Source organism: Terrapene carolina, unplaced genomic scaffold (genome assembly GCF_002925995.2).
Source record: "Terrapene carolina triunguis isolate 2854851 unplaced genomic scaffold, T_m_triunguis-2.0 Scaffold93, whole genome shotgun sequence".
In the NCBI taxonomy this organism is placed as follows: domain Eukaryota; kingdom Metazoa; phylum Chordata; order Testudines; family Emydidae; genus Terrapene; species Terrapene triunguis.
The window spans coordinates 13,200,888-13,272,976 of NW_020664444.1; the positions used below are offsets into that span (position 1 = coordinate 13,200,888).

General features: G+C 42.5%; 1 protein-coding gene across 4 annotated transcripts; it reads left to right on the forward strand.

Annotated features, from left to right (window-relative positions):
• Positions 1-5,372: 5,372 nt before the first annotated feature.
• On the forward strand, positions 5,373-37,042 carry PDGFA (platelet derived growth factor subunit A). Of its 4 annotated transcripts, XR_002909193.2 has the most exons (8): positions 5,373-5,898; positions 7,482-7,578; positions 15,780-15,884; positions 18,677-18,864; positions 29,004-29,130; positions 32,510-32,592; positions 33,595-33,708; positions 33,812-37,042. XR_002909193.2 is itself a non-coding variant. In XM_024219472.2 (7 exons), the coding sequence occupies exons 1-6, from the start codon at positions 5,836-5,838 to the stop codon at positions 32,563-32,565; spliced, it is 636 nt and encodes a 211-aa protein (XP_024075240.1). In that variant the 5' UTR covers positions 5,373-5,835; the 3' UTR covers positions 32,566-32,592; positions 33,812-37,042. The 4 variants fall into 4 exon arrangements, 2 of the variants coding, with proteins under 2 accessions (XP_024075240.1, XP_024075249.1); XR_002909194.2 differs by lacking the exon at positions 32,510-32,592; XM_024219472.2 differs by lacking the exon at positions 33,595-33,708.
• The last annotated feature ends 35,047 nt before the right edge of the window (positions 37,043-72,089 follow it).

Here is a 72,089-nt window from a genome sequence, read left to right on the forward strand (position 1 = left end):
TGAAACCTGTCAATAGTGATTCCTACCCACCAGGATCCTTTATCCTTGTCTCTAGAGTGGAAATATTATTTGCATATTATACAAATCCTGCTCATAGATTTCTATGTAACAAGGGTTTGATCCTGTTCCCATGGAGGTCAATGGCAAAATGCCCATTAATTTCAATGGCACAAGATCAGGCTCTGAATGCAGATACCATCCCATTAGAAAAGACACTAGTCCATCTCCATAAATACTTTGACTTAAAATACAGGCACCGGAACAGGTTGTACAGACCAGAGGGTCTCTGTACATTCATTGGATAGATCATGTGAAAATTCAGTGGACTCCACCTTACTGATCACTTTTTCTTACCAAAACATTTCAATTGATTTGCATGTGTGATTTTTCGAAGTACCTGTCTCCCATGAAAGTATCTGGAATGCTGTGCAAAATAATAATAAACACAGAGCTCAGCCCAGAACAAATAGGCCAACAGAAGAGCCCAAAAGTAAGAGCTGAAAAGGGCGGCATGAATATCCATAGGTGTTACAACTGGATGAGGGCAAAAACCGTCCTTGTTTGCTCTCTTCAGTTCTTGTGTGGTCCCTCGTCACAGGCCACATTTTAAAAAGGGGTGACCTTCCACACTGTGCACTTGTAATTTTTTTGCCCATAAACCTGCTGCAGACCTTGAGCCTGTCTCTATGTGACTACAGGCACAAATCAGGCAGTCAACAGTACCGGTAGGTAGGATGATTTGCGCATGTAATTTATTTATGCCGTGTCAAAGCTACAGGAGCAAATTTTGAAGAACCAAACAATGTGCCCCTGGAGAGGGAGGACAGGCCTCAGGCCATCTTAAAACATAGGCCAAAAAAATGAGTGTTCAAAGTCTGACTTCTTTCTCCTTTTAAGAAGTGGGTGAGCTGCCTTTTAAATGCACTGCTTATTTAAAGCCATTTCCCTATGTCGCTTTCCAGATTGTGCTTTTTAGACTGTCCATGGCTTTTATAAATGTTTGGGATTGTTGCTGAAAGACCTGGGATCCTATTCTCTGAGAGGTCTCTGAGACTGCTCTTTATGGTCTATTTCTGGAGCCATTATGCTTTCTGCTCTAAGTAATTTTGCATCTGCTTTGCGACAGAGCCTTTGTTACAGAATGTGCCCCGTAAATTTCAGTGTTGGTGTCCTTCCGCCTTCAGTAAAACAAATAGGCCATCCAAAGAAGAACAAACAAAACAGGTGACTAATGTTTTTATTATTTTTTTAACATGATTAAGAAGCAGACGAATCCGCAAACTGAAATCAATTTGTACATTAATCTGGGAGGTTTGGCAGGATTAACTTTCACATTTGATTACAAAAATGTAAACTTGTTTTAGATACTTAAAATTCATTCATTCATGTTTGTCAGGCACTCGGATACCAGAGCAATGAGGTTCCACAGAAATGCCTATGACTAAATCAAATCATTAGAGTGGCTGCAGCCAGTTGGTTGGTGGCCATTTTAAAATTGTTTTAAGTCCCACCTGCTGCCTCCAGCGCTTCCTTTAGTTCTCTCTGGCTAACTTGTCGGAACCCAGAGGTGCCTTCCCTCCCACTCCTCCCCACTGCAGCGTCTTCCTGCTCTCTCCCAATGCTCTGAGACCACTTCCCTCCCAATCCCCGTCACAGCCCCTTGGCCTCTCTCATCAGGAACTAAGTCAGGGCACACTTTGTAAAAACATGATTTGGTTTCATTATACCAGTTGACCTAGCCCTGTTTATACTAATTTAGCCTGCACTGGTTTAAAATGGTGTTTGAACTGGGTACAGCAAAGATGATTTGGGCCACAGTATGAAAAGAACTTTATGTGCAGCTCAGGACTCCACTGTGCTAGGTGCTGTACAAATACAGAACAAAAAGATCGTGTCTGCCCCCAAAAGCTTACAAATTAAGTAAAAATATAATTCAGAACTCTTGTGTCTTCTGAATTATGGAGAGTCGCTGTTGTCCATAAAAGCCAAAAAAGTGTCCTACTTAATTCAATGGCGTCTTATAATTCGCACTAATCCTCATTCACACCCATTAAAACTCCTACATCAGTCCTCCCTACATATAAATGGATATAGATATGACATAAAAATATAGCAATCCACCTCTGGTACACTTTTGTATAATAGACTTACATGGACAATACCACTGAACACTCTACTGCATTGTATATTATTTTTGTGTGACATTTTCCATATAAAAGTGTCCTGGTCTGTTAGTAAGAATTCTTAAACAGAACATAGGGATTTTCATACAGAAGGCTACTTAGATACAGAATTTCCTTCATAAGCATAGAAATAACTTTTCAGAGAGGAATAAAACTGCATGCAGAAGTTTCTGCAAGCTAGGCTCTGATCGTTGGACTCTTTTGGCTCTTACATATTTTGCCCCATTATCAAATATTTGCTACGAACCATATAAACAGCCAACTGTAAATTGCTTCTAGAGGAAGGATGCCCATCTGATCACAATGATAGATTTAAAAAAGATGCAGATGCAGTAAATTTTTCATGAAACGACGCATACAAGAAATACGAAAGACTTCTTATCACTAGATAACAGCTAAAATTACTTCTGAAGTTTTTTTACTAAAGGTTCAACTTTTTAAGGAGTTACCACTGAATATCCAGACAATTATGTTTCTAGATAAACATTAGCCAATGAACTAATGAGGGGGTGGAATAATTGCTCAATGAGATTTGCATTGTTAGACTCTTCCCAACCTTTTAGGGACATTGTTGTTATTATTACTCTGACAACACTGACCACAGGTTTGATTTTAACCCCCACAAATGATTAGAAGAAATTAAACAGTTTAAAATGAAGTCATCACTTTTCTGCTTGTGTGATGTCGCCCTCCCAACCAGGGATGGTAACCCACAATCCACCCTGCACAACTCCATATCTGCATCACTCTGCTGATTATACATCCATCCATCTGTGTGTGCTGCAAGGTGGCACTTGATTCGTCCCTTAGCACTAGACATTTGGAAAAGGTTGCACGCCTGGCTCATGGTTTTCCATCTCCAGAAAGAGCCCCCGTTTAAGTGCATCCAAATCTTTCAAGGTTTTGTGGGTTTTTTTTTTTTTTTTTTTTTGGTCCTGAAGACCACCCAGTGGGTCTATATGACATCATGCATGAGAGAGCAGTAAACGCACTTGAAAGGCCACTTCTGTTTTGGTGGCAACTCCTATGCAATTGCAAAGTGCCTATTAAAGCACAGGTTGTTTCCTAGAAGCATGCCCAAGCCAGTAGCATGCAAAGCCCTTCAGGGGTTCTAGAAAACATTCCCTTTTGAAATGCTGCAGGAAACGCCGAGATGAAAGGATAAGTCTCCTGGCTGTGCAGTTACAGTCTATTGTCTTCCATGAAGGATAGTTATCACTCCTCAGTTGTGTTATTGCAGTTAATCCACTTAAAGGCTATTGGATTTGCAGATGAGCTGAATTCTTTGCTCCTGCTATGAAGATGCTTTGTGGGGACGAGAAAGGGCTGTTATTTCAATCACAATGAGTTCAGGGAGATGTCAGGGTGCAGCCGACACCTTGTGCCGTTTACAGCGGGGAAAGGGGGGTATTTTCTTTGCCCCCCCTTTCCCCCCAGGAGGAGGCTAGAAACGCCTTTGACTTGAGCACTCAGAGAAAGCGCCCAAATCCCAGGCCAATTATTAATTGTTAACGAGTTCGCTCAATCCGGAGTGTAATGTGAACACTTGCACAAGGCGATCGATTGTGTAAACTGTGGCCAAGGAACCCTCCATGGCATACACCGCGGAAAGGAGGGGCTGAATCAATAGGGTACAGGTTTAATATGTAACCGAGTCAGCCCTTGAATAAGGGGCAGGGCACAAAACTGCTGCTGCGCGTTGACTTTGAACCTTTCCCCTGGAGAGAGCTGCTCAAAGCCAAGCCACCCTGCGCGCTCCGCCAGGGCCTGACCCCCGACCAGACAGACACACACCCACGGCGCAACAAGCCGCTGCTCCAGCCCGTGGCAGTCTCCCGGCTCCTGCACTGTGGCCCCAGCTCCCTATCCACCGCCTTGCCTTTTGCAGGGGGGATTTGGGAGTGAGGCGGGGCAGGGGGTTGGTGTGTGTGTGAGGGGGGGGGAGAACATGTGCCCACCCCCAGTGATCGTCCTCACCCTCCCCACGCCATCACGAGCGCCTGGACTGCAGCAGAGCTGGAAGAGCGCGCGGCTCCTCGGGAGGGAACCTTGCACTCCATACGTGTGCAAAGAAAAAGGGGGTGGGAGGGGAAAGGTGCCGCAGGCGTAGGGTGGAGACCACGGGGAAGTTCTGGCTCTAGTGCGGGGGGGAGGGACCCCAACCACTGCTCCCCTCCCTGAGGCAGAGACACAGTCACCCCCAGAGCTTTTGCAAGCGCTTTCCTCTGAGCTTGGCATCCTCAGAGCAGCAGGGCACGATTCTTTCCACCCCCAAAATATTTGCAAGGTGGGGAAGTGGACCGTGGCAGTCCCCATTCATAATCTCCTCCTTGCCCACTTGTGTGGGAGACACGCAGCTCGCTCTCCTGTCTCCTTGGCGTGGCGATTGCGCCGTCGGAGACCCGACCCTCCCCAGGCAGCCCTGGGGTTTTTTGGAGGTGGGGAGGGAGTGTATCTGGGGGGGGGGGTGTTGCTGAATAATGGCGATTTTCCTTTGCCTTATAAGCGAGACAAGGTGGATGCTTTTAAGGTTGCAGCCTAGCTCTGCGCAGAAGCTTTCTCAGCCCTTCCCTGTGCATTGGAGCTGCTGGCTCATCCCTCCCTCCCAGTGCCGCAGAGGTGACAGGGTTTGGGCTGGCAGCGGGAGGGGGCAGATAGCCCCCTCCCCCGGTTTTGCAGGGTCTCTTTCCCCGGTGCGGGGCTCAGCTGCCAGGTGGCTTTGCAGCCTGCGAGGTTGGAGACTGCAGCAGGAAGCCCCCCAGCCCCTCCCACTACTTGTTGTTTGCTGCCTGGAGTACTCGGGGGGGGGGGGGGGAGGGAGGCGCATGGGGGTGGGAGGGTGCCTGTGGTATATTCTCCTCCTCGGGATTATTTCACACTCCAGACAGCTCAAGAACCCACCCTGGGAGTTCCGATTCCTCGCTCCGATCGGCCGAGCCGGTGCCGGGCCCCCGGGGATTTAAACCTGGCTTTTCTCCCGTGCAAAGTGGGGAAGAAACTGCACCAGGCAGCCTGTGATCTTGCAATATTGCTCCGGTTTATCTTTTTTTAACCTCACCCCAGCCGGGGGGGAGGGGAAAGCGGGGGGAGGCATTTTTCAGCAAGAGAAACATTTCGATCCCTATAAATAAAGATCCATTGACAAGGAGGAAAAGAAAGGTGGGGGGAGTGGAGGGCCGGATATGGGGGGGGGGTGCGATCTTGCAATAAATAAATAATTAAAGGAACCTGCTGCTGCTGCTGGGGTTTGCCTCCTGCCGGGGAAGGGAGGCGGGTTTGAAGCGCTCCCGCACGTCTGGAGGGGGGCGAGCTTGTCTCAGACAGGTGATGGGCGTTTCGGCTGCGCTCCGGATTGACTCCTTGGGTTTCACTTTGGTCTGATCTAAGCAAATATGCAGAAGTACCGGCTGGTCTAGTCCTAAAGCCAAGAGGAGCGCGCGAGAGAGCAGCAGAAGCGGAGCTCCTCTAGCAAAGGGAACATACAAACCCCCCAAGCCCCCCCCACCACACCTCAACGTGGACGAAGAGCCGCACGCCTCACCCGTGTCTTTCCCCGAGGGATGGTACTGAATTCCCCAGCCACAGGAGCCGGGCTGGAGCTCCGACACAGCGCCCTTGCCTTTGATTCGTGCCCCAAGTGTATTAGAACGCGATGAGGACCTGGGCTTGCATTTTGCTGATAGGTTTTTGCTACCTTCCCTTCGCGTTTCCTGAGGTAGGTGAGACTGGCTTCTTGCATTGTTAATTCCTAGTGCTCAGCCGCGGCGGGGGGTTGGAAAGAGTGTTTAGAAGGTCGTTTGGGAGGGGGGGAAAGCTCCTAGTTTTAACCTGGGAGATCGTTTGTTAGTGTCCTCCAGGGCATCTCTCAGTCTTGCTGCCGGTGGAAGCGATTCACCACTGTTGCTAGAATTTTGCAAAGGCAAAAACAAGTTGCCATGTAGCGTGCAAATGGGCGAACAGAATGACCGTGCATTTTGCTCCAGGGCTGTTTGCTGGCTGCATGCTCTTTGGGGAAAAAATAAAGAAATACCCTCCCCCGTTACAGTTTTCTACACCCATCGGAACGCCAACAGCCTTGGGATTATTTGCAAAGAAATCCGTGCTCGGACCTGTTGTTGCATGGCAAGGAGAAGGAATTATAGCGCAGTTTCCTGCTAACAAGAAACTAGAATGAAACCGCTAATAAAATGACCGAGGAGCAGTTACTATATTGGGTTCATATACACACACGATCTGTGTTTAAGACCGAAATCATTTAAAACCTCCTCTCCCCTCTTCAGAGCTGAAGTTGTTCTTATGCGGCCAAAAATGTAAAAATAAATTTTCCTGTACCTATTTATTTGGAGTCCAACCAGGGAAAAGTGGGTTCTAGTCTGACCTAAACCCATTTGTATATTCCTACCGTGTGGTCAGTAGATTCCTATGGAGCGAGATCTAAGAGAAACATGATTTTCTGTCTCTCTGGGGATTATTACAGGTGGCCATTTGTAGGGAAAGATTTGAGGGAATTTGTAGGACAATTGAAACCCCACTTTGCCTCTCGCTAGCGGCACAAGGCACATGCTCACCCCCAAAGCATCGTGCCTGGGGGGTTATTATTATTATTGTAAGTTTCATTTTCGTTTGTACCTACAGCGTGGGTACTTGTAGGCTCGCCTTCGGTCTAGGATACATGATTTCTCTCTGCTTCCCGACAGACGTTAGGGAAAGGTGCTGACGCCCTGGGTTGGGATGAGCTTATAAACAGCTTGAAAACTTTGTTTTATCCCCTTCCTGTAAGTTTCTGGGAGATTTAAGGATCTCTCCACCTGGCAGAAACTTTAAACCAGATCAAAGATGAAAGTGTTAAACAATTGCTCAGGGGTTTGGGTTTCAGAGTCGTGGCGCATTTCAACTTGATCTCTTCTGCTGGTGATGGCTCTATGAAATCATAAACACCTCTAGTCACCCTCTCTCTCCGCCGGCCTATGCACAACAGCGGGGCTATCAAGGGGCGGCGAACGCAAACCAAACACGGTGGAGGGGAGATTTTAAATGTCTAATCGAAACACGTCCAGCAAAACCCTCCAGCGCAAGGCGATGCCTAAAATGAGTTACTTGAAAACGTTAAGCAAGGAGCCTGTTTAATAGAATTTCACGCGCAAAGCCCCATTCCACTTGCGTAGTGGGGAGCAGGGTAGAATCAGCTCGGAGCTTTCAGGGGTGTCTATGGGCACACAGCCTGCAGTGCTGATGTACTCGGAGGTGATCCTGGAGCAGGCGGGGGAAGCAATGATTCGGTGTTTTGTCTGTTTGAAGGAAGCTGAAATCCCCCAGGAGCTAATCGAGAGACTGGCTCACAGCGAAATCCACAGCATCCGCGATTTGCAGCGCCTCCTGGAGATTGATTCCGTAGGTAAATTATTCTCTTTCCTTCCTTCCCTTTTTATTCCACTGTTCAGAGGGGTGGCACCTGGGCCCACAGATCAGCACGTGTCTGTTTGTGGGGTTGGCTTTAAAGAGACGGTTTCTGAATATTCCATTCACTCGTTTCCAGCGCTGGGTGGGCCGACAGACCTAGCCCAAAGATCAGAATCCAAAGCAGGGAAACCAGACTATGATGAGGACTCAGGCGTTTCTCCCCAATCCCAGCAGGGTTCTTAGAAAAGTCCAAGAACAGTTACCCCAGGCAAGGATCTATTTCCAAAACAGGCATATTTTACATTTAAAAATGAAACCATCAAAAAGTGAGCAGACACCAAATAAACTTGGTGCACATATTTCTCGGTATAATATTAATGTTGGTGACCTTTGTACTGTCAGACCTCTTTATCAGCAAAAAAGAATTTCCATAATATTTATTGTTGTTATTCCACTGCACCGTTATCTTTAAACTACTGTGTGAGAGTCATTTAAAATATTTGCAACAATATTTATGAATGAAGTAATGTCTCTCCAAGATCTGGGGCTTATTGAAAGGAAAATAAACTGTCCATACTGATTTTAAACAGGAACCTTCCTATGGAGCTTACAGATACTCATTCAGAAGAGAATAGCAGGAGGTTATTTTCTGCACCATTAGGCTTGTGAGACTGTACAATTCACTAATGTTCTACTCTGGAACAAATCATTGCAGTATTGAATCAAATCTCAGAATCATTGCATTATTGAGTCAGAATCATTACATTTCAGTTGATACACTTAGCAGTTGGTGGTTTCTTCAGTTAGTTTGTGAAAGAATAAAACAAACAGATGCATCCTCCATGAACCAAGGGTAAACCTCTACCTTTCTAAAAGCACAAACAAAAAGTCAATGAACTGTTGCTTGCATTGGTAGATCTCCATTTAAACCATATGGGATGCATTCTGGTAAAATATAGACTAGGCTCAATCCCCTTCATTCAATGTGGCAACATCTTTTTAAATATTAACGTAATCGTCTTATTTTTTTTAAAGCGAAGTAATAGTGAACAGAAATGTACCAGAAACATAGTTTACAGACACGGCTTTCCTTTTTCATGATGCTGAGCAGTAACTGGTGTCCCATTAAACTGAAGTTTCAAATACTCATCTCATTCACACTGCTTTGCCATAATGGCTGATTACTAAAACCGTTAAACACATTCTTTCTTCAAAAACCCTCTTATCCAGCTTGATTTTGGATTGGGCTGAAATTTTTAGAGACAGAAGTTCTGCTCTGCTAGTATTTATGTCATTGGGATTAAAGAAGCTTTCACAATAGGGACAAAATAAGGAATCCATATGTCCCCACCTAAAATTGTGCTTTATGCCATTCAAGTGCATAAGGACCTAATCCTGATCCCATTGGAGTCAGTGAGTATTTTAGCTCCTGTGGGAGATGCCTGAGCACTTGGGAATTTGAACAGATTTTTTTTTTATTTCCTGTGCCTTTGAGTCAATAATTGGTAGATACAAGACTATATTATTTTAAAATATGTCAGTGAATGGAGCAGATCAGAGGAACTTATTCCAGGCTATAATTACTTACCTAATTGCAAATATCAAGCAGAAACAGTACTGAAAAATTAAGAAGTTAACCATAAGTGTGTTATTTCATTTTGCTGTTTTACTGCAAAGCATCCGTCAGAAAGCACCAGAGAAACAGGAAATATAAATATTTTAATATTTGAACATGAAACATTAATATTTTAGGGCATGAATTTATAAAAATCCCTATTAAGGATCCAGTCCTGCACCTTTATTTTTACTTATGTGAGTAGTCCTTATCCAAGCATTAAATTCTATTACTCTATTCTGACTAATGGTTTCAGGACTGGGCCTTGATGGAGGTAGATAGTCATTTACAATCTTAGTTTATGCTTAAACACATCACTGGGCCCAATACTGAAGTCTTTACTTGAATGAGTAATCCTTAGACCCCAAGTATTATTATAGCTATACAAAATCAATTAAAATGGAATTCAGTGGGCATAGTTTGGAGATAAAGGATTGCAGGATTGGGCGTGTTTATTGTATGTGAGGTTAGCATGGGCTAGAAAGTCAGATGTCTGATGGTTAGCACTGCTAAGATAATATTTCACTCAATACTCTTTCTTTCAGTTTAATGTATTTGTTACTTAGAATAATAACTGCATTTTAAAAGGGTTGGTTCAGTTAAGATCGATGCAGCAGTTATGTTAGTGTTTTTGCAGCATTTACTCTTTTAAATTATGGATTGCACAAAAAAACCCAAAACAAAACTCCACATAACCCATCCAATCATTACTTTCTCCCTCATTTTAGTGCATAACCTTGCAAATCCTGCCTCAAGTGACTAGCTCTATTAAACTCAATAGATCTTCTCAAGTGAGTAAGAATTGCTCTCCTGGGCAAAGGTTTGCAGAATCAGGCTTTCATGCAGTAAACGTCTGACTTCCCTAAGAAACCTATAGCTCAGTAAGGGGCAGAGTCAGTGGAAATTTGATGAGAGAGAGATCACTTTCTCTCTCACACTGTAAAACAAACACAGTGTATGTTTTTCACAAGTAAGTCTTGTAAGTCAGAGTGGGCAGCTCTTCCTTGCATTCTGACAGATTTTGACTTGATATTGCACTGCAAGGATGACTGATAACCCCTTCATAAAATTAGAAACCACACCCCCACACCATCTGGCATATTACTTAAAGAAAAACATTATCCAACATGGTGCTTATCAATGTTTTCAATAAAGAAAATCTGGGCCAAATTCTTCCTTGTTTGCCAGAAGCTGGGAATGGGCGACGGGATGGATTACTTGATGGTTACCTGTTCTGTTCATTCCCTTTGGCGCACCTGGCATTGGTCACTGTTGGAAGACAGGATACTGGGCTAGATGGACCTTTGGTCTGACCCAGTATGGCCATTCTTATGTTGTTATACTCTTATGGCCTGATCCTGCACTCCCTAGTCTAAGAAAACTACCATTGGAGGCAATAGGAGTTTTGTCTCAGTAAGGATCCCAGAAACAGGTCCCTATGAAAGTTACACGGATGTAAATCCATTGAGTTCCACTGAGAACAGAATCAAACCCTGTCTACTTAAAATATAAAGCATGCATGATCCCAGCAAGTAAATATCTCTAGCATTCAAGGTCCACAACTTGCTACTAATAGCTAAGAGAATAAATCACCAAAACAGAAGCATTTCATTTACTCTGCCTGCAAAATCTCTTTGGCTAGCAGTTCTTACCATTCACACACTACCCTCTCCCTTCTTTCCTGTGGGTGGTAGAGTTCATTTCATCATCTATTAGATTTGCCTCCTGCCTCATCACTGCTTGGACTGAGATGAGACTCTCCCACAGAGGGAACAATAGTTTCCCTGTACTAGTGGATGATGGAGCATCAACCAGGAAATTCTAGTGCTACTACAATGCTAAATTCTAATGGTGTATTATAAAATAACACACATACAGAAAAATTGCTATTATATTAGTTCATTAAATCACAAAGAGTCTAATTCATTAAAATCTCCTGTTGACTTTAGTGGTCTTTGGACCAAACCCCAGTTTAAAAATGGACAAGAATGCAGATATTATCTTCTATTAGGCCAGCTGGAAACAGTGAAGGAGGCAAGCTTTTGAGATATGTGTCTGTATTTTGCTCTCTTCTCCCCTCTCCCCCCGCCCTCTGCCCCCAGACATGATGTAGGGAATGTGGCTCTGGAAAGCTTAAATACTATAATGTTATTCTTTTTAGATACTAAATTACAACTCTGTACAGAAAAATGCATCCTACGTGTTACTATTTTAATTTCTTTTAGTAGATCAAAGTTTAAAACTTAGACAATCTCTGAGTTTGGATGTCACAAGGGCATATTTTACACCGGATAGAAATATGATCAAACTGTCTGATTTTGCCTTGGGCTTTTGGGAGTAGGACTGATTTGTAAGAGAGATTGTATTTGTTATTGTACATTGTATTGAATTCCTGAAAGAGAGACAATGAGAATTTCATAAGCTGATGATGATACCAGGAATCTTGGGCTTCCATTTTTTGTACAGACATTGAGATGATACTTATTTAGCAGAATACAAGTAAGCACACCATTTGGGACTGTACCTTATGCACAAAAATTACATGTGAAAACGAGGACACTATACAGATATATAAGTATTTATATGACAGTTGCTTTAGTTTTAGGGCACTTTTCACATGCTTATTTAGAGAGTACAGTAATCACATTACTGGCAGAGTGTCATAGGAACGCTGAGATTTATGTATTAGCTACTCCTTGACATAGTGGAAAAATGCCAATCTAACAAAAAGAACAATTTCAACTACATTAAGGGACCGACCAGAGCTAATTGCTAGATTTTTTTCTACCCATCATCAAAATGTTGTCAGTGCATCAGTGCATAAAAGATTAAAGAGAAATTACTTGATCAGCTGCCATGAAAACATTTGTTTTATTAAATGAACTACCCCATCTTAAAAGAGAGTGGCATTCATCTTGCTCAGCACAGCATCCTCAAAGTTGACTTAGCGACCAGTACTTTGCAACATTTATAAATTGGGAATCATACTTTTTCCTATATAGTCACATTTCTCAACTCTGCTCTCAGGACCTGATCCTGCAAGGTGCTTAGCACCCACAGCTCTCAGTGACTTAATAGGGAGTTCAGGAAACTCTGCATTTCTGAGGCACTTGGTCCCCTGCAGCTTCATTCTCTTGATCACTGCTATCTTGTGGGGAAATTGACATAATTTCTGACACCGTTCGTTCAGGAGCCCGGTTGTCAAATCACGAGTTTATTTCCAGGCTTCAACAGTCACCAGGAGAGTTCTATTCTGGATTGCTGAAACAGCATTGTTCTAACTATTAAAATGGCAAAAATTCCTCTTCTTTCATTGATTTTAGTGGAAGTTAGAAGCCTAAATACCTTTGTGGGCCCAGATGCCAAGAGGGATACAATATAGGCCAACTGCTTTCAGCACTTTAGCACAGTTCTTACAATAACCACATGCGCCACAACTCGGCTTATAAAAAGACACCAATGATTGAGTGAAAAAAAAGCATTTTGTATGCATGTTTCATAATGCATTTAGATTTCAGTGGAACTTGTTTTACAGTCAGCTGTGTTAGCAGTAGGGTAGCTCTACTCTTTTTGCTCTCAGGAATTGTACCCAGCTGGGCATATGGTTGTGAACTAATTGCATTTTATAGTGATACATCAAGACACAATATAAGCCAAGGGCCTTCAGCGCCTTACAAGTTATCTTATAATAAGCACATCCAACATGTCATTTTGCTTATAAACTGGTGGTAGAATAAGGCTAAATGGAATTCTGAGTTGTGCAACTGTGGTCCCATAAACACGGGGTTTAACATAGTGGTTAGTTGATGAGATTACTTCCTGGATCTTACCCGATTCATAAAGCAATATAGTATGACTGAGTTATGCTAAATAGGAGCTTTGCCTAATAAGGGACAGAGGATTGGAATCTGGTACTCAGGGCTGCTCTACTGCTGGCATCACAATTCATTTCTTTTTTCAGCAAGATGGCTGCTACCAGCAGGAGGCTAGGCTCAGGAGTATCAGTTTTACAGATAGTCTTTACTTTTTAAACACTGTTTGCAGGTAAGCAGAATAACTTGGCGCCCTGTGCAAGTCAGGCGCTTGTGCTAAGCAGAATGAATGCAGCTTGCTTTTGAATAGAGTGACCATATTTCCCCAAAGAGAAAACGGGACACCCCACGTGCCGGCCTGTGCCCGCCCCGCTACCCACCCACTCGCAGGGCCAGCCTGAGGTCCCCCCTCCCTGGGGCCACCTGAGACCCTCTCCCGCCCACCCGGGACTGGCCTGAGGTCCCCTCCCACCCAGGGCCAGCTCAAGTCCCCCCAAGCCGCTCTCCTTAGCCCTCCCTTCAGCGCAGGACCGGTGTTGCCACTCCCCCCGCCCCCACATGTACTTCCAGACCCCGCTACGGGTCGCACCCCACTTTTTTTTTGCAAAACTGTGCATTTGTCGCGTTTGTTGTTGCCAACTGATGATCAGTTGGCAAGAGCCAATGGGATAAATGCACAGTTTTGCCAAAAAAGTCGGGATGGCTGGGAGAGGGCTTAAAAAAGGGACTGTCCCGGCCAGAACGGGACATATGGTCGCCCTGCTTTTGAACGATAGTTTCTTGCATCAAAGAGAGAGATGTAGCCAGCGCTTATTGAGCGCCCAGCATATGGGAAATCATTAAGGATTTGGTCCTGTGAGGTGGTGAGTACTCGCAGACCCCATTGAGTAAAATTGACAGGCCAGATGCTCAGCTAGTGTAAATCAACATAGCTTTGCTCTGCTAAGAGTGGAAGGATGGCCTAGTGGTATTGGGGTAGGACTTGGGAGACCTGGATTCAGTTCCCAGATCAGCTACCTACTTCCTATTATTTTACAGATAGGAAACTGAGGTACAGGGTGGATTAAGTGACATATCCTAGGTGACCTTGGATATGTCACTTAATCCACCCCAGACCTCAGTTTCCTATCTGTAAAATGGGAGCAATATTTCCTTACCCTACAAGGGTGTTGTGAGGCTACAAGCTGTTAGTGACCGCAAGGTGTTCAGACACTCCTGTGATGAAGGCCACATATGTACCTAGATAGATGGGGTTCAAAGGGGCTATGCTGATTTACACAGGATCAGTCCCACTGTCTTAGGAAATGGGCAGGATTTGCCAACAGAGGAGTGGAAGTGTTTGCTGGAGGCTACAATTGCATAGCCTACTTAGTCTGCTTTTTTCCACTTATAAGAAAAGAGGAATTACACACTTGAGGGCATGTGATTCCTTCTAAGGGTGCTGAAGGCACCTGGCCTCTGTCTTTATGTCTCACTATGCACCCGAGGCATGCAATTATTTCACAGCCGCACGCTCTGTTGGGTGTGATTCCTTGTATGTGGGGGGTGCGGGGTGGGGGAAGGAGTCGGTTTATTTATAGAGCAGCCATGTGTGATCCATACTGTTAACATAGCTGAGTGTAAAACAGGTTCCACTACAGTCTGGATACATTATGAAACATGCATATAAATGTACTGGAAGCAGAAAGGACTGCAGAGTTTAGAAGGCGTGCAAAGCTATAGAAAACAGGAGACCATTACATGCTGTTAGCAAGCAGAGAGTATAATTGATTTTTTGTACGCCACCCACTTGCATTTTTTATGCATATTACAGTTCTCCTTGAAGGCATCGGTGAAACCTATAAAATATCCCATTATGTCACAGAGGGCATTCCAATAGGCAGATTACCACACATACGAGATGTGTTGGAATTTAGTTACATTTCAGTCTGCATTTTGTTTATACCAGCAATGCAGTAAGTATGTGCTCATAGCCTTCAGAAACCCACTGCATGTGACACGACCTGGACTGCTTCATTTCACAAAACCAAATAGTGGAGCGGTCGTTTTGTTGTTGTATATGATAAATGAAATGCCAAGTTTTCCATCTTTGCTCTTTCTCATGGCCCTTTAACCCATGTGGTAGGCTTATTTAGGGAATGAGACAAGCCTGGATGCAATCCCAGAGTCTGCAGTAGCTTCAGATGCCCCTCCAAAGGTTAGGGTACTTCACAAGGGATTTGTTCTGCAACAGAGAGACCAAAAGGAAACCCAAACTAGTTATTGCTTGTCCTTGAGTTAGCCAGACAAGAGAAAGTTTATAGGAACAGTATTATTACTACATCACCATATTTTGTGTTGTGTAGACTCACACCGCCAGAACTCTTGGAACTTCTTATAAGAGAACTTCAATCTGTGTATTAGCAGCATGAAATATTGTTATTCTGATTTCTACACCTAGATTCAATTAGAAAGTTAATTATGCCTTTCACAGGAAAAATGCAACGGAATTAAAACAGAATTGCCCCTGTATCATACAACACAGAGAGTTTCTATATTTTTCCATAAAACAAATATTAAAGAGTTAAAAATGCATATGTTTGTGTGAGAAATTCTGCCCTTATGCCCCTGCTGTTTTATTGGCAGGAGTCTCACAGGATTGTATATTAAGACAGGATTTGATCCTGTTAGTATGGCTGATGCATATTCTTATCCATTAATGGGGCAGAATTAAAGTGACTGTCGTGCTTATGACACAGTAAAGGTCTGATATTGTGTTTTCTACTTTAGGATATGACGATGTTTCAGAAACAGACTTGAGATCTCATAGTGTTCATTCTGCTAAACATGTCCAAGAGAATCACCCTGTACCCATTCGCAGAAAAAGAAGCATTGGTAAGAAACAACAAGCTATTTGTGCTTAAAGAACAAAATCGTGGGGGGCTCCTTTGATTAGTCATGCAAGACACTTCATTGTGCAACATAAAAAGTAGAAAGTAAAATGGTCTTTTCCTTTGAGTATGTCACTTTTCCAAAGTCAGTTGTTGCATCAGTCACCTTCTGCTGGGTAATCGATCCACAAGAGACAAGCATGAATAAATTCTTTACATTCACTTTCTTGTTGCAGCATGTTAAAAGGGAGACCTTGGTTAGAAAATGTGGCGATATTCAATGTATAATTCGGAGTGTGGGGAACAACTACTACAATGTGCTTTTTTTAAAAAACATCAACAGTTGGTAGAGTTTTCAGGACAGAAGCTCTAGAAAAGGAAACAGCTTGACTCTTTAATTCCAAACCAGTTTATCCAAAAATTGAGAGGAAGACTGAAGTGCTATGACATTAATTCCCATATTACACAAGGGACCAGGCATGTTTACAAGGCATTTTTCTAATAAGTATTAAATGATGGTTTCAAACAAAAGCCTGGATATAAAATGAAATAGATGTTAATTGACTTCAAAATGGCATTTTTATGCAACTACCCTTGTTACAAGTGATTAGAACTTACTGATTTACTATTTAACTTATCTTTGGAAAACATGCATATTCTTATATGCTGTGGGTAATTCTTAATCAGTATATTTTAACTTTAGGCTAAGAGCCCATGAAACGTATAGCAGAGCACACTGTCAGCATGGATTTGCTGTGTGAATTGGCAACTGCACACTTATCACACTGAACCCCTCTAGAGGACAATGCTTCTGAAACCACCTGCTACATTTGGCGCCTTATTCTGTAATGTGCTGAATGCTTCCCATTTCAAGTCAACGGGAATGGCGGTCTTAGCATTTGGCAGGAGCTGCCCGGTATCCAGGGCCGGCTCCAGGCACCAGCATTCCAAGCAGGTGCTTGGGGCGGCAGTCTGCAAGGGGCGGCAGTCCGTGTGCTTTTGCCGCCCCAAGCAGCGCGCCGAACTGCCGCCGCGGACAGGGGAGGGGGCAGTCCGTGTGCGTTAGGGCGGCACGCGCGTTTCCGCGGCGGCGGCAATTCGGCGGCAGCTTCTATGTTCAGCTGCCCGCGGCGGCAATTCGGCGGCGGCTTCTGTCTTCCGGCTGAAGACAGAAGCTGCCGCCGAATTGCTGCCGCCGCGGAAATGCGTGTGCCGCCCTACATGACACACTGACTGCCCCCGCCGTCTGTGGCGGCAATTCGGCGCGCTGCTTAGGGCGGCAAAAACAGTAGAGCCGGCTCTGCCGGTATCTCGCACTATCAGGCCCTTAATTGGCCTAGTTTACAGCATTGTAGGGAGTGAGAAGCATCCTTCCTCTGCTGTGATATTTACCCACCCTATAGATTTCAGAGTGGTAGCCCTGTTAGTCTGTATCAGCAAAAAGAACGAGGTGCCACAAGTACTCCTCGTTCTTTCCACCCTATAGAGTTGTTTTTAAGCTTCCTCTGGGGGCTTGCCCATCAAAATGGACCTCTTCCCAAACCAAATCAAAGCAAATGTGATCCTAGGCTTTCTAGTTATGGGTTCAAACCAGATCACATTTTCTTCACTTTATACTTCTATTGAGGATATTGAAGAGCATCCCGACTTCATCACACCCCACCAGCTTAGTCTCTTTAACTGGACAGCAAAAAACAAGCTGCCTTCAAATAAATTCTCACCATTCAAATTTCCCCGTTGGGGCTGCCATAACAGAGATAAAGCATTCTTTGCCAGCCCGTCTGGTCCTGGAGTCAAGAATGTCACTTCTTGAGTAGTCCTAGCTCTTATCATCCCAGGCTGCAAGAGATCTCAGGTTTGTGGATCTTGGGTTGTTCATATGTCAGCGTAATGCACTGTGACTAAGCTGTCACCTAGCAATATCTCACAACATTGCTTTATTGCACAGCAAACATTATACAGCTAACCCTCAAAAGCCTGAAACCTTTGCTTGTAAACTGGTCTTTCAGCACCAGGAAGTTGCTGTAGATTGAGACCTGGTAAAATAATTTGCTCAGCTGAACATAGTATTATAGTCACTTTGGTTATGCTATTCTCATGGTTTCGCCTTGTTAAAAAAATCAAGCCATGCATAATTTCCCCAGCTTCATTCAGAAATAAGGAGTGCTGCCATTTGTATGACAGCTTGGTGTTAAGACCACTTCAGAACTGAAAGTTGGAGAAGGTTTTGTCATAAACAAAGGGATGGTGCATGGTGTAGAAATTACAGAAGCAGATTGTGTGCAGTTTATTACATGTGCTTTGTATGTGTGAAATATACATAGATGCACATTATGGCCCTTATCCTGGAAAATAGCAAAGCTTCCACTGACTTCTGTGGTTCAGGACCAGTCCCTATCCAGCTACTTATCAGGAACTAGTACAACAGTGAGAGTTTCAGACGGTGTCCTTGCCTGCTGTCACCTTTCAGACAGTCTGTGCCTCCCATTTATTTGTCCACGCTCTGAGCTGAATTGGAACTTGAGCGGTGGAAAGCCCTCATCTCGTGATCTGGGTGTTTGGAGCAACTCAGGCTTCACTCTGGGGTAGCATGCGCAAATGAACAGGAGGCAAGCAGTAACAGCTTATCCAAGCCCAGCACAAAGGCTTATCGTTAATGTCAGCAATAGGAGCATAGAGCACCTGTCGCAAAAGCCTGGGTGGGAATCACTCTCTTAAGCACATAGTAGTGTAAGCACGTGTGCTCTAAAGCGAGAACAGCTGTTCACCTGGAAGTTTGGGTTCTTCTGTTTGCAGAGGAAGCCATTCCTGCCGTCTGCAAAACAAGAACTGTTATATATGAGATACCTCGGAGTCAGATCGATCCCACGTCTGCTAATTTCCTGATATGGCCACCGTGCGTGGAGGTGAAACGTTGTACTGGCTGTTGCAACACCAGCAGCGTGAAATGCCAGCCGTCACGGATACATCACAGAAGTGTCAAGGTGAGCAAATTATGATTGGAGGGACATTAATGTAAGAGTTTGGGAGCTTCAGACATTCTTGTGTGCATCCCACTTAGCATCTACCTTTACCACCCTCGTCCTAGCAAAGTCAGTCAGATATCTTGCTCCCTTGTAAGTGAGCAGATGCCTTTCATAAAATATGATTAGTGGAAAATGTTATTTTTGGATTTGATTTTCATGGATTCCTTTCATTTTCCTTTATATCTAAAAAAATAAAAAATGTTTTTGATTGTGTCTTTCCCACGATCTCTTCCAGAACAGCTCTTGAATTTAAAAGATAGAATGACTCCAGGGGCATTGGACTGCAAAATCCACTGCACAGAATTACGTTTCTTTAATTAAATATTGTGCAGCCTAAATTGGTCTTTTATATGTGACAATATAACACTTTTGATCTGAAAAAATGTCTTCCAAATTATTGTATCCCTGGGGATAAGAGACTCAAGGCTTCATGCTATATTTATTCATTAAGCAAAATCCATTTCTCCTTGCCATAGGCTTCCGGTAAATATTACATGAAGTTAATGGTATTTCTTGTATTTTGCTCTCGTTTATATCAGTGCAATTCAGTAGTTACTCTGCTGAAGTCAACGGAGTTGCACCAGCATGAGTGAGATCAGAATCACACTTCATTAACCTCTGGGCCCCATGCTTGACTGCAAATTCTAAGGTCAAAATTCTGTTTTTTAAAAACTCAAATATGGATTTGCCTGATAGGATATAATGAGTGCAGCAGCCACTGTGGTTTACTGAATAATTATAAGAGGTGCTGCTAACACATTTATTTGGTCATCGCACATTCCAAGTACAAAGTGTGACATCCCAACCAATTATGAATTATCTGAACCCACAAAAAAGTGTCTGAGCAGAAGTTTTTTAAATGGGTGAAGAACAGTTTCACACTTCGATAAGCTGGAAAACATCTGAACAGATTTTTTCAGTCTTTCCAAAAATAATTATACTTTACACTTATATGGCATCATTCCTTTGTGGATCTTGATACTCTTTGCAAATATAATTAAAAAAAAAAAAAAAAAAAGAAAAAAAAAATCAGGGACAACACAATTAACTGCTGGGCTGAGAACAAAGTGGAGAAGTCTAAGCCCCAAAGTTTAAGCCATTTAAAATAGAGACTTAGAATGAAAGTGCCTCCCTACCTGTAACCATGATGTCACTGGTGAGTGCAATGCTATCATCTTTGGGTCCAGTCCTGCTTCCATTGAGTTGTCTGGGCCAGATTCTATCGTTAATATGCTGACATGGTGCAAAGAGGTGAAAATCAGGCCGCATATGCTGAGCAGAGAATTTCCCTGGCTGATGAGAATTCCCTGCTGGTGCATCTGTACCACAACCTAGTCTCCACCCCTCCATCTCCCACTGAACTGTAGGGGGCAGGGAGTGAGTGAGCTGGGTAGTCTGCCACAGCAATCCCCCACTGGCATAGGATGTATTAAGGAACGTAAGCCAGTGATAGAGTTTAAAACTTAGGCAGCAGCTTTAAGTTATGTCACTGCTGGGGCTGTCATCTCCCCACTATTACTGCGCCAAGGAATCTGCCTCACTGTCTCACACAGTTCAGTGATGCAGCATTGGTCCCTTCAGGATTACATTCATATTACTGGGGTAAGTTAAAAGTAACCCTATCAGGCAAGATGATTTTTATGGCAGCATTAATAAGTTGACACCAATGGTATCGATATACATGTCGGCCAGTTCTTCAGAAAATTCCAAGGCAAGTCCCCTGCTCCAAACAGTAATTAAGTAGCAAGAAGGACAGGAGGTCAAACAGAAACAGGATGCTCATTGTCGAGGTTGCCCACTGACCCCACAGTCACATTAGAAATCTGTGAACAGAATCTGTATTTGTTTCCTCCAGAGTCGGCTTCTCTTGTAGGCTTTGATATAATTAATTGTTGGATGAGCCTTTTGGAAATCCTGTATTTAGAGCTCAGTGGGTGTGCATGCCATTATCTAGCAAAGCCCAGCATGAGGGTCCCAGGAAAGGTAGGAGTTGTTTTGGGGGGCTTGTCTGGGTTATTCCTGGAATGCAGTTGAGAGCTCTCTTGTTTTTTCCATGATGTCAGGCTGGATAAAAGCGCTCTTTTGATTAGCACTGAAAGGGCTTCCCTCCTTCCCCTTTCATTGACAAGGTGGTGAGATCATAGCATGCTTAGTCACACTGCAAAAATGTCCACCCAGAAAGGTCAGTGAGTGGGTTTGCAGACGTATTATCTCACAGGCCAAAGCAAAGGAGGTTTCTTTATGCCCTTGTGGACAAAGTTATCATTTATCAGTAAGTCAGAGTGTTAGGGCTGGAATGCAAGGACTTCATGCAGGTGCAGTGAAGGTGGGTGCAGGCGTTAGGGACATTCCTCTCCTTGGACTTGATCCTAAGGCCACTGAGGTCAATGGAAAGCCTCCCATAGACTTCAGTAAGCATTGGATCAGACCCCTTGTACACCAGGCAGGGGACTGCTGTAGTCTAGCTGGGGAGCAAAGCAGTGCTCTGGGCCAGCACTGCTGGTGGCACTGGCCTCCCACAAAGGGGCAGGGGGACAGGGGTGCTTTGACCTTTCTCCACTTCCGCATGAGCCAGTGGACCTGGCTGGCATTAATACAGCCGGGCACAGGCTGCACCCTTGCAGAGGGTGATAGAGCTCACACTCCAAGATATGCTCCCTTTGGGGCTCCCTCTGCCTTCAGGCCCCTCTGAAGTCTCCCTACCTCCAAATGCAGCCAATGGTTTTAAGAGTCACAGCGTGATCCTTTATTCTTAGCTTGAAAAAAAGCCACCTGATACTATGGAATCTCTTTCCTCGCTGAGCGATCAACAAAAAGCAGGGTCTGAGAAGTGGCAACACAGAGAGCACCTATGTCGGATGGGTCTCCCTTTCCCCACGGGAATATGTTTTAAACAATCTATTCATACCTAGCATGAAAGAACATCCATTTGATTGAAATGAAATGCCTGTTTTAAAGTCATTCTCCCTTGTTGACCCTCAAGTGCTTATAAGCACAAGTTCTATTGCTTGTATTTTTATGCTAACATACTCGAGGATTCAGGAATTGGAGCAGACTTGAAGTGTTTGCTGCTTCTTTTACTGAACCGCTGAGTATCTTTTCTGACCAGGTTTCAGAGTGGTAGCCATGTTAGCCTGTACCAGCAAAAAGAATGAGGAGTCCTTGTGGCACCTTAGAGATTAACAAATTTATTTGGGCATAAGCTTTCACAAACTGGACACCATTAAATTAGGCTTGAATAAAGACTGGGAGTGGATGGGTCATTACACAAAGTAAAAACTATTTCCCCATGCTAATTTCCCCCCTACTGTTACTCACACCTTCTTGTCAGCTGTTGGAAATGGGCCATCCTGATTATCACTACAAAAGTTTTTTTTCTCCTGCTGATAATAGCCCACCTTAATCGATTAGCCTCGTTATAGTTGGTATGGCAACACCAATTTTTTCATGTTCTCTGTGTGAATATATTTCTTCCTACTGTATTTTCCACTGCATGCATGCGATGAAGTGGGCTGTAGCCCACGAAAGCTTATGCCCAAATAAATGTGTTAGTCTCTAAGGTGCCACAAGTACTCGTTCTTTTTTCTGACCAGGCTACTGCAAACTCTGAACCATGGTGCAAAAGCAAATTGCTCAGTCCTGCAGAATTTTGACTTTGGGAATTCCTCTGTGATTAGCACATGGCAAGGAATCCAATCGCTCCCTAGTGCCAGCTGGTGGAGTGTGATTTTTTTTTTTAATGTCACTTGTGGAAGTATTTTCTCTAACTGTGCATGTTGCCGCAACAAAACTCAATTCATAATGCTTAGAGGTTCCATTGGTTTTATGCAAAAAAAACAGGAGTACTTGTGGCACCTTAGAGACTAACAAATTTATTTGAGCATAAGCTTTCATGGGCTACAGCCCTCTTCATCAGATGCATAGTCTGGGTACTCTTTTGGCTCTGTCAATCTGTTTATTCACTTCAGCAGGTGGGTATTGTAGTTTTAAGAATGCTTGATAGAGATCTTGTAGGTGTTTGTCTCTGTCTGAGGGATTGGAGCAAATGTGGTTATATCTTAGAGCTTGGCTGTAGACAATGGATCGTGTGGTGTGTCCTGGATGGAAGCTGGAGGCATGTAGGTAAGTATAGCGGTCAGTAGGTTTCCGGTATAGGGTGGTGTTTATGTGACCATCGCTTATTAGCACAGTAGTGTCTAGGAAATGGACTGCTTGTGTGGACTGGTCTAGGCTGAGGTTGATGGTGGGATGGAAATTGTTAAAATCATGGTGGATTTCCTCGAGGGCTTCTTTTCCATGGGTCCAGATGATGAAGATGTCATCAATGTAGCGCAAGTAGAGTAGGGGCGTTAGGGGACAAGAGCTAAGGAAGCGTTGTTCTAAGTCAGCCATAAAAATGTTGGCATACTGTGGGGCCATTTTATATTCGTTCCAGAAATATGTCAGGTAGATGAAGTATTTAACCAACCCAAGGACCTGGAATATCTCTTTCTTTGGCATTTCCTGAAGTTTACTTAACTGGGTCAACCCAATAGCAGTCATGAAAAAAAACACATCTTTTCATTCAGCAGCTCTGCCGGTGTGTTCCTAGCCAAGAGAGCAGATGTGGACATTATGGAGCAAATCCTGTTCCCAGTGCCAAGCCGGAGTAGCTGAGCTGGGTGCTAGGGATCTCTGCAGAAACAGCAGGCAGCAATCTTCCTTTCCAGGCTGTGGAGCAATAGCAGAAGGGCTCCATCCACTACCCTTATCCTCTACTTCAGCTGTAATAGCTGTGATGGATTTGGAGCTGCTCTGCATTAATTTATGAATATTCCACATTGACCTGGTTAATGGGATGTTTACTGTATGGATATGCTGGTGTAATTCAATAGGGGGTTGTTGGGAAAGACAAGCAGGAAGGGAAAATGTAGCCCAAGATAAGTCACTTCTCAGCAAACCAACACTTGAGAGTCATTCAGAGACAGTGCCAGGGCAGGAAAGGGCAGATATGCAAGAGATCAAAAGAACTCTCGCTGATTAAAAAGGAGCACTTCCTCAAGAGAAAGGGGTAGTTGCTCAGGAGAAGCAGACTGAGATGCGGGGACCTGATGGGGGTATCTGCCTTGGTTACCGTCAAAGGATGATAAGCCTTTAGGTAAGACAAGCAAGCAGATAGAGTGTTTCTTGTTTTAAAATTCTTTTTCTTGAAATGTCTTGTTCCTTCTGTTAAAAGAAACAATGCTTTGGTTTTAAGAAGGCTGTCTGATCCCTGGATATCACTAGACTCCTGAAGGAAAGAACTGCAGGGACCCAAGTTCAGTTAGACCTGCTGGGTAAGAATGGTTGATCCACAGAGTGTTGTAGGCCAGGGCCTGGTGTAAGAGATGGAGAAATGCAGAATTCCACTCCGCCATGGGTTAAGGTATGAAGACTGGGATACATGACAGATATGTGTTGCTTGGTGCACTACTGGAAGGTGTTCAGATACTATGGTGATGAGTGCAGTATAAGAACTAGTATAGTAGAGAGCAGATGCACTCAGTGAGACCAGAAAGGAAACAGAGGTGCAGCTAGCCCGGTAACTGTGACAATAGCCTCCACAGTCTTTGTATCCCCCATCACATGCAGGGGTCAGTGGCTGGTGAGTCCCTACGGCAGTAAATCCAGCAAGCCTACACCCAGAAAGCCTGCATGGCTCCCCTATCTGGCCTCCTCTACACTGTTCAATGGAACTGTAGTAGTTGCTCTGCCAGCAAGGCCTTCTGGACTAATTATGCGTATCCTGGTAGGCTGTCCATGGGGTCACACATGTATGGTTTAGGGCCATGGACGTCTAGGTAGCAAGAATCCATCTGTAACAAAGCATTTCTTGAGGAGTGTGGTGGGTTCTTATCTCTTCAGTGTCCCTGCCAGTGTCCAGGGCCAGGCCATAGTTTCCCTCTGAGGTAGGTTTAGTGCTTCCAGCCAAAACAAAAGTCCTCCCCTTCCAGGGCAACCACACAAATCCAAAGCAAAATGGTCCTCTGGTCCTCCCAACAATCCTCCATCCTGAGGCAAAGCTAATCAGATCCTCTGTCCTCACTGGACTAAGTATTCTCTTTTCCTGTGATTCAGGGCTAAATGGCTCCTTCCTTGGTCCACCCCATTCATGTAGGGGTGTGAAAAAGGGACTTCCTCCTACTCTTTCTGGAAGCACCAGTCTGAGTCCCTAATTGTGTAGCCAAAATCAGGCCTCAAGCCCTCACCAATACTGTTTTACCCTATATTTTTTCCTTCATGTGCTTTGTCACTACCCTGGGTTTCTTTCACTAGGCCTCCTCCTAGGTCCTTGCCACAGCCTCTTCCAGGCTGTTTCCTCTGCTCTCTTGGTGAAGAGCCACACATCAGGTCTGATCTCACCCCGGTTTCTCCTCTTCTGAGGAAAAGCTGCTCCTTATATTCCCTGATGCTTCTTCCCATCATGCCTTGCAGCATCATACAATTCCCAGTGTCCCTCTGGGGACTACATCTTTCAGGATTCTCTTGTTTTGTTCTGAAATGGGACCAGGCAATAACTTGATCTTTAACTTCCCTTTAAGAGCAATTACAAACCCCATAACAGGTAGTGTTATAATCGTTCTTGTTCTATAAAACACAATTGTACGATGACTTTTTGACCTACTATAGGCAAATGCACCTTGCCTCAGCTGTGGTTTGACTCCAGCTGACTTCTTTGTGTCTCATTAAAACCCAGTAGACCTCTGTCTTCGTTCTTTAACTTGACCCCTCAGTTGCAATTTTTAGAATTGCCCAGGTCCATAGAGCTTCACTCCATCATACCGTTGCTAATCCACTTCTGAGCTAGAGCAAACGGATGCCTTTGTTAGTCATTTCATTTCTGAAAAGTGTCCTAATTCAGGATTTTATTTCATGCCTGGTATGTTAAACAGGGACCATCCAAGTGGGCTTTGTTGTTGTTGAGTGTTATAATAAAAGTCATCTCCCATGCTGAGAGGTTTCTTGTAAGTTCTTGTACAGAATTAATTTTGTTATTATGCTGGGGGGGTTCTCAGGGTTTTCATGCCCAGAGTCCTGCCTTTTTCCTATGCTCGAGTCCCTGATTTCCATGAGATTCTGCATTGCAGCCGGCCTGGGAAAACTGATTGCCATCCTTTATGTATCACTGTTGAACAATCTGAAACCTTGCCTTCCCCTTGGAGCTGAGGATACCATCAAGTGTTCCCACCAGACCAGATATTTTTATCTGAGCAACATAACTTTCCCTTACACGCCTTCCCCTCTTCTCCACACTCCCTCCCCTCTCCCTCCTCACACACAATAGGAATGTGGAATAGAGACCATAGAGGTACAAAACATAGACCCTAACCTACCTATTATGGTACAATTATTTCAATGTAATATTAGGGGGAGATTAACCCCACCCCCATAAATGGAACTTATCTCCCCCATCGTTTTTAGAAGTAATATTTTTTGTTGTTGTTGAAGGTTCTTGGTTTTGTTGCATTAGAGAAAGATGAAAGACGCCCATGTTGAAATGAGTGGCTTGCTGAGGACTAACCATGTCAAAGCAATGGATAGTACACAATAGTGTGTGGTTATCCTTCTCTTGCGAGCAACAGGATAGGGGGGAAAGAATGCTAACCTAGAGTTGGATCCTGTGATGTCAAAATAGCCATGGCATTTTACATCAGCTGAGAATCTGGCTCAGAGCCTAATGTTTTAGCTTAGCATTAATTATAGATCCCATGGTGGCAGCAGGTGTTATGAGACAACACAAATTTAGGAATTTAATTGTATTTGATGTTGCTTTAACTTGAGAAATTGAATGTTTACAGCACTTTATAAATCTTCAACCTTCACTTACGTTGCCTGAAGGAGAAAGAGGAGTCCGGGGGCTGCTTTTTTGTTTGTTTTAATTTACAATGCACTTCACTAAAAACGGTAGCTTTTAATGGGTCAATGTGAAGTAGGTTATCATCACAGAGTCTCTAAGTATCTCCTCCTACATCTTCCAGTGTGTGTAGTACAAAGTAAGGAGTGGAAGGTGTGTATATATAGGTGTCTGAATTTGGAAAAAAAATAGAGATGGCCTAAAATAAAGTTAGATTACAGTTTTAGTGGCAAGTAATTTTTGATGACGCTGGTTAATTCCAACAATTGGAATAAGCATGACAGATATCAAAGCCATTTCATAATTGCTGGGTCTCTTTCTATGTCTCTGGTTATAGAGGTCTTAATCGCTGTTTGTTATTGTGAATTTTAAGGATTAGTCATCCTTTGATGCTGGGTGACTCAGATGTACCAGATATTTTCAAATCTTTGCATTCAAAGCCTTGCTAGAGTTATACTCTGATAGAAGAGCCGGAAACATATTGCTGTGACCCATAGTTGACCCTTCAGCAGGGCATTCTGACATGTTAGAGCCAGCTCTAAATCTTTTTGTATGGAAATCTGACAGCCTCAGAAAATGTCTTTAATGTGGACATTTTAACTACTGCATCTGTCCGTGCAGAACTATTGTTTGCTGGGTAAATGCAAATAGGCTCCAGATCTTGTTGACAAAGGGGGCAGTGACTGAAATGTAGGTTTGAAATCTTGGCTCTGTTGAAGTCAGTGGCAAAACTCCCACTGATTTTAATGGGGCCCAGTATTTCACTCTAGGCTTCTGCTGCTCTCATTCAGATGTCCATTGGTCAGGTGTGTCCAGAAAGCCAAAGGATGGTTTCTGACAGCTGGGAAGTATAATCCCCCCTGCCATGTTATGAGAACGACTTGCCGCTTTTAGAAAGACAGAGGGTCAATGTTTTCTCAATGCTAAGATCAAGGAGCATTAAAACCCCCAACAAACAAATCCATACACAATTAGCAAAAGGGTCTATTAAAAATTTTGGACACTGATAATTTTTTAACAACCCTGCCTATTTCATTGATATACAGATGGACTGGTGCTATGTCCTCAAAGCACCACATGTGTGTCAATCATCTGAGCTGTGCATGGGATCAGAGACCCAGTCTCTCGATTTCTCTCTGTCTCTAATTTATATAAACTAATACAGTATCCGCACTATTTGGTTTCATTGCTCTCCATGACAGCCCATGTTTACAGCCCCCTACAGTCAAATGGGAGGCATATTTTGGATGTCTCCCTAGTGCCGAGCAGTGTTGAAATGCAAAGCAGCTAGAAGATTCCCCTTTGGGTGTGGTTCTTCCCTCAGCACAAGGCCCTATCTATATTGGTTTCACTCAGGTTTAATCTCAGTGATGGTTGCACAGGGCTCTAAGAAGGTTAGGCTGGCCCGTATGGATGGGGCCAGTGCATCTTGGAACAAGATTTAAAATCTGTGTTCTACCTTAGCTCTCTTCCTGAGCTAGAATACGGTCCCTGCTAGTCCACCAAACTGTGTTAGAACCTGTTTGTACTGTACTTGTACTTGAACCTGAAATGTACCTGGAACCTAAATGCTAGTGAAATATGTACTCAGTGCATCTGAAGAGGTAACATTTCCATACAGTAGAGAGAGAACATCAGGCAAGATGGATGTGTCTCAGCAAAGACTTTAAAAAAAGCTTTTAATCTCCTTTTCATTTTCCTCCTAGTTCTCCTTTAAAGGTAAGTGAGCTCTCATTCACCAGAGTTCCTGCAAGAAGCTTATAGGACAGAGAGAGGGCATCCCTTATGAGATATCATTGAGATCTAGGTTCTCAAACAGCACTGGTGCTTTTCCATGTCTTTGCTGTTTGCCTTAGTCTTAAAAACAATGGGTAGTTCAACATAACCCTGGTGAAATGTTGTAGAGAGAACAATATATTAGAATCTGTAAATTCAGTGACAAATGCAGATTTGAGACTGAATATGAAACTTTACCTTGACTTAGAAAAAATCCTGAAATATAGAATTGCTCAAACCCCATGAATGGGAAATCAAGCTCTTGGGGGTGGTGGTGGGGGGGGAAACCTGGTCTGTTTGGAACTGCTGAACTTGTATAAAGGATGTGTCATGAAATAAGTAGCTGATGCTCTACCAGATAGAGGTGGTTTATATAGATATGTACCACCTGTCTTAAGTCCTGTTAGGCATTAATGTGTCTAAGTACAAACACCATTCTTTTTTTTAGGTGGCAAAAGTGGAATATGTTAGAAAAAAGCCAAAATTAAAAGAAGTTCTGGTGAGGTTAGAAGAGCATATGGAATGCACCTGTACATCATCAAATTCTAATTCAGATTATCGAGAAGAAGAAACTGGTACGTCATCCTTTTATTTTTGTACACATACTTTTATCAGATGGGAACTTATATTTATAGTAAAGAATATGGACCCAACCCTGTTCCCATTGAACTAAATGGAAAAGCACTCATTGACCCCACTGAGAACCCCCCCTGTTTCAAAGGTGTGGAATTAAAACAGGATTTGGGTTGTATACAAGAATTTGGATTCAAAGTTGAAATTGCAGCAGTTTTCTTTAGTGCAGCCTTTAAATTAAACGTTAAATGCATAACATAAAAATCTTGCCTAACTAATTTGAAGGTTATACTACACCTCTACCTCGATATAATGCTGTCCTCGGGAGCCAAAAAATCTTACCGCGTTATAGGTGAAACCGCGTTATATTGAACTTGCTTTGATCCACCAGTGCGCAGCCCCGCCCCCCCCAGAGCACTGCTTTACCGCGTTATATCCGAATTCGTGTTATATCGGGTCGCGTTATATCGAGGTAGCGGTGTATTTGTATCTTGCTGGTAAATTCTATCAAGTAATGACTCTTTTGAGATAGAGTTAAGGCTGACAATTTACTTTACTAAAGGGAAAACTAAGTTTGAAATGAATAGAACATTTTATTTAGAAAGAATTTAATTGTTCAAAAGTAAGGAATTTTGAAATTAAGTTTCCTACTGCAGCCTTTATTCGGTTTCCATTTCTCTACCCATCTTTACAGAGATTGTTGCCAGTTGTCACATTAAACGTATGCCTGGCTTGTTGAGAATATGAATGACAGAAAAGGGGCTTTATGACTGTGTGGGGGAAGAAATACTTACTTTCAAAGTGGCTTTCATAAAAACTATGGCCCAGGTTCTCTCCTGTACCCAGATCCACTGGTCTCAGGGGCTAGGAGGCATTCAGGAAGCTGGGTACGTAGCCAGCTGCCCAGGCCTTGGCCCAGCCCTGGTGTAAGTTAGAGCAGCCTAGCAGTTTACTTTGAATTATGCCAGGTCACTGGGCACCCTAAAGGGTCATACACCAGTTTTAGACTTGGTGGAGTTCAGGTGCCCCCGGGGGTGAGGCAGTCAGTGTAGCAGCTGGTGATGATGGATAATGTAGAGGGAGGACAGGTACAGGTAGATCTTTGGCCTATCTGTGGCAGGGTTTTTTTCTGCAGTCTGTAGTAAGAACATACATGGGGTTATTGTATGATGTCCTGCCTATATCAGGAGATAAAGTAGTGTTTTCTGTTGCTGAGAAAATAGTTGGCCTGATAAACCATTAGGTTATTCCAGTTTGATGCCTGTGTAACTCCATTGCAGTCAACCAAAACACAAGATGTTATAATTTCTAGATGTAAGAGGGAGGATGATCTGGTGAAGGATCAAGTCTTAATTCCATATAGATTAGGGGACCTGATCCAAAGCCTACTGAAATCACTGGAAAGATTCCCATTGACTTCAGTGGGTTTGGGATCAGGCCCTAGCTGGTTAGCTAGTTTATAAATTTGTCTGTAGAGTTTCGGCAGGGAGAGTGGATTTCTGTACTCTATGTTAGGAAGGGATTGGACAATGATAAACGGATGGACGGGGTGTCTCTAGGTAGTAGCTAGCAGATGGGCAGGGTTACGAGTGAAAGCTAAGGTTGGTCCAGGAACCTTAATTTCTGATTTCCTTACTCTTGAGCATTTTATTGTTATTATTTAACTGTAACATTCATCCATTTCTCCCCCACCCCCCCACCTCCCATGAAAAAAATTTGCAGGCACAATTCTCTATCTGAAAGTCTTTTGTCTGACAGTTTGCTTGGTGTGGGTTTGGGGTGGCCTCTTGCTGTGGAACATTTTGGTCAATAAGCTCTGCGTGTGCCCATGGATACTATCACTGCCATAGGGACTCTGACTGGGCCGGGGGAGTCTCTCTGCCATGAGGGATTTTTCAGAGGTTGTACTCCTATTGATTACAAAAGGCCTGATTCTCCTCTCGCTTGCACCATATAACTCCATTGTGCCGGAGCCTCAGCTAGTGCAGATCAACTCCATTGATATCAATGGAACTGTGGCAGTTTACACCAGCTGAGGATGTGGCCCACTGACTTCAGTAGCGTTACTGCTGATTTACACTGGTGTTAGGAACAGGAGAATCAGGCCCAAAGTGTCTGAAACTTTTATAAGGAAAGTAAATAGGTGAAACTTCCCTGCTTTGGGATTTCTGACAAATAGGAAACTTGCTAAGGGTTCCCCAGGCCTGAGTTTTAGGCAAGTTTCTTGCTGCTCTCTCCTCCCCGCGATGACACACCTTTGCCTAGAAGGTCCAGGCTTCCCATTTATCCTTTATATTTGTATTCTGGAGTGTAGAAGTGGGCAGCCCATTGGCCTGATGTCATTGAGGCGGGACAGCAACTGGCTGGCTATTTTTGGGGCTGGCTTTAATTTGACTCAGTTTCCCAGCAGAGGTTACAATTTCTGTCAGATGCCTGGCTGAGATTGTAACTTGGGTGAGAGCACCTGCTGGAGGGTACCATGTCCTGCAGACACCTGGGGAAAATTCTAACCTCTTCAGAGGACATCTCACTAGCGCAGGTACTTAGCAAATGCAAGGCTCATGAGCTGCAGTTTTATATTTATTGGACTCAGAAGCTCATGTCAGCAGAATTTACCTAGCTGTTTGTCTTACAAGAGCTTTCAAGTTCTCTTGACATGCTTTGCTTTACATATAACCTCCTATAGGCCTTTCAGGGAAGTTATAATATACATGGAGAGCTGAAAAATTAGGCCTGTGCACTCGCTGTCATTGACCATCAACAGGTAACTTAAGCTGGGTGATTTTAGTCCAAGCTAATTTGAGTTATGAATGGACCAAAACATTTAGGAAAAATTGGTGGCTTTTCATATTTTTGTAAATTGTTCTATGTTCCATACATGAAAAATCTTATCTAATCAGCCTCAACTTTCCAAAATGTTTATTGTGGACAACGACTAAGCAGTTGAATTTTCAAAATGAAAAGCTTGTGTCTATGTGAGAAAAATGGAATGTCAGTTCAGAATCAGGCGTGTGAAGGAAATGATCAGAATGGCAGAAAACAATGATTCATATCCATAGTTATAGGTGAGAACATGTTATGGAGGGCAAGTTTAACTAAACTACAGGGACTGAAGGCAAATATTGAATACAATATGCTAACAGTAGTTTCAAGGCAGATCTCTCACCACCAACACCATCTTGGGTTACTGGAGCTTTGCTTTTATATAATTACTCTACTTATGCAAACATTATTTCAAAATCAGAAGTTATAAAGAAATACCTGTAATGCAAAAGATTGTGAGTATTCTGTGAGAGATAACAACCTGAGTGTTTATTACTTCAGTTTTCAACAAAATGCATTATCTTAGGGCTTTTTACCAGCCTGCCCTTATGTTAACAGGAAGGCGTAGGCAAACAGGTAAAAAACGGAAACGAAAAAGGTTAAAACCAACATAAAAACTACTGGAACTATTTGCTAATCAGGTAGGACCTATATGCTGAACACCCTAATGGCACAAGTAATGGAAAATGTAATCAAATATCATCACTCCAGCTTAATCACTGTTCAAAATCTTGACACTTGCTACCTCAAGGCTGCAAAGAGATTAGATGTGATTGGCTTTGATAATTCTACCTGCTTGGTATTTTCCCTTTAAGCTACACATCACCATAAGCATCTTACATTCTTCAGCTACTTCCTCCTCTTGCATTTTATTTATTTATTTATTGAGGGAGCTAATATTTAAGCTTCTTGGAAATCTCAAGTTCCATTTCCTCTGCTTTTTGTTTCATTATTGATTTCTGAAGTCTAAGCATCCCATAATAATGCATGATCGAATTGCCAGGTTACAAATGGTTTATGTTCCAAGCAGTCGGCTGTGAAAGCATAGAGTATGTATGGTAACTCTTATTACATGCATGACCATCAAACATTTTTTGGCCCGAACTGGGGACTGATTAAATATGCATCTGAAATTATCGGAATCACTGCATAATTTACAAAACAAGAGGACACCTGTTCTTCTGTAACAAGGCCCTGTATCAGAGAGCTAAGAACCTTCATTGGTCTGGGGGCTTTCAGAGGAAGACTAGGATGCAAAAATAGGATGTCATCAAAATTTATAAGGTTTACAATGCAGGAAAAAAACAAAACAAGAAACCCCTCAATACAAAAGAGTGGCTTCATCAGCATATTAGCGAAGTTTGATGTGACAGCTGTACAGTTTCCAAATTAAATATGGATTTTATATTTCTAAAATATCTGAAGTCATATGAGCTGCAACAGTTGCAGATGATTCTAGTGTTCTGAGTGGGGTTTAATTTGAATTTGCAGTAAATGTATCTAACTGCTGGATGATGGGGAATTTAATAATTCAAGCACTTTTTATTTTATTTTATTTTTTTGCACATGAACTCCCAATGTCAGATTTCATTTATATGGATGTATCTTTTTGAAAGAATGCTAAACTTGATATCCTGTTTCAGATTAACAGGTATTTATTGGGAGTAGTATGATAGAAGCAAAGATTTTGTAAAATTCAACTTTAAAAGTCAGCATGTAAACTCAATCAAAACAGCATTTAGAACTTCTTGTCCCAGGTTAGTGAATTTCATGCAGAATAGTTTTTTTTTAAAGACATCTAAGAGGAAAGGTCCTGTGATTCTAATCATGGAGTTATTATATCTTTTTTCTCTCCTGCAGATGTAAGGTGAAATAAGCTAGAAAAAAAAAAAAAGAACTTCTCTCTGGGACATGGATGTACATGGTTTGTTACATTCCTGAACCTACTATGTATGGTGCTTTATCGACTGTATACTTTATTTGTTCTCCTATGTGAAAAAAACTGGCTGAAAAGAACACTTAATGAGAACAAAGAGACAATGTACATTTGTTTAATGTGACATCAAAGCAAGTATTGTAGCACTCTGTGAAACAATAGGAAGCTTCCCTGTCCAAAAAACCACAAAACAACAAAACAAACAAAGAAAATAAAAAGACAGTTGAATGAATGGAGGATACCAAAAGTACAAAACAAAAAACAAAAATAAAAGAGGAAGAAGAAGAAGAAATAAAAAGACAAAAATCTTAAGTGAATAGTGGATTTCTGTCAGAGCAGTCAACGGTGCTTTATGTCAAGAAATGTGCCTGCTTTCTTGATGAAGATGAATGGACACAAATGGACTTCAGGCACAAAAAAGCAGGAATGTATCAAATGATCAAATGCCACGCAAACACTATAGAAACAGTACATCCTTGCTTGGTGGTGTTTTAAAGTCTATACAAAAAAGAATACCTTCTGGGGAGCCTTAAATGGATTTTTTTTTACACCATAAAGTGATTATTAAGCTTTCTTTTTACTCTTTGCCTAGCTTTTTATTATCTCTTGGACTACATTTATCAATAACACATATAGAAGACTGGTGTAACAGTAAGCAGAACACAAACATTATGGTATTTCTCCTAGTGGGATGCAAACTAATGAGATATATTAAAATAAAAATGGTATACCTATGCATAATTTTCTAGACGTTTCTTGGTTTATGTCTCCCAACCTCCCCCGTAATTTAAAGCATTTAAAAAAACCTGATGTGTGTAAACAAATCATAGGATATCCATGCAAATATCCTTTTTTTTCTTTGAAACGTATACCAGTTGCCTAATAGTGATATTGTGTTAGCAATTGCCATTCTTATCAGTATACAAATACTTTTATTTCACATGTTGGCGCTATGTGAAATGTACAAATTCTTGTATCCGCATTGTACAATGTCATTGTGGCATGGGAAAACCCTTGCTGCAAATAGTTGAACAAAACCTAAAATTCTTTATTTTTGGTAAAATGTTATGCTTTATGTGTATTCAACAGAAATATGTGTTTTGTAAAGGTGAAGTTTGTATTTTTATCTAAAATTAACAGTTTTATATACCTAAGAAAGCCTGCTATGTTTTCTTGAAGAAAAAAAAAAAAAGAAAAGAAAAGAAAAAAAAAAAAGCATTTTGTGGTCATATTTTTGTAGTTGAATAGCCCAAATACCTTCAAAATATATTTTAAGTATAGCAGGGCAGATAAAATACTCAGGCACCAACTCCTACATTTTCAAAGTGCAGAGGAATTTAATTGTTCAACTCCTCCAGGGACTGTAATGGGAGCCACATGGCTAATTCTTGTCTGCTGCTTTGGAAATGTAGGCCTGTGCCATATATATCATGCCTACCCTGTTAGCCAAAATCACTGCCCCAGCCTGGTGGTTTAGATGATATGCCCTTTGTGTTACAGTATTTGGATGATCACATTGGACATGTAAAATAAACGACTGGGTTCTATTCTTTATGAAACATCTCCAATAAGATGAAAGATTTCTCTCTCCTTTGTACATAATGACAAAAGACCAGTCTTGAGGATAATGTGTCCACCCTGAATTAAAAGTCTCAAATGTGAATGAACTCCAGAGCTTTAAGATGTAACAAAAAAAGAGAGATTTTGTTAACACATCACCCCACCCACTATAGCTATGTCCAATTTCAACCAAACAAAGCAATTTTAACGAACAGGCATTGGTTTCAATTGCTAATGCAGGGATAGCATTAGTCACTATCCTGTTTGCGATCATCTTCCCAGTGTATTACATTAAGCACCAAAACTGGAAATACATTTACTAAAACTATCTGTGCTTGTTCTTCACTAAGTGTACTGTTCACAATGTTATGCCCATGAATGTATGTGTCTGCGTTTAAAAGAAACGTGTATAAATTGTAATTTATATATTTATGTTTCGGTGGGATGTCAATAGTGTTGCTCAGTTTTGGTTTTTTTTTTTTTTCTTTTGGGGGTGGTTGTCTAAAATAGCTAATGAAAAAAGAATTCATATATCTCTATTAAAATCATGTAGATGAAAAATATTATGTGACCCGCTCAGACATTTTGAAAGGATGCCAAAGTCACTTAAGTGGAATATTGCATGAGCGAATTTTTCAACTAAGGTTGCACTGGCACAGTAGGGATTAATTTAAATCACTCACCTGGGCCAGATCTTCAGACAGTTTAATTTGGTGTAGCCCCATCGATTGTAATGGCGCTGTGTGTGTACACCACCTGAGTATATTTAATCCCTGATGAAAATGCAAGTACAGGCATGCATTTTCCTGGTGCCAGCATAGAAATCTATTATGCCAAGTTTGAAAGGAGGAGAGAATGAAGACTGAATGAAGAACTTTCTGGTAATTATTTGTCTGAGATTTGAAATCTGTAATTCATTTTGTTACCAGGAATTAGGAGCATACAAAGTCTTTATTTTCAAACCCAGTGTTTACATGGTTCACAGTAGCAATCATCAAAGTCTTAGGGCCAGATTCGCAGCTGGTGTAAATTGACGAGCTCTATTGACTTCAGTTTACATCAGCTGAGGATCTGGATCACAGTCTTTAAAATATTGCTGAATGTTATAATTTGTGCCATTGATTCTATTCCAGTTGAAATGTTATCTGCAAGCATTTCCAGCATTACTGTCTGTTGAATCAGTCCTCATCTATTTCTGTGATATAACAAATATAACCAGGAGGAACAGTAACATTATGGCTTGTGACTCAAAATAGCATAAGCAAGAGACAGTAATTCAAAGTTAAGTTGGGCATTTTGAGGGCCAGATCCTCAGTTCACGTAAATCAACAGCTCCAGTGACTTCAATGGAGTTATGCCAATTTACACCACTTGAAGGTCTGGTCCTCTACCGTTTACTCATCCCCTTTGGTCTCAGGTCTTGCAAGGATCTCAGATAATTGTGTATGGTTAATGTAACATCATGTTCCAACACTTAAGCACCATAGGTGAGTTTGAGAAAAAGAGTGTCAGACTTAACTTTGAATTTCCATGCTTTGCAATGGTTTGTTTCACCATTGTGCTGTAAATTAAACAGTTTTCTGTGCATTCACAAACATTGTGCAGTGGTGTCTTATCTCTGCTTCCAGCATCAATCCAGGAGGGAATTGTTGATGATATTGTCAGGGAAAGAGGAAGCCATGTTTTGCTGATGTTTCAATTGTAACATTCGGAGTGTCACAGAAACAGGTTCAGGCACCCGGGAACCAGGAGGTATCTGATTGATGGCCTGTATTTGTGCTTTCCTGGGAGGTGGGGGATTACAGAGGGTGTAATGAAGCAGTAGGAAACATCATTGTTATCTGGAAATCATGTCTTTATTTTTTGTAATTCTCAGTCTGAAATGTCATAGCTCTGGTGGTTGAGTACTTCAGTGATTTCAGGATCAGATGTTTTTATTTGACACCGCTAATATCCCCCGTCATCACCGGCTGTAGGAAACTGGTCTGATAGTCATCCTGTTTGCAGTCTTTTCTGGTTAAAGCACATGATAGTGATAGGAAGGCATTGGCCAGAAAATGTAATTCCAGCATAACTTTGGCTACAGTCACCGATTCTGTGTTTTAATACAGTTTTCTGCTGCTGTGCTTCCTCTTTCCTCAGTTGTCCTTCACCTGCTTTTGTGAGTGAAATCAATTGTAACAGGGTTATCTTAACCCCTGGGTCCCCTGCTTGCTATCTCAGTTTCCCCCTTCTTTGCTACTTGCTGAATGCAGCCAACCCCACTCCACCCCATTTGGTTCAAGTAACATCCCCACCTGGGGTCTGGTTTATAAGACTTGCACAATAAATATGAGCAGTTGCTCCTTTGGGGAAGCAGTTGGTTCACAAATAAGTCCATTCCTTCTGTCCCTTTGAGCGTAGGCCTCTCTCCCCTCTTGGAACACGGTTTCACGGGGCTTGATAATCCATCATTCCTCAGTTTGGCTTCAGTAGTCTCTCTGCTACATGAAACTCTGCAGCTTTCCTTCTAGGCTCTGCCGTACAATCCCTACTGCACTCTATATCCATTAGCCCTCTTCCTGACTACCCTAGGGAATCCCAATTCCCTGGGACTCTGTCAGGCCATGCATCTGATCCAAGTAAAGCATCCCTTTCAGATTCTTCCCCAAACCCTGGATCTCTCCTGTCTGTTATCCCTGCCTAGGAGAATAGCCTTATACCTGGTTTCCTGTAGTTCACATGATTGCTGCTACTCATGTGCCCTCAGACTACAGCTTTGAGCTTTAAAGAGCCAGGCCTCGTAACAGACACCTCATTGCACATGCCTTTAAACCAGTGCTCTGTTACATAGTTACACACGTATAGGAGAAAAAGAGGCATGTTTTCACCTGCTTAGCATGAGGAAAAACTGTCTCAACAAAGAGTTCCCTGTTGCAGCCAAATTCTGATTCCAGTTACACCAGTGTAAAACTGGAATAGCGCCATTGAAGAGATGCCACATTTACTTTGCTGTAACTGAGACCAGATGGCCCCCTCCTGTAGTTCAGTTTGGATAAGGAACCAAAAGCATGAGGGTGGGATTTTCAAAACTGCCTCAGAGATTTGGATGCTCAATTCCTCCGGGTAATTAACAGCAGTTAGGGCTCCAGTCAGCTACGTGGCTTTGAAAATCCCATCCTGGATGTTTATCTGACCACCTCTTAGGCTGAAAGTCTTGCTTTAAAAAAAGTATGTTGGGTTTCATATTTCCAGTCAAGGCAAACCATTTTTTTGACATTTCTGCTCCTGGTCCTAGTTGATCCCAGAAGCACAACAGTCATATCGAAATGAAAAATTAGAGGGTGGGGGGGAAGGAAGCAATTTTTTCAGTTCTCAGCAAAGATTCAGTTCAAGGAATTGGGGGAGGGAGGCCCAATAATTCATCTCTCCCTATGCTCTGTTATCTTTTTTAACTGGTAGCTGTTCTCCCGTCCACACGTTTGTATCAAGAATGTATTATTTAGTCAAGGGCTTTTCTAGGCTACTCGCTATGGTGTCTGAGTGCCTCACACCTGTTCATGGATTTCCTCTTGGTACACCCCAGTGAGATCACGAACTTTTATTATCCTATTTTAGGGGAGACTGAGGCACAGAGAAGCACCTGTGCAAAGTCACCCAGCAAGTCTATGGCACAACCTCAGGCTGTGTCATCACTGCAAGTGACAGTGTCTTTGTAGCACAGGTAAGCAGGCCCATGCGAGCTTTAATTCTAGCTAGCACGGATAATAGCAGTGTAGATGTGGCTGCATGGGCTACAGTACGGGATAGCACCCTGAGTACATACCTAGAGTCCCTTGCGGGTTTGAACTCGTGGCTAGCCGGTGCTGCCACATCTGCACTACTGTTGTTACTCATGTTAGCTAGATTGAAGCTAGCATGGATATGCCTGCCCATGCTACAATCACACCTTCACTTTGCAGTGATGACCCACCCTCAGACCAGATCAGTTTCCCCATCCAATGCCCTAAACCACATGGCCAGCGTTCCTTTCCAAGAACGAACCCTCTCACCCTTAAGGCTAAATACTGTAGTGACTGATGAAAATCCAGCTCTCTGCCCATGCAAGTGTACACAGTCTGTTATGCCATCAATATTTCCTGCCCATCTAAGTACTCAGCCTTCCATGACATCAAGGGGAATTACACAAGTGGAACAAATGCAGGTTCAGCAACTGTAGAATCAGATTTTATGGGAATCTACAAAGGTTTAGTAGACAGTAGTAGGCACTTCCCCCCAGCTCTTAGTCATGCACTCCCTGTATAGAGGTTGGTATCCTCCCTAAGAAATCCCTTTCTACCGTGGCTCCAATCATGAATTCCTTACACAGGCCTAGTTCAGGAAAACACTTAAGCATATGCATAAATCCATATCTATTCAGCACAACATTAAGCATGTGCATAACTTTAAGCATGTACTTACGTCCCATTGGCTTCAGATAAGGCTATGGTTGTGCTTTAGTGCTCGTCTGGAACAGGTGTGAATCGGGACCACAACAATTCCAGGATTGAGCCCTTTGTGCCCTTAATGTATTGAGGTATGTTGTAAATTAAATAACGCCAAATATGGAGCAACAAGGCCTCTATGAATAAGAGAAAGAAAATAAGAGTATCTTCAATAAGAGAAATCTGTGAGACGTCCCCACAGTGTTTGACATGCTTTAAAAAATAGTTTCTATCCCTTGCTGTACATACGACCATCTTAACATCTGCAGTGATGGCATTTAAAGTGATTATTGCTCATACACCTAAAGAATGACATTTGAAAACACAGGTTATTTCTATAGCTAAGCCAAATTTGAGAAACATTCAGATCCAGATGAAAAAGTTAAGGTTGAGATAAGCATTGTCAAATTTTAAAACATATTCTTCACTCATCCAACGTGTATTAGTGTGTCCATTAAAGCCAAACAGATCTGATGGGACAGAAATTTTGGGCAAAAGGTTTTTTTTTTAAATTGTGAAATTTTATCTGTCCACTTACTCAGCTCTAATTATTTGATTTGTAAGGAAAAGAAATTTGTGTAAACTATGGGTATGTCTACACTACAGGATTAATCCGAATTTAGATAATTCGAATTTGGGAAACAGGTTGTATAAATTCGATTGTGCGCGGCCACACTAAGCACATTAATTCGGTTTTTAACCACATTAATTCGGTGGTGTGCGGCCACACTACCCCATTACTTTAACCACAGTAATTCGGTGGTGTGCGACCACACTAACCCTAATTCGAATTAACAAAATCGATTTAGGCGCTACTCCGTTCATCGAGGTGGAGTACAGAAATCGATTTTAAGTGCCCTTTAATTCGAATTAACTGGCTCTCGTGGACGGGTGAAGGGTTAATTCGGATTAACGCAGCTAAATCCGAATTAAAGTCGTAGTGTAGACCAGGCCTATGTATATAACTAGCTCAGAATCATCATGGTACACATAGAAGGATATGACTATGTCGCCTTGAATTGCTACAATATTTGAGGGGAATATTAAATCAGTTGTAAATTAAAAGGACAACTCATAGGGTGAAGTGACTTATTTTCCTTGCATAATGTCTCTACGGTTATGTTGTGTTCCGTCGCCGCTTGCCCAAAAAATTATATATGTGTTTTTTTCCCTTTTATTATTGATTCTTTAATGTATAATTCCCGTGTATTGCTGCTTGTTACTATGCAAAACAGTCTGTGTATCATACATTTATGGACACATGCTGCTCTGTAAAATGAGAAAAGCATTAGCAACATTATTCCTCTCTGTCAGTTTTCCACATAGGATTTTATCTCATGAGCCTTGGCGTAGCAATGCTACCTAGCATCTTACAATTTTTTACTGCTTAATTAATCCTAAAATGTGGTAGGCAGGTATTATCTCCTTTTTATAGGTACTGAAGGTGAGACAGGAAAATTAAGTGTCTTCCAAGGTCACAGAAGGAAGTTAGTGACAGGACTGGGGGCAGAACTCAGGAAGTCCTGGCTCCTACTCCTGTGAGAAGGCTACTAGACCATGCACAAAATCCTGGCCTTCCTGAAGTCAATGGGAATTTTGCCATTCACTTCAGTGGGGCCAGGATTTCACCTCATGTCTCTTTCTTACTAAGGCTATTTCTTCTAGTCTTAGTCTAAGGCCTTGTTCACGCTATGGGAGTAAGTCGACCGAAGTTACGCAACTCCAGCTATGTGAATAATGTAGCTGGAGTCGATGTAGCTTAGGTTGACTTTCTGCAGTGTCTACACTGCCACTCTCCCATCGATTTACCTTACGCTTCTCGTTCCGGTGGAGTACCGGAGTTGATGGGAGAGTGATCTGCGGTCGATTTAGCGGGTCTTCACTAGACCCGCTAAATCAACCCCCGGTGCATCAATCGCTGCAGTGGCAATTCCCAGTAAGTGTAGATATGCCCTGAGTATAAATACAGAGGAATCAAGTCATTAGTTGTGTTTCACTCATTAGCAGACAGTTGAATCTTGGTTAGTTTGGTTTTCAGATGTCTAGAGCTTTCTGAATGGATTAACCTTTGCTCACACAAACTTTCCTTAATGATCTTAAATAAAAAATAAATATGACAAAACAGACATGTCAATAAATGTGCCTTTTTTAAGCTCTGGAAAATGTGAAATATCTAGATGCCTAAATCTTCAAGTGACTAGTGATTTTGGGTGCCTCAATTTTGAGATGCTAAACTAGAGACACCACAAGAGGCTCAATTTTCAGAAAGGGCTGAGTTCCTGTCCTTGGAAATCTGTCCCCTTTAAGGTGTCTCAAGTTGGACATTCAAAAATCAAGGCCTCCAATATCAGTAGTCACTTTTGAAAAAGTAGGCAAGCTTTTAGGACCAAATTTTCAAAGGTGTAGATAGGTGACTAGTGGGATTTTCAAAAGCACCTAGGCATTTGAAATCAATAGGAAGTAGGTATCTAGGTACATTTGAAAATCCTGCTAGGCGTCTACTTACATGTTTAGGTATCTACATACCTTTGAAAATCTTGCCCTTAGTACACTTAGCAGCTGGAAAAGAATCTGTTTGGAAAATACAGTATATCTAATGATCATTCAGTGGCCAGAAAGTAGCTGTTTGTAAAATGTGTTAATGTTTAGAGCTTCTCAGCAGTTAATGATCATTGTCCACAGACCATAATTCTTGAATACAGGTATTTCACTTATCATATATATCAGGGCTGGGATGAAATTTGAAAGTTCTGAAAATGGGACACTCCTTAGCTTAAAGATAGCTAGATGTTCTTGTCACTGATCAACCAATTACTCATATAAAGGGCCAGATCCTAAACTGGAGTAAATTGACATAACTCCACTGACTTCAATGGAGATGAGGTTTATACACTCTGAGGATTGGGCCCAAAGACTGTAATACTCTTGAAATGATTCAGATAATGATTTCATTTTTCACTACTAGGATTTCTGTAAAAATAGATTCTATTCCCAGAGCAGCTAAAATAACTTAATCAGAAGAGGCCATTTCCCACAGAGACTCATCCCCACTGGAATTCGCATGTTACGAGACTGATAATCCGGATGTGAAAATGTGCTATTACAAAACAAAACCCAACAACTTTGTTTAGAGAGGCCTCTGACCTGTTAAAAATGCCAAGTATTCGTTATCAGACTTTGCCTTGACAATCATTGGATAGAATTACTCATTAAAACTGGTCCGTTTGCCTGCCAGGGTAGCAGTAGTAAACTCTATGCATCCTTTGTTCCACCACGTGTAGCAAGAGTTTATTCACGTACAGCTGGATCCTGTGTGGGGCTGAGGGTCTTATCTCCCATGCAAGTCACATTCAAACTTGGAGGCAGTCTCTGACATCAATGGCAGTTGCGGGTGCTCAGAACACCCCATCCTGCAGCAAAGCTCATCCAGAATCTGTGGATGCTTCTGGCTGAGATTTCCAAAGGATTTGGACATCCAGTTCCCATTCATTTTAGTGGGATTTAAAATTCCCAGATGGTTTTGACATTCACAGCCTGTGTGTGAGCAATGGAGACCAATCGTGGCCCTACTTAAGACAATATGAATGTTGGAGAAAGGACAGGCTGTAGTTTAGTCTCTGCTCTTCAGTTAAGCTGATTCCCAGCAGTAACATGAAAAGTCATTATTACATACCCAACTTACCATTGTTATAGCTACATGTTTACAGCAGCCTACTGACATATCAAATGTGGCATCCTCACTGATTAAGTATGTTTGTATTTAACATATGAAATAGACAGTATTGCGGACAATACCAAGCTGGGAGGGGTTGCAAGTGCTATGGAGGATAGAATTAAAATTCAAAATGATCTGGACAAACTGGAGAAATGGTCTGAAGTAAATAGGATGAAATTCAATAAGGAGAAATGCAAAATACTCCACTTAGGAAGGAACAATCGGTTGCACACATACAAAATGGGAAATAACTGCCTAGGAAGGAGTACTAAGGAAAGGGATCTGAGGGTCATAGTGGATCACAAGCTAAATATGAGTCAACAGTAACACTGTTGCAAAAAAAGCAAACATGATTCTGGGATGAATTATCAGGAGCGTTGTGAGTAAGACACGAGAAGTAATTCTTCCACTTTACTCCACGCTGATACAGCCTCAACTGGAGTATTGTGTCCAGTTCTAGGTGCCACATTTCAGGAAAGATGTGGACAAATTGGAGAAAGAAAGTCCAGAGAAGAGCAACAAAAATGATTAAAGGTCTAGAAAACATGACCTATGAGGGAAGGTTGAAAAAACTGGGTTTGTTTAGTCTGGAAAAGAGAAGACTGAGAGGGGACATGATAACAGATTTCAAGTACATAAAAGGTTGTTACAAGGAGGAGGGAGAAAAATTGTTCTTCTTAACTGCAGAGGATAGGACAAGAAGCAATGGGCTTAAATTGTAGCAAGGGAGGTTAAGGTTGGACATTAGGAAAAACTTCCTAAGTGTCAGGGTAGTTAAGCACTGGAATAAATTGCCTAGGGAGGTTGTGGAATCTCCATCTTTGGAGATTTTTAAGAGCCGGTTAGACAAACACTGTCAGGGATGGTCTAGATAATACTTAGTCCTGCCATGGGACTGCACTAGATGATCTGTCGGGGTCCCTTCCAGTCCTACGATTCTGTATAACATGCTTCCACTCTTTATATGATTTATCCTATGAAGCTCTGTACATATCATGCACGGGAGTGAGAAAAATATACAGGGCCAGACTTTCATTAAAAACCATATGCATGTGCAAAATGGTTCATTTGCATGCATGTGTCTGTCCACACAGAACCTGGATTCATATTTTAGAATGCTAGCTGCAAAATCCAACCCTGCAAACACACACATACTTCACTTCATGCCTATTATTATTATTAATTTCTATTACCGCAGCATCTAGGAGTGCTAGCCATGGACCAGGATCCTATTGTGCTAGGTGCTGTACAAACACAGAAGAAAAAGACATGCTCTGTCCCAAGAGGCTTACAATAAAATGAGTGTTGTATTGATTTCAATGGAACTATTCAACTATTCACATGTATTGGCAGGCTCAGGGTCCAAGTCCACTGTCCTGCAGAACCTTATACCTGTAGGGATTCTGTGCAAACTTAAAGCCCTTCTCACCGATTCCTTTAGGGGACTGGAGCCTAAAGCTGGCCTCTCTTCGCAACCCCTCTAGGAACGCAGCAGTGCAGATACAGATTCTGATCCTACAAGCTGCTCTGTGAGAGTGGGCCCTTGCCTCCAGCTGTACAGTTTGCAGCACTGGGCCCATACCATGCTCTCGCTAAAGGTGACTCTCTCCAAGGCTTCACCTTCAGGTGAAGGCAGCATGTTTTGGTAGAGTTTGCACATGCTTATGACAGCAGCTGAGAATCAAGCCCCGTAGGTGGCCTAGTCCCACCCACATCAAAATAAATTGGAGTTTTGTCATAGGTTTTCCTGAGATCAGGAATCCCATTAAAATAGGTCATCAGAATATGAATTCTGTCTCGATGGCATCTGTTTCCCATAGGTATAACAAATTACTGATGTCGTTTACGTAATGAATCACAGTTAGTCGATATGCCCCATGTGCCATTCATACCTTTTCAGTATATGGTAGCTGTTGCAAATGTCACCTTTTAAACAATATTTTGAATACATGTTCAATGATACACACAAATATATGTTTCTCTTGCATGTGCTTTAGAAGAGCGTAACCTAACAGCCAATGTCTCTTTACAACAAGGAGCACAGCTGTCCACACTGAAATCCCAAAACTAGGAGTGTGTAGCTAACTTTAGTTTCAGAACACCACAGATGTGGTGTGCACTAATTTAATTGCGTACCTGGAGTTTAGTGGGCGTAAAAGTTGCTTCTTGGCTACTTAGATACATGTAGGCTGCGATTCAGCAAGGTATGTAATCAAAAGCCTAATTTTAATCATGTGGGTAGTCCCTCTGAAGTACTCACTTGCTTAAAGTTAGGCATGGTCTTAAGCATCTTGCTGGACTGGGTCCATAAAGAGCCTGCTTTGATAATACCATGTGTGCAGGGCCGGCGCTTCCACTAGGCGACCCTAGGCGGTCGCCTAGGGCGGCAGGATTTGGGGGGCGGCATTTTGCCGCCCTCGGCGAAAATTCGGCGGTGGGTCCTTCACTCGCTCTGGACCCGCCGCCGAAGTGCCCCAAAGACGCGGAGCGGAAGGACCCCCGCTGCTGAATGCTCAGAGGAGGAGCGCTGCCGCCTAGGGCGGCAAAAACCCGGCGCTGCTCCTGCATGTGTGCTTAATATTCTCCTTTTGCGCATGCACAGGCTGATGCTCAGTATGCAAGTGGCATGTAACCTTTTGAAAATCTGTCCCATAGTGTCTGGTGAATGCATAACCACTTAGTGGCCTAATATCAGTGAGCTGGGCTGCAACATAAAGCACCTAGCAATGTTGGCCTTTTCAAGCCCCACCAAAGACTTCCTACCTTGTTTTCCTTGGCATGTTTCTTTATTACAGTGAGTGTAAAAATAACACACATTTTAATAGGTGGGAAATTAACCTGATCATATCATCTTAATTGCTTTCTAGCGTTTAATTAAGAAAACGGTTGCCAACACTGATCTTATATTTTGCAGAACTAGCAGGGATGAAGAATCCTTACAGTGACTTCAAAAGAATTTCCAAGCTAGGTCTATAAAGCAGGAAAAGCTAAAACCTGAGGTGGAAACTTCTCACATACTTTATAGCTCATTAGTTAAAGAGAATTCATTGTTCTATAGAATGTTAATGAATTGCTCAAGAGGAGGGTTCCAAAGGCAAAAATTACATATTCTGGGCTTTAAAGAAAGATATGAGGGATTTTTGTGTGTTTAGATATTACAATGATGATGAGAGAGATAGATAATCATAGCTCCCCCCCAAAACACCTTTGTAATTATCAAAACCTGGCACCTTTGCTGTCAGTTTCACCAGGAAAGTCTATGACTGAATGGGTCTAGAGATTAGAATACCCTCTGACCACAAGTAGAGCCCTGCGCGGATACAAAATTTGTATCCACATCTGATCCGCAAACATGCTCTGCAGATATAGAGTGGATAGCCATAGATTTGCAGGCTCTAGATATAAAATTTCGATCTGCATCCATCTGTGATCTGCAAACATGGTCCGCAGATATAAAGTAGATATCTGCAGATTTGCAGCACTCTAACCACAAGCCCTTATTCTCTGCATCAGGGCTGAGTCACATTAAGCGGGAAGCCTAGAAGTGTTTACAATTGCAGCCTTCACTGCATCTGTTCTGTGACTTATGAACTTCAGTCTTCAGAGCTGTCAATTCAGTATCTGTCAACAGATGAAGGATGGTCTTGTGTTTAATGCACTGGACTGGGACTCCAGAGAACTGGATTCAACTCCTGGTTGTGCCTCAGACTTCTTGTGTGACCTGGGAAAGTCACTTAAGCAATCTGTGCCTCGGTTCCCTATCTATAAAATGGGCACAAATAACACTTCTTCCCCCCCCCCACCCTTTCTATCTCTTGTCTATTTATACTGTAGGTTTTTTGGGTCAGTGACTGTCTCTTACTAGGTGTATCTATAGCAGCTAGCACAATGGGGTTCTGTCTTGGAAGCTATAGGTGCTACTGTAATATAAACAAATAATAAATAATAATAATAATAATAATAACAACGATGCCATCTATAAATCAAACGGCTACTCCCTTCAGAAACAAAGAAAGTTGGGAAATGTGACCAAAAGAATGGTGAGCATCAATTGGTTTTCATAGAAATACTTCATTGAATGTATCATTTTAAAGATCTAAAGTTTCAGGTACTACCCATGAAACTTTAATATTTCCCACTGTCTGCCCTCTGAAAGAGCCGTAGTTCCCTCAGTTTGTTTTACCACTATCCTGTCCACTCCATCCACCCCTGCCATGGTCTGTTGAACTTTCATTGTGTTTTCAGTCTAATTTTAGACTAAGTCCCTGAAGATAAGAATCTTGGGTAAAATTTTTGAAAGCACCTAAGTCTCATTTGCAAAAAGTGGCGTAGGTTTCTAAGGCTCAGAAGTACCTAGGTGCTCTTGAAAATCCCACTAGATGCCTATCTGCATTTTTAAATATCTTTAAAATTCTGGTCTTATTGAAGGTCAATAGGAATCAGGCTTCTGAGTGCCTATGTCATGCTTGAAAATGGGGCTCAGGCTCCTAAGAGATTTAGATGCTTTTGAAAACATCACCCCTTGTCTTTATATGCACCTTATAGTCGCCTGGATTTGCTGCATAAGTAATAATGACAAACAATTAGCTAAACCGCTTTATTGATCTCTTCTTTGTATGCGTATTTCATGGTTGATATTCTAGGTCAGATGGTGTCCATTATGGCCTTAGGTGCCTGACCTCTTGAGGAAAAAAACCTGTCCTTTCTTAAGGTTGTAACAAGTGTAACAAGCCACTTATTTTTAACTAGCCATTTTAACAAGCCAGTCAATGACAACTGCTTAGGACCAGGGATGGACTCAGAAAAGCCTCCTTGCTTCTCTAGCAGGTACGAAAGATAGCTGGGTACATCTGGCTGAGGCTGGTGGGTCTGGGGGAATATGTGGCGGAGCAGACTGTTAATGTGATTTTCCATAACTTTCCTTGCAGCTGCATTTTTGAGGCGAGAGAGAGAGAAACAGAGAGGCTTGCAGTAACTTGTTGTGCTGTCATAAATGCTACAGCCACCATCTGTTTCCAGACTACAACTTGAAAGAAAACCAAGCAGCAATCTCATAATTCACGTGAAAGTTTTACACTTGTGAACCCTTCCTGACCTTTGTCTGATAATGAAAGGAGCATGCAGCATCTACGGTTTGGATTCATCCTGCAAGTATTAGTGTTTATTTGTATGTGTTTCTTTTGAAACATGTTTCTTCATGGGCCCTTTAAAAAAAAAGTTCTCAGGAAGGCAAAGCAGAGAAGCTTGCATAGTCAAAATGCACTCAAGGCTAAATCCTGACTGCATTGAACTTAATGGCAAAACTCCTCAAGATGAGAACATTTTAACATCTCTCACTCATGTCTGTGTTGGTTATTTGTTGCTTAAAGAAGGGAATAAATTTGAAAATGAAATTACAGGTTGTAATAACTGCCATTTTCCAAAGTCTTCTGGAGAAAAAACATGCCTTGTGCTGTTCGACCTGCTGCTGGGGTTGCACATTTGAAACCAGCAAAATCAGACATGGTCGTCCATTAATGGCTGGACCCTGATGAAAACAAGTTTCTTTGCTAATCTTGACTTGAGCCTGGTCCTCTGTGGGATTATGATATCACCTGCTATCTAATGACATGCCCAGATTCAACACTAGTGCGCAGCATAGAAGGGACAAAATTCTTGACAATTACTTTTGTGAATGATAGCTGTCTATGTCTCTTGCAGTGCCAAGAGGTCTGGTATTCAGGTTGGGATCATTTCACTCATGGAAATATTGTTGAACTGCAGTCTGTGAATTAGGATTAGCCTCATTCTAGGATTCCTTCTCAAATCTTCTGTTCAGCAAAAACGAGAAGAAATGCTACGTCTACTTCCTTCCTCTTTTGTTTGGTTACAGGCAGCAAAGCTCCATATCCGGTCCTATACAAGAGGATAGACTTGATGATCTTACGGTCCCTGACTTTAAACTCTATGAATCTATTATTGTTATTATCTTGATTGCATTGTGAGTCACTTGGACTGGCAGAAGATAAAAGGTTACTTCTTAACTTCTACAACCAGCTGACCTTTAAATCCTAGCACAGGTACGTGGGGAGGACAGCACATTTGAAGCGTCCAACACAAAGCCAATGATATAGACGTTGTTGTCATATAGATGGTTAAAAGCTGTCCACAAAGGGCATTATCAAGGGATGAAACTTCTAATGGGACATCAACTCAATCAGTATTCTCTCATATTAGGGAAGAAAATATAGATCAGAAGGATTGATTTTGAGCAATGAAGATATGTGTTGCCTGCAGAGATGGCCTTTGCAAATCTTCCGGTGCCTCCACAATAGCATGTCATGACATGATGGGCCACTCTTTGCTCAGGTAAATGTTGGGGGTGAAATCCTGGCCCTGTTGATGTCACTGATGAAACTCCATTGATTCCCAATATGGTTAGGATTTCACCTTGGATGATTAGCACCAAACGACCTTTCTGCTCTCAAAAGCCCAGTTAATGGCTTGCTGCTGTTGGACTCTGAGTCCTAGGAGTGCTATTAAGGGCTATTCTGAGGCATATTGATGTTGGATGAGATTTGGAAGTACAGTAATAAAGAACTACCTATTACTTGTTCAACTTGGGGATGGTAACAATTACATATCTCTGTGACATTTTCCTATGTGATTAAGGAGCCCTGAGGACTTTACTTTGCCTATGGCCTGGTCTACACCTAAAACTTAGGGGTCAACTTAGCTATCTTGCTCAGGGCTGTTAAAAATTTCATGCCCTGGGAGACAGGTTGACCTAAACCCCACTGTAGATGCAGCTAGGTTAATGGAATATTTATACTATCAGCCAAGCGACCGCCTCTTGGAGAGGTGGATTACCTACACTGACAGACAAAACCCCTTCCCTTGATATAGGAAGCATCTTCACTACGGCGCTACAGTGGCCCAGCTGCAGCTTCATAGATGTGCTGCTGTAGCTGCTGTAGTGTAGACATAGCCTAATTCTTTATTGGAGTTAAAAACAACCATCAGGAGGGTGTAGGAAGGAGTCAGAATAAACAGCCCCACCTTCATTTTATAGCGCCATCTGCTGTATTTTATTGTTCATTACACCATCCTGCAGGATTCATTTCCTGTTGCAGTCCCACCCTCCACTCTTTAAGTTATGCCCACTTAGCAAAGTGCTGCCACCTGCCATTTATATCACCTCTGAACTGGGCAGTGTGTGTGTGAGAGAGAGAGAGAGAAGTGGGGGCTGGTGAAAGGCAGTAGCAGAGAATGCCTAACATGAAATTCTCATTATCAGGATTTGCACTTTTTATACGCATGCTCAGACAGAAGCACAACAGAACTGAATTATTACTCCATATTCCTTCTTTTCTTATTATTACCTTATGATCTGTATTCTTCCAACATTGTTGTGACATTTCTCCCCTAAATTTAGGTGATCCAGAGGCTAAGAAACAAATACCAATATATGAAACATAGTTCACAGCCAAAAAACAACCTGAGTTAGGCCTCTGATGGACAGAGAGATGGACAACAGGCTCCAGAGAGGAGGAAGAATGATAAAAGCCTTCAGGGAAAACTCTAAAGAGAAACTGAAAATAAGAGAGGGGGAGAAAAGCAAGGAGGAGGGAAAACAAGGGAGCCATTTTCCCTCGTTTCCTTTCATTCTCAGGATTTTGAAAGTATTTGTCCATTTCAGAATGACTGAGCTGCTGCCAGGCCCGACCACCCTTCCACTCACTGCATTGGGAAACTGGCCCTTCTGAAAGCCTCGGTGCCTTGAATGCTATAACTTTCTCTTTGTGGCCTGTTTTTGTTTTGTAGCACTTGCAAGACAGTTTTCAATTTCACTGCATATCAAAGCAACTATATTTTGTTGCAGTGCATTTGGAGACACAGATGTCTCCAAAATTCAGCTATAATGAAAGAATTGAAAATAAAGGCCCATTTTATCAGCATACACAAATGTCTGCCCTTTATTTAATCAGAATTTCACGCATTCGGTATTCACTATGTTGCATTCATATTCCACTGGCTTGTCTCTAGTGCTCCTGGAAGCAGGAATTTCATTCTGTAACTAAAAAGCATGTTATCCTTCTGCTGTTTTGATGGTACGGCATATATAAATCCTACAGCTCCTTCCTACAATCACAAGTAACAGGAACTATCATATCTATTTCACAATGAAAACTGTTTTTATCATCAGACCAAGGACACACAACAATGGAAGAGAGTAACCTTTCCCCTTTTCAAATGGTCTCTGAAATTCAGGCATCTGTTATAACCATTGAGGTCTATAGATGAAAAGCGCTACATAAGAAATAGGTATTAATTATTATTGTTATCCCTTTTGACCTGAGGATCAGTCAATATTCAGGGCTCTCCCACAGGTCCTGATCCAATAGGCATCCACCGGATCAGGCCCCATTCAAAAGCTGGAGGAGAAGCCCACCTTATAAGATTTAGCCCGGTGGTCAGAGTATTCACCTTGGATATAGGAGACCCAAGTTCAATGCCCCCCTCCCTGGCAGAGGGGGAGAAAAGATTGAAACTGGGGATTCCCATCTCAGGAGAATTCTCTGAACACCAGGCTTTGGGATAGTCTGGTGTGGGACTCCACCAGTATCCCCTGTTGAAAGTCTGCCACTGTGGACAAAGTGAGGAAAGAATGATTGGGCCAGCAAGAGAGAGAATGACTCTTTTCTATGCCAGTGGTTCGGGCACCCACCCTGGGGGCAGGAGACCCTGCGTCCTGTCTCCCTGCTCTAATCACTCTTTCATTATTTAACCACAGCTGAACAGCTTCAGCAGGAGAGACTGAGAGTGCGCCACATTAGACAATCTGATAACTCAGTGGCTAGAGCACTCTCCCGACAGGTGGGAGACCCCAGTTCCCATCCTTCCCCTGCTCTGCCACAGAGGGGGGAATTGAACCTGGGTGCCCCACGTCTAAACCACTGTGCTCTAATCCGTGGTCTAAAAGTTATAAGGCAGGCACCTTCACCTCCTCTGGCTGTTTTGTGTGGAGCGAGGCAGGCAGCTAACTCATTCCTGCAAGAAACTATGTAGGCGCCTAAGCCAGGCGGCCGGTTCCCGTTCATGGATAGCTAAGCAGAGATAGGCTCCTCCCTGGAGCCTGGACTTTAGGATTTATCTCTGAGAAAGGGGCGGGGAGCACATCAGTGTCTCCCATTGGCTAGTTTAGGCAGGCAGCCACTGAGCATGCTGGCTTGTGTGGATCGCATTCTAAGACACCAGTCTCTTCCCATTCATTGCATAGGGAGCCCAGGTGCTGAACTCAGCTTTGTGGCTCACAGTGCAGTTCCTGTGATTTTCTTGCTGCCTAAAAGTTAGGCGCCATGATGTTCAGTTTTGTAACCCTAAATCTCTTTATGGAGTCCACCCTTAGTCTCTGCCTCAGGTAAAATGGGGATAACAGCAGTGTCTTAATTCCCAGGGGAGTTGAGAGGCTAAATACAGTAAAGAGTGCGAGGTGCTCAGAAACTATGGTAATACATGGTAATGAGGTCTATGTAAGTGCCATAGACAGATAGGGCCCCTGACTCCTAGTGCAGTGCCCTAACCACTGGACCACACTGCCCACTGAAAAGCCTTAATTTTGTATGAGAAATATGAATGAAATCTGAGCACGTAGGGCCAGATCCTCCAAGGTACTGAGGCACCTAACTCCCATTGAAGTCTGGGCCGTAGGGCCTGATCCAAAGTCCACTGAAGTCAATGGGAGATTTTCCATTGAGTTCATGGGGTTTTGGCTCAGGGCTCACAGAGGGTCAGCAAAATAGATCTAGGACAGCACAGTATCATCAATAGCAATACATTTATGGCTGAATGATCAAAGGCGGGCCAATGGGTGTGCACACACTCATGCCACCTGAAACTAGATAACTATAACAATATTACTTTGAAACAGCACCTTCTCTCTGATGACCTCCAAAGTTCTCTGCAAATGTTAATGAATTTAGCCTAATGACATCCCTGTGAGGGAGGTGTTATTTTTATTGGAAACAGAGGACAAGTGACTTGCATAGTTACTGAGGGAGACAGTGCGTAGCTCTGAGTCAGCCTCTTCTGCCTTCAAGTTGCATACCTTAGCAACCAATTTGGATGCATAAACAGGCAGTTGCAATTACCCATTTATGCCTGCAGAAATGCAGCTTTCAGAAGGGGCATTGCACATGCCTGTATTCGTGCAGGTGCCCTCCTTTGAATCTCTATTTTTCAGTCACTGAGTATGGAAGAACATTTTCCAGTTTGTCAGGGTGGCAGAAACCCAGGTGCGGATAGTGGCAACTTAGGTCATGGTACAGTAGGAAAAAAAAGTGCTTTCTGAGAATCATTATACTTTATCATAGCTGCTAATGATTATTTAAGGAGCAACACATGACGATTTCAAAGATTGGGTTTTTACAGGACTCTGGCTGATAAGAATCATCTCTTGTGATTAATATTTTGCTTCTTACATAGTAAACATAGCAAAGGTATGAGAAGTGAAGGTTAATGATTTCCTTTTAATAAGGATTCAGAGTTCATTCCATAATGCTAATTAAATGTTTTGAACAACAGAGTAGCACCAGGATCCACCCAGTGTTATATAATTATCCTGCAGTATAACACTTTCATGTTTCTTTGCCATGAAGATCAGAACTGAAACACTGTGAAAGCCACGCAAGAATTGCTTGCGTAATAGAGCCATTTAATTTTGTGCAAATCTAAAATGATCAGTAGCATCTCTGAAGAAAGAAAACAAAGTTTCTTCTAACCAAGAAAGGGTATTTGCTGCTTTATTTAAACAAAACAGTATTGCACATACAAGCACATTTCTTCCGGAGCACGTTTTGCAGATGACAGGTCTATGATTGCAAGAACAGGAGGTAAATTAAACAAAGACAGTATGATCTAGTGGTTAGAGGACTGGGCCCCAGAAGATCTGCGTTCTGTCACTGGCCTGCTGGGTGACCCTGAGTAAGTCTAGTTGCTTCTCTGTGCCTCAGTTTCCATCTGTAAAATGGGGTTAATGGTACGGACCGCCTTTGTAAAGCACTTTGAGTGCTATTGATAATAAGTGTGATACAAGAGCTAAGAATTATTATTATTATTATATAAATTTCTCCATGCATGGATGAACATTGGGAAATACACTATGGGTAAAAGAGAAAAACAAGAGTGCCACATCTTATTTGTTGCTAAAGTGAACCTAGAGACACCTTTCTATTCCATGATGTCCAAATAAGTTTCTTGCTTAACATTTTTTTTATTTTTAATTTACGTTCTCTCTCTCTCTTTTCAGCTTGGTCGTTACTGGGATACTGTCTTCAAATCATAAATGTTTTGTTTTGTTGTTTTAAACAATGCTCAAACTTGGACTTGTCAGGCCCTATTACAAAAAACAGAGCCTTCATATTCTAGGGTTAAAGTGTTTCTAGCCCAAGGTTCTTAAATACCCACCTAAGGTGGTTTCTGCAAAAAAGAATAGTAACGATGTCTCTAAAAGGGTTGGTGTTTTAAACAGCAAAGCTGGCTTTGATGATGAAAGACACCTTAAGCTCGGCAGGGACTGTATTTCTGCACGGTACACATGGCTGGTTTCAATGAGGGCGGTCACCTAAGTGCATGAATTCTCATGCTTCCCTAACAACACGTTAACATCTTTGTATAAACTGGTTAAATAAACGGAGTTGTTTGCCACGGAGCTCTAAATGGCAGCTTTTTCTGTGTTTACATAATGCTTCTGTCTGCTTAGTGGAGATGCTTTGTAAACATACATTTTAGATTGTTTTAATGTTACTTATTTCTGATTCATTGGTTCTAGCTCAGAGGCACATACTTTTCTAACACACAAGGAAGGAAGGGGAAAAAAAACACACCTTTAGGAACTTTGACCTGTTAAGATCACATACAAAAGCAAATCTCGAATGCTAACTTCCAGCTAATGCATCAGGTAAGGCCTGAAATAAAATCAGATTCGCTATGGCCCTTTAAAATGTCTTTCAAATATGAAATCGCTGTCAGTCAGGGAACTGGCTCCGTATCCCACAAGCTAAAGTGCAACAGCAGAATCTGCTTTCAAGTGTCTTTTTAATAACGGTTATGCGTTTGCTTACATATTGATTGGCTGGTATATGTACAACTTTTTTGGCAGGGCAGGGCACACGGGATCCAAACTTGAGGCTTTCCTCGCCACGTCCCTTTGATTAATGTAGGAGTGGCAGTAGGAATTTTTTGCTTTACCAATAGTTTGGGTAGCCTTTGAGCCCAATTTTTCCATCATCCCCACCCATAAACAAACCACCACTGTAATGATACCAAAACTCCAGCCACAAAGCTAGGAAGCTTCTGGTTCCTTCCAAGCGATGGCCAGCAGCCCTGCAGACAATCTGTCAGGAAGTACATGGAATCAGTCTGGTACCCGGCACGTTTCCCTTTCTGCAGGTGCTGGGCTTCTCTTAGAGGTGAAGTGCAAAGGAGAAAACGTTTGTGTTTTGAGCTATTTATATACACCTTCAAGGAACAATCAAGGGCAATATGGCTGGGCTTTCTTTTCTTTAAGTTTTTTCATTCATGTATCTTTAATGTGGGACTTGGCTTTTCTATTTTTTGCTGGATGATCCTTTAGTGGACTGGAGAAGGTAGCATCATAATAGTCTGAAATCTGAGCTTCTAAGTACTGAGGGAGCAGCGGGTGCTGTCTATCCACACGCACACAACCGCAAAAGGAAAAAAGCCCGTCAGACAGAAAATTTGAGGCTGTTTTCTTGTAGAAAACCAAATGCACAAACACTTTTTTTTGTTAGCTTGGCAATTACACCTTCAAATTCTCTTTTGTTTCTTCTCCTCGCAAATCTTTTCTCCCTTTTGCCTCCCTTTTGCTTGTTCTATAACTGTCGGCCTCACCTGCGGCAAAAAACAGTAGGCAGGCGGCTTCCCAGTGGAAACACCACTGGTGCTGTCACTCAGCAAAGGAGAAGTGATACAGCTGGTACCGTACTTTCTTTCTCCAAGGAGTAAATGAATCATCTTTTTAATATGCAGTGTTACCCGGGATCTTTAAAAGGCGTATGAATTCCAGCATCTCAGGAAATATTATTTCCACATTTTGGCCAGACTAGGAATCACTAGGTAGGGTAAACATGTCAGGTTTGCACTTGCTATTTCTTTAGATTTATTTGAAGTGAGTCTCCAAGCACTAGGTGCCTGTACAGATATTACAATACAAGGAGAAGGGCATGTATCCTTCATACCTAAACCCCACTGCCTATGTATGGCCCATTTAATCTCACTGAGCAGACCACTGAAAAATGAAAACCCACCATAACTTAATAGTCCCCCCAAAGGGAGTTCTGGGAGGAGGGTGGTGTGCCGAACACCCTCTCCAGTGTAGGTCTGTGCCTTAAAAAGAGCGCTTGATCTCAAATTTATTTTTTTCCCACTGGCTCAGTTCCAGATTAAGGTCTCAATCCTGCAAATGGTTGTGTATGTGCTTCATTTTATGCACATCAGTACTTTGATTGTAATCTCTTTGGGCCCGGGACCATCTTTTTGTTTTGTGTTTGCACAATGCCTCGCACAGCGGGGGCCTGGTCCATGAGGAGGACTTCTGGGCTCCACCACAATACAAATAGGTGTTAATAAATAATAATAATAATAATAATAAATAATTCCACTGAAGTCAATGGGACTACTCATGCACTGAAAGGTAAGCACATGCATAAGTCCTTGCAGAATCGGGACCTAAGGCCCTCCCCCAAACCTGGAACTGGATCTGCAAGCACAGACCCGGTACCCATAGAGATGCTGCACCATTGGCTTTAATGGGATTATGCACAGTACTCAGGGGCATGTGCCGGAATAAAAATTTGACGGCTTTTGGAGGTGCACATTCTGTGTCCCTGCTGCAGCCCTGGCTCCAGAGGAACTTGCTCTCCCCGCCGTGGCCCCGGGGTCGGAGGAGTTCTGTGCCCCTGCCTGCCCCCGACAGTACTTGTCTATTGTATTCCTCTCAGTTACTTCTGCAATTAACATAGGCCCTATATGAATTGAAGACCCTATAGGAGTAATGTTAATGTTATTTGTATGATAGTAGCACCAGGAGGCCTCAAACAGGATTAGGGCTCCATTGTGCAAGGTGCTGTATAAACACATAGAAGAGGCAGTCGATGGCCCAAAGAGCTTATGCTCTAAATAGATAAGACATTTGATGGGAGACAGGAAGGATTGTTATCCCCATTTTACAGATCGGGGACTGAGGCACAGAGCGATTAAGTGACTTGCCCAAGATCACATAGAAAGTCTGAGGCAGTGAAAACTGAACCCAGACGTTTTGAATCTCGGTCCAGTGATCCACCAGATCCTTCCTGTGTATATTACGATGGGGCCAAGTCTCTAAGGCCTCATCTACGCTGGCGGTGGTGCGTACGGTACGTGTAGTACACACCGCAATGAAAGGCAGGCTGTGTCCCCGCTGCACTATGTAGCTGCATGCAGCAGTGAAAGGCTCTGGCTGGGGGAGGCCACGGGACACTACGCTGCTAAAAGTAGCGGTGTACACGTGGGAGGCACTGGGTGGGCATGTAGAGAGCCGTGTAGTGCACATGCCCTAAAGTTCTGGTGTGTTTTACTCTACTTGCCTAAGCAGCACCTCACCATCTACTCTGCTTTTTACACTGTGCTGGGGGGGTGGGGGCATGCAGTGTACGTGCTGTACATGCTGCTGTAAACGTAGAGCTAGACTGAGGGCATTTCACGCTGCCCTGAGCTCCATTCTGCTTTTTTTTGTGTCTCTTTCTTTTTTGGCCATCTCCCTTGGACCTAATTCCCCTCTGCTCTTGTATTACTTATTCCATCTAATGGGTGTTGTCAGTTAAGCAAGCCGGTCAACCATCTTCTTGGACCAGTGCTGCCGTTGCTTGTTTGAGACATTTATATAGGCAGGGTAGTTGATTTTTGTAGGTCAGACTAATGCCCCTGCTGCACTTTGCATGTCCTGGTGTTGAGGGGCTTAGACATCATAGGAGCACACAGGTACTACGGGCACAAGTGCTATAGAACTGCCCCTGTATAAAGATCCCGACTAGACCTCTGTATTTGTTGAACGTGCTGCAGTGAGAAATACAGATCGGATTCAACATAGACATTGTCAGCATGGTCACAGGATTGTTTTCTTCTAGTCTCACTTTTTATGGATACGAATAGCCGAGACTTTCTTTTTTGTTTTTAAAGGCGGTTTGTTATTTGTGCCAAGCTTCTAATGAGATGCGCCTGTTCAGCAGCCTGGAGGATAATGATCGAAAATTTAAACCCAGGAAAATGATCTTTCTATATGTTTATACCATTCTGGCATTTTCCTCCTTAGTATCTCTGTCCCGGTTTATGCTGCAGACCCCAGTGCCCCCACAGTACTTTTATTTACGACAGCACAATCGTCATTTCCATGGCAACATGTTTTTGAAGCTGCAGATTGAGGATTGCAATTTGCTAAGCAAGAGAGGAAGAGAGTGGAATTATTATTATTATTTTTTTTTTTACCAGCTAGTAGCAACTTTCAAATGCAAAATAATGAGTTAGGGCAAATCATTTAAATGCTACGTTATAATCAAGGCAATTTTAAAGCACAGCATGGTTATTCTAAAAATAAAGAGAGTTAGATCCAGCCGTTTAATGAAAAAAAAAAGAGATCATGCAATGACATCCCCATCACTGCCTTCAACTTGTTCTTTAGATACAGCCTAATTTGGCACAGAACTGTTTACAGAAAGGCTACTTGATCATTATAATCCTATATGTTTTAGGACCAAGTTTCCCAGTGTTCAAGGAGACTAACAATACAGCCAGCCTGTTTGAAAATGGCCCAGGCTAGTAGCAAGTGAATATTGTTGCCAACTGGCAGCTGATGGTTGGCTCACGTGAAATATCAGCCCCTAGCACTTTTCATCTATCGAGCTCAAAGCAGATATTATTTTTAATATGGGGAAACTGAGGCACAGAACCATGAAATAACTTGGCCATGGTGACCCAGCAGGCCAATGGCAAAGCCAGGAACAAAACCCAAGTCGCTTCAGCCCCAAATTAAGAGCTCTGGCCCCTGGACAACTGCCTCTCTAGTGAATTGGTGGTCACAATATAGTTCCTAATAGTCTCAGCAGAGAGGCCAAGAACCAGATAAGTTTACAAGGAACTACTCTCCCGCCCCTCCCCCCAAAAAAGAGGTTCCTCGCCAGGCCACGGATGCTGCACAATGGTAGGCCAGAGGTGGGAAGCTTGTGCTACCCATGTGGTTCCTGTTCAGGAAATGAATGAATGTCACTTTTCCAAGGCACTCTCTTCCAGCCAGCACTACATTCACTCAAAAGACTTTTCTAAAAGAGTAAGTTTCTCTCCTCTCTGGGTTTCGTGGCTCTAGTCAGGACTGGAAGTAAAACTGACAAAATACAGCCAAAAAGGATGCTCTTGTGTTACTTCCTGCCTGGCTGCAACCAGGGATCCCAGAAATCTCACAAGGAAGGCTCTGGTAAATATCTAAACTCTAGTGTGCTTCATTGAACCAAACTGAACCTTTGGGTACTTTCAGATTCACCTACCGGTAGCAAACTGAATCTGCAGTTTCAACCCCAGCTGGTGATGATGACACTACAGAACAATCTGAGGTAACATATGTAAATCTGATTTTAGGAGAAGCCTCTCAGAAATGATTTTGAAGGATGCCGCGGGGACCCAATTGCTTTTAGATTTAATTTTGACAGCCTGGATGACTAGCAAGAACATATGACCAGGTATTCAAAGTGACCAGGGGTACTTCCCTGCCTATTAGAAATCTATTAACCCCAATCAATTCTACTGAAACTTCCCTGGGATTCAGGGCCTGGCCCTCAATCTTTACTTAGGCAAAATTTCCACTGACTTTAATGAGAATGTTTGGCTGAGTGAAGCCTGGAGGATTGGGCCCACATGGTTTATTCTTGTGAGGTACTGAGTGCCCTCAACTCCCACTGGAGTCAAATGGAGTTGAAGGCACTCAGCAGGCACAAGCCCTGAGTCTCCAAACCTTGCTTTTAGCCATTAATCTTTTATAACAGTGGCCAGTTAACTTGGCATCACTAGGTGGTGGAAATTAGATCAAGCCTGTCTCAACTTTGAATGCTTGCAGGAAATCAAGAACCCACCGTCAAGAAATGTTAAACACTCGACTGAGGTCACTGAATGCTAATGAGAAAAAGCCGAACCTCTTTAACGTGCACCTTCTTTCTGTCTTCGAAGTCTGGTGTCAGGCTTTGTTTGGAGTTACAGCACCTGGGTTGGGAAGTCACTAAATATTTTCTACCTTGAGGAAAGGGCTCACCCTGAGGGTTTCTAGCAATGGAGAAGGAGGAAGATTTTTCAGCACTTGAAAAGATTTTTCAGCACTATGGTTTCAGACTTGAACTTGGAAATGTTTGTTTTTGCCACACCACCCCTTCCGCCCTGGTTAATGGACAACTTTGAAACCCTGCTTTATGTCCCATGTGTTTGATTTACATTCCCAATGCAGGCCGTCTGAATCACTTGTCAGCACAAGGGAAGGAGGTGACACAGTGGGAGGAAAACGTGACACCCCAGCATAAACATACAAAACAGCTGGACAGCCCTGTTATGGGGAGTGCCCTGAACAAGCCAGTGCCAACTAGTCACCTTGCTCAAAACGTTGAAGTCTAACCAGTGCAATATATAGCAATGGGGTTTTCTCTTTTGATTTACATTCAGTTCCTCTAACACTGCATCCTGTTTTCCTTACACACTGCAGCTGTGCATTAAGGTGAGGTCTTGAAGACTTGGAGAGAGGATTTTGTTTTAAACCCCAAAATAACCCATAATTTCTCTTTTTTGGTCAGCATGTTGCAATCCTTTTTATTTAGCATCTATCAATAGCTAGATTGACCCACAGGAAACTTATGTAATCACAAATGTCAGGACAGAGAGTTCACTGGGCACTTTTGAATAGTCGAGATGGAAATATTTTCTACTTCTGTTTGATGATGCAGCAAAATCAGTAAGCAAAGTTTATTGAACATACCAAACAGTTTAACACCCTATGCATTGCAGTGTCAGTCAATGCAGTGGTGAGAAAAGGGGAGTATTTAGAAAGTCCATTCAAAAATGTTTACTCCAAATGAAAAAGTGTTATTGGCCCATCCTGACTAGAAAATTACCAGTGGATAGCTTGCATGAAGCAATTCATCTGAGAACTGCAACTCTGATGCTATGACTCTACAACAGACAGTGTCAAGCAGCCACATCTGGATGCTTAAAACTTCTCCTAGTAAGAGCTACTAATGTGACTCCTATCTCTAGGGCCCAATCCTGCCTCCACTGAAGGACTGGGGAAGGCGCTCTTTGCTTGTTCATGTCTGTTGGTTGGAGTTGTACAGTGTACTTAGAATCATAGAAATGTGGGGCTGGAATGGACCTCAAGAGGTCTTGTTAACTACAGCTCATCAATGGAGTTGTCAGATCAGATTTTCTTTCTGAATGCCCCCCTGCCCCCACACTGACCTGGTATTCTTGTGTAACTAGAGTACCTGATCATTTCAGCTTTTTATATGGCCACAAAATACTCATCCCATATGAGGAGAGAGACCCTCATACAAAATGCATAAGGCCCTCAAGGTTTTATTGTAAATTAGCCTGTTTGTTCCTTGCACTCATATTAAGCACTACAGCCCCAGAACTTCAGCTGGTGTCAATCAACCTCCATCCATTCTCTGACTCTGGCACGTAATGTTCTACCTCTTTCAGTTGTCCTTCAGATAGGATATCTTTTAGCGCTTAACTATGGCATCTTGCTCTCAGCTCCATCATACAAATCCTTTATAAAGATAAAAAGGATAAGGTGGACTCTTGGACTGATATCCATGGCCTACATTAACAAAAAATCGCAGTCCCATATGCTTTCCTGTTCTTTTGTTAATTTCTCCCTCATGTCTCATTACATGCAAGCCTAAAATAGGAAGGTATGACACACTTGTCAACAAGAGCAAGTCAAATATTTGTCCAGTGGTTTATTCAGTTAATTTCATGGAAGTTTTCAAATAAATTGAAAATTTCCTCCTCACTCATCTAGCTTAGCAGGCTTGATATATATAATTCCATTGAAACTTATGTGATAAAATATTTACATAATAATTCTCCCCATAATTCTCTCAGCTCCACAGGGCTCTGTGGTGCTCTCAACCACATACTGTACTGAACAAGAAAGCTGACCAAGAGAGCTTCCCCTTGTTTAGTCATGTATATCTGTCACACGAAGTTTTCAGCTATGGGTTCTAGACTCATAAATGCAGTAGAGGCAAAGCAAGCAGAAGAGATGAGAAGTCCATTAAAATATAGAAAAATAAATGACTTAATTGAAAACCCCAGAGGACACATCCTAATTTTAACTTCCAAAACTCCAAATAGCAGCTTCATAAGATATAACTACCCCTTAAAAGTCCCTTATTAAAAGGTAGAGAAACTTCTAACTAAAACCTGAACTGAAGTCTGCCAGCTACTAATTGAGGAATGAGCTCCCAAAACAGTAACATGCTCCTGCCCTGAGCTAATCTAAACTCAGTCTAGAGTAACCTTAGGAGCTATATAAAATTTCCAACTTAGACTGGGCTCCAAAGCCACACCATACTCACAGATTAGAATAAGCTCCTTAACTACAATAAACTCCCAACCTGGAATGAGCTTCCCAGGACCAGAGCAGCCTTCTACCTAAACTAAACTCCTACCCTAGAGCAAGTCCTCAACAGCTGGAGCAAGCCTTATTGACTCTTAGCCCCACCCCACTGGTTTTGACCAATTGACCCCCTCCACCTGTCTCAAAATGGAGTATTACAACTAGTAGCAAACATTGTGGCCTCTTCTAAGTCCAGTAGAATCTCACCAATGCATTTCCCCCCAGCAAAAATATCCACATTTCCATTATTCTAAAATAAAAATATTAGAGAAAGAAGCAGAGAAGCCAACTCTGCACAAACACCCTATGGTTTGGTTCTTCCTTCCCATTTCTCTTTGGGACTAGTCCCAAGTAATTAAAACAGCCTATTACCCATTGAAACCCTTTTACGCACCATCCCCTAGTCTCTGTGACAGACTGCTCTATCCTAGGGTGGTATTTTGCTCGTGCAGAAATAACTTATGTAAATAGATGACAATAACACATCCAGTACTCTGCACTTCATATTGCATCTTTCACTGATGGATGTCCAGTATTTGCTAAGGTTGGCAATACTCCCTGGAGTGTTTCTATCCTCAGTTTATAGCTTAGCCCTGCAAAGGGCTGAGCACTCTGCCCATGGTGCAGCAAGGCACTTAGGCACATAGTTGACTTTAAGCAACAACTTCAGTAATTCTACTCGTGTGCTTAAAACTAAGCCTGAGCTTAAGGCTTTGCTGCATCAGCGCAAGTGTGCTCAGTATCTTGCAGGATGGGGACACTAAGGCAAAGAGAGAGAAAGGGCTGGATCCTGCTCCCAGTGAGGTCAATGGCAAAGTTTCATTGACTTCTAAGGGGCAGGATCAGGTTCTAAATGGCTTGTCTGAAATTACACAGCGACTCAGTGGCAAACCTGGGAATGGAGTCCAGGAGGTTCATACTCCCAGTCTTTAACCATTTTTTAACCGTTAGACAAAAATTCCACTCCAGCAGGAAAAGAAGTGAATGTGCCAGCAATAAGGGGGTTGAGATCATGGGGAAACTGGGGCTGACACCTAAATTCCTTCATTTCTTTTCTAACCATTTAAATTACTCCAGAAAGTAAACCTACAGTAAGCCCTGATGAATGAACGTTATAACTGTAAATGCAAGGTTACAAAGCAGGCCTTTTGGATCTACAAGGATCATTTGAAAGTGTTAGCAAAATAGCTAAAGATATGCTCAGGTTGGCAACAGCAACAACAACAACAAAAAAGAGTCCCTTCAAAATCAGGCACCTGATGATCTCTGTGCCCTTATACAAGATAAATAAAGATACCCACAGTGAGGCTTGAATATAACTCAGAGATCAGATTCATATGGATGCTGAGCCTAGTTATCCAACAATCACAGTGATGTACTGTTGAAAATCCAAAACAGATTACACTTTGCTTAGAAATAGATAGGAAAATCTTCCCAGACATTGCTTATGGCCCCACTATGAAATAAGACCAGATTTATTTAAGCGCCCAGTATTTTTAGCACAGCAATATCCTCAAAGAATTCTTGCTAATTACTAAAGCGATACTAACTTCCCTTTCAGAAACAACTTAAGATGTCCTTACCCAGTGTATATTGCAACAATTCCCAGGTTTGAGCAGCCCTTAAAATAACTTTTAAGGCTTACATCTTCAGTGAAGTCACAGGAGGTAGTCTGACATGCCCTTGGTTTTCTCAAAGCTCTCTTAAAATTATAATAATAATTGCATTATATTAGTCAGCTCCATTTTCCATGCATGTAACCTTTACCACTTTGGGTTGCATACCATACTGTTTGTCTTGGCAGCTTGAAGAGCCCACAACTTCACTGCGATAACCATTTTTAGTTTGGCCTGTTGGGTTTTTTTTCAAATCCATCTGCCCTGAGAAATCTAATTCCTGATTTCACCTGATATCACCCACCGTCTTCATTTGCAAGGACAAAATTAGAATAAGCTACTTTTTTCTCTCTCTTTGCTCTCTGGATTTCCCCAGCACCACTTACCCTAGAGAGGCCTATTTTCCTTCACCATTTCTGTATTGCATATTTCTTCAAAAATATGCCTGAAATTTAAGGACTCTGAAAAAGGCACCATGAAGCTCCCCATTTATATAACTTTCTATGACATATGGATCAAATTTGCTCTGATTTCTAGGAAACAAAATGGATAGTTTTAATGAGAGCCAGCACTGCACATTCAATCTAGGATCTGTGGCCCAGACCCTTAAAGGTGCTTAAGCACCTAACTCCCATTGAAATCAATGGGAGTTCGGCGCCTAAATACATTTACTCTGGGGCTGTGTTCTTGGCTCTTGCTTCATTATCAGGAACATAGATTCTGCAATCTGAATTTAAAAATTCTGTTGATGATGCGTGAACCTGAAAAGAAACCAGCTCATTCTCCCATAGCTCTCTATTGCTCCGCAGTATTAAAAGAAAAAAAGAAAAAGAAAAATATTTTCTTTGCTAGAAAAGTGAGCCAATGAGACTGGGGATACATACAGGTAGCAGAGCTATTGAGAAGGAAAGTGCCATATATTTTCAAAGCCCTCTTCTGACCATAACCACACTTTAAGCAGCATGCACTAGGACTAGATCACCATACAAAGCCACTCATTCAGACACCGGTGATCACCATTCAGAGCTGTCAAATGTTCTTACAGCTGATTCTTTTTCAGATGACCAGCAGAGTTAGGGATGTGTTATTTAAATTAGGATATTAAGCCTGATTCTATCTTCTCTCTCCAGCGGCAGCTCCAGATACCAGCGCTCCAAGCGCGTGCCTGGGGCGGCAAGCCGCGGGGGGCACCCTGCCGGTCCCTGCAAGGGCGGAAGTCAGGCAGCCTTCGGCAGCTTGCCTGCGGGAGGTCCGCCAGTCCCGCGGATTTGGCGGCAATTAGGCGGCGGGTACACCGAATCTGCGGGACCGGGGACCTCCCGCAGGCAAGCCGCCGAAGGCAGCCTGCCTGCCGTGCTTGGGGCGCCAAAAAAGACATCTCAACACATGAGTAAGGGGATACAGGATTAGCCCAAAAAAGCATGAGATACATAAGAATGAGATACGTAAGAATTAGATTTTGTTGAAGGGGAAACTGAGTAACAAAGAGATACACGTGATCTGGCCTAGGCTACTTAGCAAATCAGTGGAACAGGTGGTGCCAAAACTAAGGAGCTACTGGCTCATCCCCAGTCTATTAGACAATTTTGCTTCTTTTCCTGCAAGCAAAAAGTTCTATGAACTTTGGGGAGTTTTTCCTGAGGGAACTGCAGGATTAGGACCTAAATGTTTAAAAAAACCCAAACTAGTTCTGGGAGGTTTTCTGATTTAAACTAGCCACAACTGGGAAGGGCTTTATGTCATTTTAGGATGGGTGGTAGGACCATATGGCGAGCACTACATATTACATAAAAGGCCTTAAAATGTGCTAAGTGAATAATTTCCACTGCCTCTGAAGGTCTAGAGCTCTCATTTGCACAAGAAGAGGAGGGCAAAACAGATCAGTGACTATATATATTTGGAGGCACAGCAACTGAATTTGAATCAGCATTTGGACTTCTGCCGAGTTAGATGTAGACTCTCCCTGGGATGTTTTGGATTCAAGTGTGATAATTTCATTTCCTCCCATTTTCTCCTCTCTGCTTTGCAGTATTCTTCCCCTTTCCCCTGTATTTACTGTGTAGAATGGATTTTTAGAGAAAAAAATAGGTTTTGGCCTCTATGTTTAAAAATTATCCTAATACTATTTTATTATCTCCTTTCCCCACTCAGTGATTATTCCTTATTCAACATCTTAAACAACATGTACTCCCTTGCTGATTTCTTCATCCTCTGTTTAATTCCCAATATTCAATAGGTGAAACCACCGCTCACTAGCATGATGCTCAATGCTAGCAGAAGTCTGTTTCTTCACATGCAGGTGACATTCCTCTGGACCTATCCCTACACTGTAACCCATTTACTACAGTTATCTAGAAATCCCATACCTTCCATCCTGACCATTTGGAAAACTTCTGTTAGCCAATGCTGTCCTGCTCTAATTTGCAAGAAATAATTGATTTATTGCTGCTACATACCTCTCCTGATTTTACAATGCACAGCAGAAATAACACGATGTTCTGGTTTTAAAGAACTTTATGTAAACTAGATTCACATACAACACACCTCTGTAAAACTTTCAGTGATAAGGGTAACTCAGCTCAAAGGCTGTTGCATTGTATCTTGACTCTGGAGTTTGATTTTTGTTAATAACATCCTGACTTTGGCATATACAATGCCTGGTATTTGAAATGCTTAAAACAACAGCCACAGGAAGATCATGTAGTGTGTTTTGCAAGCAGTTCTCACACCAGCAGGGCACTGACCCTGCATGGACGTCATGCCACATTTTATACATTAGCTGAATGAGTTATCAAGATAGCTCTCCATCTGGCTTGAGGTACCAACATAGTGCGGACAGGGGTTCTTTTCCTCCCACAGAACTCTCTGAAGTGATATTGTCGGCACAGCTATAGTTAATGGGTTCTATCCACATGCAGTCAATCTCCCAGTGCAGAAGAAATGGTTTACAATCTCTGAAACCTTACACCCCTCCATGACTGCCAAGCACCAGCAGAAAGGACCATCTACCACCTTTCCTTTTGCACTATGTTGCATTCAGGTTAATAAGACAATGATGACACTACATACAATATTCTGACAGGCCGAACAAGGGGAAATTGGTTGCCAACATCTGTAAACAATTTTTATCCACAATTAAAGACTCCCTTTAAATTAAATGCCTTAGTTATCTTTTCTTTAGGCTTAGTATCAGTCTTGGAAATGACCTGTGATCTTCTGTATAACTTTGCCATTACATGGAACAATTCTTTGTCATTGTTAGTCATAACAAAGAGTTTATCCAGTTAACCTCATTAAGCAGAAAATAGCTGACATTTTAGGAAAATAACAGAGCAGAACTTTCTGGTACTCTTATGGTATGTCTACACTGCACACTAAGCCTGGGCTGTGACTCAGGTTTGAGCCCAAGCCCCCTTTCCATCCACACACACCAATCAGTGTGATTTGGGTAAGCAAGCACTCAGGACCCAGGTCCTAGGACCCTGCTAGGGAGGTGGGTCAGAGCCCAAGTCCTACTGTGACTTGTGTCCAAGCCCTGTCATTTTGTAGTGTGGCTGCAGCTCAAGCTTCACACTGAGAAGGTCTGTGTCGTGCAGCATGGATACATTAGCACAGCTGTGAGACGTGGGTCCAGCATCTGTAATCCCAGGTTTACAGTCCAGTGCGGATGCTCAAGTGTGGGCTTGGAAACACTGATGTTAACAGCCTGGGTCCCACGGACTCGGGTTTGCAAAGCAGCAGAGACTTATCCACAGAGTTTTCTGTGAGGTACCCTCAGAGTCTGCCTGAATGAGCTTTTATTATACACATTAAGGTAGAGGTCATCTGTTTATATAAGTAATTTTATTCAAGTAAAATTGCCTGTTTCCTAGTTTAAAAAAATGTATTCAAGTAACGTTCAGTTCCTTAGCATGGCAGAACAGCAACTTTATGCTCCAAGTGTGTGGACTGAGATAAACTATGGACTACTGGGATGACTTCCACTTCATCAGCTCTCTAGTTTGCCAATAAGGTACGATAGCCAAGTCATGACTACTATGTGATGCCAGGGCTATGGAAGAGCTCTGTTAATTATGATACATGGTACAATTACCGAGGAGGGAAAAGATGTATTTAGGGGAGTATAAAGGATTTGAACTAGAAGCAATGGGATGATATTTAATTAAAAGAAAACTAGGCTGAATATCAGTACAGTTTCCCAGTGAGGAGCTCTATTAGGCTGTGATGTAGTCTCTCAAGAGAAATGTGCCCACTCCTTGAGACATTTATTTAGGCTGAAAAAAAGACACCTGGTTCTGTTCTCTCTGCCACTGATCGGACCTTGCAGAAGTCACTTCCCTCTCTGCACCTCTGTTTCCCTTCCGGCCCTTTGCCTGTCTTGTCTATTTAGACTGGAAACCTTTGTCCCTAATCACAGCCTAATAGAGCTATGTGTTTGTACGACACCTAGCAATCTCCACGGGGGCCCCCAATCTCCACGGAGGACTGTAAGTGCTACCACAATCCAAATAAATAATCGAAAATACAGTATAAGGAAAAATACTGCCGTGGCAGGTAGATGTGCTGGATGACCTTATATTATATCTTCTCAAGCTCTAAATGTAGTGCGAATGCCCAGCACATTATTAGTAGTAGTAGTTATTAGTATGCAATTAGAACATGTAACATTTTTATGACAGTCTCCAATTATGAACATTTAAGAACTAGCTGTTGGTGCAAATCTTTCGGATCAACATTCATTGGCGCTGATCATATTCTTTAGTATCACCTTTTTAGTATCTTGTTGTTATAGTAATAAAACCACATACATTTCAGTTGCCAAGCTTATGATTCAGTGTGCTATGGGGTATATGAATAAAGCCAGCTGCTCTTGAAGAGTGCAGTTTAGTTCATAGTTCTTCAGCTGGGCTGCAAAAAATCCAGCCTCTCCTTGCTCATAGCCCCTTCTTCCCTCCTGAATCCCGCCCCCCTCAAACTATGGGCTATAAATAACTCAAGTTATCTAACATTCACCATATAAGGAATAAACAGAATTGGAAACATTCATTTCCCTTTGCCTTTAAAGTTCAAATTAAATGGCTATTATAGCAAGTTAGGTATTCCCAGCAAAATGACTTTTGATACCATATTTGCCGAAATGGTCCCCCAAAGGCAAATATTCTGTAGATGAACAGGCTGTTCTCATGAGTGTGAATTATGTTGGCCCATTTATTGGAAGGCTGCGTGGTGTATTTTGATAGCAGGGTGGAAATGACGGTCAGGTTTGATGTCTAGAGTGTTAAAAGACTCCCAGGTTTCTGATCAGTTAGAACCCAAGAAAAGCAGGGCTTCTCAGCAAATGATTTATCATATATTAGGGTTAGGGTGGAGATAGAAAAATCTAATTTATAAAAAAACTTACCAGACAATTACCTGGGTGCCAATGGGTGCCACCATGAGCACTGCAGCACCATTCCCAATACCACCACCACCCTCCTCATCATTAGGGTGACCATATTTCCCACAGGGAAAACGGGACACCATGTGGGGCTAACCCAAGCGCCCCCCACCCCATGCGGGCTGGCCTGAGCCGCACACCCGAGCCCTGCCCTTCCCCACCCATGCGGGACTGGCATCACTGCTTGCTCCAGCCCTGCCTGCCTCCATCCTGAGTCCTGCTTCCCCCGCCCCGTGCGGGGCTGGCATCACAGATCACATATTCCTCCATTTTTGACAAAAGTGGGCATTTGTCCCGATTGCTCTTGCCAACTGATCAAGTTGACAAGAGCAAACGGGAAAAATGCCCACTTTTGCCAAAGAAGTTGGGATGGCTGGGACAGGGCTTAAAAAAGGGACTGTCCTGGACAAAATGGGACACCCTAATCAATCATCATCATCATTGTCAGAAGCAGGACATTTCAAAAGCAGATCTGGCCGAGAGGTCACCCTTGGGGATTTGGATAAGGTTGGGGTTCAGGTTCAATTCTAAACTGGAGCCAGAATTGGAGTTTGACAGTGTAAGCTGATTTACAATAATTTTTCCTTCTTAAATGATGGGTGACTTACAGGACCAGCCGTTCCACCTTTTAAGCCACGTTCAAACCAGATGGAACCCATTCCCATTTTGGATCTGATCAAGATCCAGAACTGTAGGGGTGGCTTTGCATCCAGGCATCCCAGTTTGAACCTCCACCTGAAATTTATAGTGGAGACGTAGGATTTGAAGTTCCAGTATGGGCCTCTTTCTATCCCAAAGGGAAATAAACAGCATAATTACTTAAAAGCAATATAGTATCTGCTAGTAACACTAGATTAAAGAGTAATTTCATGAATGAACTAGCTGGCTATACAGAACAGTATATATGTCAGTGTCAATGATTTAACTCCCCCCGCCCCCCGAAAGAACCCTACATGATAACTAGACAGAAAATTTAATTTAACACTCAATTTAAATAATCTCCCTTTTCCCTGAGGCATAGCTACATATCAAGGTATTTTATATGATACAGAAAAGAAGGTAGGGATGCTATTGATGTTTGAAATGGAAAACATCAAAGTGATGAGCTATGGTACAAGGAAGACATGCCCGTAGAGCAAAATTTAAAAAGGGTGGGAAGTTAATTTACACTGGTTTACTGAACACCCGGAACAAAACCCATTTCCCATTCAGATTAACTATAGGAAACAGAATGTCTAATTTGTTTCTCTTGCACCTGCCTACCCCACCCCTTTATCTCTTTGCCCTCAGATAATTCAACAATCAAGTTCTCTTTTCACTATAGGGCCCGATTCTTGCACTGCACCTTATATAGTCTTTTCACCAGTGCAAAATCAGAGTGGTTGATTTTCACCCCTACTTTAATCATATCATAGAATCATAGAATATCTGGGTTGGAAGGGACCTCAGGAGGTCATCTAGTCCAACCCCCTGCTCAAAGCAGGACCAATCCCCAGGCATGGCACTTTGCATGGCACTGGTGTGAATGACTACATGAGGTGCAGGGCAATGGAGAATCAGGCCCATAATGTTCATAGGCTCCCCCAGCAGTTGAGCTATATGAAACTTCCCCCAAACTTTAGTTTACACTGACCCCCCTCCCCGTCACTTATGTATAGGTGCCTGTGTGTTAAACATCAAACCAAACCACATCCACACTATTCAATCTACATCAGTAATGT

Bases quoted from the DNA above. Each gene is read 5' to 3' on its own strand.
- PDGFA (XM_024219472.2), top strand. From the start codon at position 5,836: ATGAGGACCTGGGCTTGCATTTTGCTGATAGGTTTTTGCTACCTTCCC. The intron at 5,899-7,481 runs GTAGGTGAGACT...GTCTGTTTGAAG, and splicing joins TTCCCTTCGCGTTTCCTGAG to GAAGCTGAAATCCCCCAGGA. The intron at 18,865-29,003 runs GTGAGCAAATTA...TCTTTTTTTTAG, and splicing joins TACATCACAGAAGTGTCAAG to GTGGCAAAAGTGGAATATGT.